Source organism: Carassius carassius, chromosome 17 (genome assembly GCF_963082965.1).
Source record: "Carassius carassius chromosome 17, fCarCar2.1, whole genome shotgun sequence".
NCBI lineage: Eukaryota > Metazoa > Chordata > Actinopteri > Cypriniformes > Cyprinidae > Carassius > Carassius carassius.
Window position 1 is genome coordinate 8,235,768 of NC_081771.1, and position 72,089 is coordinate 8,307,856.

The following is a 72,089-nucleotide window of genomic DNA, read 5'->3' on the forward strand; positions in this document are numbered from 1 at the left end:
ATATTCTATACTAAAATAGTATGAAAAATATGAATTACATGATGAAGATGTCTAGATGTCTAGAAATTATAAAGATGCCTATGCACAGGCCTACAGTTTTGTGCTGCCCTTGCTAATGCCAGATCAGATTTCTGTAGGAGATTTATAGTGGGGCAGCTGGACAGTCTCGCAACCTGTGCTCTGAAAAACAGTAGGTGAGAAACGGTTGTGTAACACAATCCGAACAACCAAATCAATCCATCAAGCTCAGAGAACTGCAGATAATTATCCATGAACACAAGTGGGTCGACATTAGGGAAGGTTTATCCGATCCGCTAACAATCCACAGCAAACCTGATACGGGTTACTTCCATCCCCATCATAATCATATGCTGAGCTTCTGTTTTCTGCAAATAGCGGACAGTTTATTTGGTTTTCGTTGTCATAGCACTAGCAGCCAATTCCCAAATGTCAAGAAAAAGTCAATATATAGTAGTGAGAAGTATGGGATACTAGGCGAGCAGTTATTTCTTTATCCTGCAATTAAAACAGTTACATAAACAAGACGTTAATAGTAACTGATATTTTATACGCAATATGGCTAGCTGGTTTTGTTTGTTTTAGCTCCGCCACACATATTGCTTCTATAAAACAGTTCAATAAACATAAAGTTAATAATGAATAAGTTACATTTTGGACATATTATTAACAATATCTTTGTCTATTTTAGTTCCATCGACAAACAAAGTTAGTCAACAGACTAGTGTTTTGTTCCTGAATGAATCGGTGTTTCTGAAACAATCTTTTGTGTGAATGGTTCAATGACTCATTCAATCTCTTATTTCATTAATGAATAAATCATTGCTTCTAAACAAATTGGTTGAGTGAATGATTAAATGATTCACTTATAAGACAATCAATTGTTGTTTCATTCCTGAATTAATCTGATTTTGAACTATTTGGAGTGAATGATTCAAAAGAATCAATCAGCTGACTAAATGGTTCAATAATGCCTCATAAAGTCAATCATTGCCCCCTACTGGCGTATGGAGGTAAAGTGCTTAACTAATAGCTGTATAATTCCTTTTACACACCTTTGATATGAAACATATTCACATTATACCTATCAGTGCAATAAATCCTGCATGTGAATCAACTGAAAGTGACACATACATGTTAGTCAGGACAGCGCATGAGACTGACTTGATCAAAAGGTCAATGCAAGTAGTTTGTGATGCTGACATGCAATATGGTGTGAAGTTTAACCCTTAAGCCACTTTTAATACCACAGCATAAATTACATGTCGGACCACCGACACCATACTTGACACTGAGAACAGATCTCCAGTGTGAAAGTCAAACATGTGGCCGTCAGTCAGGGCGGCCTCCAGAGGCCACTTACTCTCACTGTTTGACGACAATGCCCAGTTCAGGTTTCCAGCACTCGCTGGGAGGTCAGAGCCCGAGCAGGAAAAGTGGGGTCATTACCCTCTTTCAACCCCAAAGACACCTCCCTTCCCTGATCCATCACGCTCATGACACACACACTCCCATTCCCACAGTCCAGAACACATACACAAACATGAACAGAGAGCGTTTGACCTCATCTGATTTATGGTCCTGGGCATTATTTGCAAAGGTCCAGGTGTGTCCAGCACCACATCCGATTCAATCAGACAAACCACTCCATTCAGTGGCATTCAAAAACTGAGAAAGCATCTTTATGATGTTCTGAATGCTGGGTTGCCTTTAAGAGAGAAGCCCACCTGAAGCATATGCTTTTCACCAGCAAGTGAAAAGTTGTAGAGTGACTAATAGAAATACTGCTGAACTATAAATAATAATTTAATGATAGCTAATGATATGTGCACAAAATCGCGATCGAGATTTTCTCAAAATTCACTAAAGAGCATATTTGAAAATTAAAATTGTTATCTATTCACAAGTGTGTAGGCAGATTTTGGAACTGACACAAGGGGGAGGTAACTTCAGGTCATCGGCTAAGTTGACCTGGTTAAAAATGCCATATATTAGTTGGTTGATCAAAATACATAATAACTGCATTTGAGTAACAAGTTACTGTTAATGTTAGCCATCTCATGGCCTCAAGTGCTTCACTGTCTCAAGAAAAAATAATAAGGAAAGAGACAAATTATTTATTTTTTTTATGCACAAGCTCAACAAATGCTTCTGTTTACATCCATGAGTGACATTAACACTTTTAAACTGAGAACAAACAAATTTAATCCAACATCAATTCTACGACTCTTTAATAAATGACTAATAATTAAGACTTGCTTCTAAAGAGATGAGATGGCAGTTATAGAGTGAGACTCTTGAATGAATTATGAACATTACTGCAGGAAGCTTGTACTATTCTATCTATCTATCTATCCATCCATCTATCCATCCATCCATCCATCCATCCATCCATCCATCCATCCATCCATCCATCCATCCATCCATCCATCCATCCATCCATCCATCCATCCATCCATCTATCTATCTATCTATCTATCTATCTATCTATCTATCTATCTATCAAGATTGAAGGGAGAAATTTTTTTTTGCAGCTATTTTTTTTTCTTTGACTTACTATTGCAGCTACGTTACTACAGCAACAGTACACCGGAAATAAACAGAAAACAATACACCATTCCTTTCATTCTTTGCAAAAGAGCTTTTTTTGTGTACAAAAGAAAAGCAACATCAGTTTCCAGTTGTAAAGAGGCCTATTCTCTCTTCTTTCTCAAAGCCCAGAGGCTGTTATTCTGACAGTCATCATGCACAATTCCTTTTAGGTGAAATAATTCCCTCCAAACAAAAGTCTTATGGTCTCACGTCTATCTTGTGGTTTACAATATGTCCTTTCAGTAAGGCTTTGTAAAGTTGGCACATATTACAAAAAGTATCTACCAAGCTTAAAGAAAATCTTAGCAAGGGCATTGTCTCGCGTGGCTTTAATTGCTGTTATCATGCCCCATTTACAATGATTAATAGTGTGATTTTCTAAACAACAAGACAGGTTTTTTTTTTTTTGGCATAGTAAAGGCTGACAGCAGTAAATTGTAGATGGATGACATGAAAGATATGGCATATGATGACAATAATAAAAAAGGCTTATTTTTATTAAAATAGATGGTCTATACAGTAAGTGTTGAAGAAAAATCTAATGTATTTTTTAGACTATAAAGAAACCAGCTATCTGTTCCATCCCAGAAAATAAATAATTACACATGTTAGATATAAAAAAAGCACATTCCAAAAAAAGACATGTCACAGTGTCTTCAGTCTTCTCTCGTGGCCAAGAGAACCTACTGACCTCCTTTGAACTCTGGGACATTGACCTAATGCATGAGTGGCAACCATTGCATTTCTTTCAATGGGAGCAAAGAAATCCTCCCCCCAAAATTAGCAAACTGTCTCAGTGTTATACCATGTTTTTTGTCTAACTGGGGAGGATGTTGAGCGTATTCTTTCCCTTGGCCAAGGTGGACCCACAGTATGTCTAAAGAGAGCAACCTGACACCAAACTTTACATAAACAATCGACTGCCTGCATGTTAAATGCATTTGAGAGCAAAGTCCATTAAGAAAAAGTACAAACAGATCCTGCAGGGATAAGGGGGAACTCAAGCGCTGTAAAGGAAAGGAACTGAGCACTATTAAGATATAAGATGACCAAAATAACAGAATATCTCCTGCCAAGAAAAGCTCATAATCAAAATGTCCTTGTGTGTCTAGATCTCCTACATGGGGAACTCCATTCTAGAATAGTTCACATGTTTAGCCCTCAGGCTGTTCAGTATTTTATAAATACATAAGCAAGTGCAGTTACAAAGCCTAATGATGGTAAACATGGTGGTCCTTTGAATCCTCTCTATAGGGGTCTTTCACTGCTGTCATCCAAAATGGTGGGTAATGGTTACTGTACACCACTCTAATGACATGCATAAGGGTCTGCATTCTTATGCTAAAATTGCATGATGGCCTTTCAACCTTAGGAGAGAAGCTGAGATGCTATAATAGGCTCTTAACGGCTTCTCACTATGACAACAATTAAGAAAGGAAGAAATATGAGATGAGAACCTGCATGTACTTTAAGAAAGTAAACAGCTTTAACTGTAGATCTCACAGCAGTATGTCACAATTGGCTTTTTGTTAATTTATTTATGCATCATCTTGCATAGCATGTCAACCTTTAATTTTGTTTGCTTTACAGAATTTAAAACACTGTGATACACCAAACCTGAACCCTACTTTATTTCAATGAACCTTCCAAGATATTTAATACATTCATATCAGCTAATACTCTTTTCCCATCACAAAACTAAATTTAAGCGACTGGAAGGCTGTACTGAAGTCTTACAATGTCAATGCACATAAAGAAAGTTGAACTTTGACCTTTAATCCAAAAGAATAATGCCATCTTTCGTTCAGGACTGTAATTCATTGCACCTTCAAAGACATTTAAAAAATACTAATGTATTTGTACAAACTTGAAACTAAAACATAAAAGTCTGGGAGGTTGGAGCGACATTTTATGAACTTTTAACATCTAGGAAGAATACAGCTTAGGGAACAAATCCATTGGAACACTGGAAAAACTTGTGCAGTTTTGTTCATATATGAATATTTTGTTTAGCATATTACTGGCTCTAAAACTAAAACTACAGCCTTCTAATTCTATAATTTTTATTTTTTGCAGGAAGTACTGTTCTGAGAACAAACATACATACTTAAAAATACAGAAAACGTCAGTGCAGTAATTGTGTTACCACAAGCTTTGTATATTATGTAATAATATGCATGGGTTTAATGCACTTTGAGTCTATATGTTTATAATTTACCTTAAATCTAAATTAGAAAAGTCCCAAAAAATAGTAATAATATTACAATAAAACAAAACTATTGTCTCTCAAATCAGGAAAGACTTGTCTTCATGCCAAAGAAATGTTTTGAGGGCAAACCCATTAATGTTTATTATTTGCTATTCATTGCTAGAAAAAGGAAGGTTTTCTCAACACAAAGTGGTATGAGGATTGAGAGAAAGGAAGAGAATGTTCCAGCTTGAGGCCGTTCTGTATAAAAGGTTAGAATAACTATATCATGTTCACACCAGCAGAAAAATATTCATTGCGGTGAAGTAATAAAACAGTATGATCATAAAATTGAAGCTAAAATGGTTCTCTTTCTCCTCTGCCAAGAAAAATGAAAAAATGAACACACACAGAAAAATATAATTATCAAACCCCTACATATTTTTGTTTAATGTTGAAAAATTGAAAGTCTTAGGAAAACTAAAACTAAACTTGATGAAACCACTTTCACCAGTGCAATAGATTCCATTTCCGATCTCACACAGCACACTAACATACAAAGCAATAATACAATATTCTGGGCTCAGCAAGTTCAATCAACAGCACTTCTGACAGTGTTTATAAAAAAAAATAAAAATAATTTGGGAGGGTCAAGGCAATGCAGCCGGTTCCTTTAAAGCTGATCACAAAGTACTAAATGTTTAGGCAGTCGTGGCATAATGGTTAGAGAGTTGGACTTTTAATCAATACCACGACTGAGGTGAGACCGTTGAGCAAGGCGCCAAACCCCCAACTGTTCCCCGTGTGCTGCAGCATTGGCTGCCCACTGCCCACATAGATGGATGAAATGCAGGGCACAAATTCTAGTCACCATACTTGGCCACACATCACGTCCTTTCCTTTCTATGTTCAAGCATGCTGCTGTCTGATTTCTGATATGTAAAGTTTAGGCAATGGTCTGAAGCTAATTACGGGAGGTTGCTTTAGTTTAGCGGGTGAGTGTTGTAAGCCCTTTTCAACACTACCTTGATTCGCTGCACATTTAGGGGCCCGGCGTGGTTAGGTATTACCTTAAATGCAGCAGTACCCCCCCCCCCCCAGGTCCCAGCCATCATTCAGTCTCACATACGCACTCTCACGTGTGTACACACACTGATGGGGCTTTGCCATTAGTCAGTCGTCACACCGCAGAATTGCAAAACGATTGAGCAGCTGTTTGGGCCTGTGGAAGAAATGCTACCATCTGGGCTTAACCTCCAGGGCATTACCACCTCTTTCCTCCCACAGAGTCCAGAATATATACAAACCTATACATATGAACTAATGTACATGGGGTGGCTTCCATCTAACAGCTTACTAGATGTTTTTACATTTCCTGAACAAGTATGAGTGTTGCTTGCACAAGTTGCTGTTGCCAAGGTTGTGCTACACAATTGCTCTGATTGTTTTTTTTTACTTTTTATTATGTGATTGTTAGAATATAGTTGAATTAGGTCAATGCCAACATGGACTTGCCCTCATCCTCGAAAACCAAGAAGCATGCAAAATAAAAAGAAGAACAAAAAACACAGAAAACTTTACAAGCAGTCTCATTTGCAACAAGGTCAATTAGGACTGCATTCTTTCCCTGCTGAAAAAAAAGCATCTTCTTAAACCAGTCTAAGCTGGCTTGCTGTTCTTAGTTGTTTTAATATAGTCTCACCTCTCTAAAACACCCCAAAGGTGTCTAAAGCCAGCCAAAAGACTGCCTGGCCAACTTAGACTGGTTTAAAAGTTTTTATTAGCTGGTAGGATTTTTTTGAGCAAATGAAACTTGTGGTTGCTCTTAAACCACAAGAGACTGGAAACATTTGTCTATTAAATATAGAGTTTTGCTTCATGTTTGACCTGATGGTTTGGGGAATGAACAAGACCAATTTATTTAAATAAATAAACAATTAGAACGAGAGCATTAATGGGAGAGAAAGTGAGAAAAATGGGGCAACTGGATAAAATGTCTAAAAGAGTGAACAAGCTCTAATATCCCCTATATATATATATATATCTGTAGGCCAGTGGGACAAACAACTCTAACCCCAGTAAATGACAGAATGACAGATTACTGTAAGCAAACAGATAGAGCAGGGAGAACAAACGAGTGCAAAATCCATACATCTCTCATAATGTTTTTGCAGAGCCCTTTCACCCAAACTCATCCCAGTATGGCATGATGACAGACTACAGACCTTCATTCTCTCCTTTCCTCCCCTTCATTTTTGCCTCGCGCTCCTCCCTGATGGAGCTAGTAAAAACTAGAGAGATGGTGCCATTAATCTCCTGTCAGAGAAGATTACACTTGATTCCTAAAGGCTAAACAAGGTTAAAGACATGCTTCACTTGCTGAAAGGTAGATGTTAACAACCAGGACGCACAAAGAAAGTTACTTAGGTTTGTTAGCATTTATCAGTCTTGAACTGTGGTAAGACACTGTACTTGCCTGATGAGACAAATGTGAATTCTGACACTGGCTGTCTTTATGACAAAGAACCTGAGAATAAATGTGGAAATAAAGGCAGCACGTGGTTGGGAAAAGGACAGACGTGTCAACAGTAAAAATGATTTGCTCGTCACTGCATCGTTTAACAAACAAATTACTGAACCATCACAGCCTATCGTTCACACCTTTTCTGACAGTGACGTATGGACTCAAAGACTTTCATTAATAAACTCAGAAATGAGACGTACATACATCTGAGGCAAAAATGTATCAGCATTTTCCAAATAAGCAATCCTACTGAACATTACACTGCAAATGCAAACTGCCATATTTACGCCTAAATGAAGCTGACAGTTGTGGAAAATGGACCGCAAGAACAAAGCTGGGGCAATAACTGCAAATATTCTGATTTATGAGGGAGTCAGAAACTATTACAAGTCCTCATGATGGCTGCAATAAAACTGCTGATGACAACTGGAAAAAGACAATAAATATGTTCAAAAGAAATAAGCTATAAGTTATGTAGCAGAGCAGAACGTTGCTTGCCAGTTGGCCAACGACTTGCTTCATTTCTTAATCACAGTCCACAGTTTTTGAAGCCTTTCCAACTCTGCAAGCAAATTAATTTGGGGAAATCGAATGTCAGAAAAAGAGTGAAAGTTTGCAGATGTGAGCACTGAAACCAAACGATAAGCCATGGTGAGATGTACTACTGATACTTTTTTTATACAATATTACTGATTCGCATAGAAAGATAAACTGGTGAATATGAAACCTCCCTGAAACTCTCCTTACATCAGATTATGCAAAGAGTATAACATGCTATAGCTATAGCTATGCTATAGCCAGGGCTAAAGAGAAATCAGCTAGTCACTAATTCCATAGTGTATGATTGCAGAAAAAAATCAATTAATTGTAATTAAACACTGATGGATCAACACATTTTGTGGGAAAAGAAATCATAAAAGCATACTGTTGTTTAAAAATCAGTTCAAAGATGAACTGATGAACTAATTTGTACTTATTTTTTGAGTAAAATATTTTTACTGTTAGTACATTCTAGGTCAAATGAGATTTGCATCAATGTCATCATGGCGGATGAGGTAAGCTATGTATTATGAAATGTGCGTACTTAGACTAGAGTTTGTTTTTGGTAATTTGACACTTTCTTCCGATGGAAACTTTTGCAAGAAGCAGTTTTAACATTAAGAGTCCTGTGGTTAATGTAGTTAGACTGGGCTGATATGATTATAATTACACATTGTGGTCGGATCATTTTCAGCTATATAAACTTGCAGTCCACTGGAAATCACAAGTGAATGTAAACATTTGCACAGTTGGTTACTTATTAAATGCACAAATTTTTTTTTTACACAAATATTTTGAGTTTCATTCCATGTTTTGAGCTAAAAATTTGGGGAAAGAAGGAAACGGTGCCCATAATAGCCTATTTAGATATAAAAATTACAATTAATAAACAGAATAATTTACACATCCCCATAGTCTCTGAGAATGTAAAATAAAAAAGTGCCATAGTGGACAAAAACACAAACACACAAACCACACACATCCCAAAAAAAACCATAAGCTATGTAGAAATGAAATTTGAATCCTAAACACAATGAATTACAGCTTTATTTAAAGTGCTAAAATAATTGCATTCTTTTTATCTTCAGTTCAGCCCTGCAATCTGATTGTTTTGTGTATTTTCTGAGGCCCAACTCAAGGCTGGTCAGAGACCCCATGCAGCTCCTGCTCTATGTGCAAGAAGCAGCTTTGGCCGGAGATAATGAGGCCCCCCGCACGGTTTCCACACTTGGTCCTGCTGCCTCCAAGTGCTCGAGCTGCACGTGCAGTGAGTACAAAACCCAAGACCCCCACATTCATCCTTAACGGCCCCTCTGTATCTCCACACTAATGGTCTGGACTCATCTGAAGGCCAAAGGTATAATGTGATGCGCTCTGCAGTAATGAGCGTGGTGTTGCTGACATCTGGCCCATAAGTTGCAAGAAGACAAGCGAGAATACAATGATGGATTACAAAAATACTGAGGCCTCAGATAAAGGAGAGAATCTTTTCTTATATGGACAGAAAGTCTGGTAGGACTGGAGCTCCCTTAAGCCATTTCAAACCTTCTGCAAATAAAGAGGAAAGAAGGTCAAACCATGAAGCCAACACTATGCATTGTTGTTCGACGTTGATGACAGATGGTCATCCAAACATTTGAAACATATTTGTTTGACATTCAACAGAGTCCAAGTGTCAGAAATGAAAAATAAAAAAGCATTCCAGGTGAAAATTAGAAATATCACTTGGAAATTACTTTTTGTAATTTAAAATTTGCATTATACACTAGGCAGCCCTAAAAATTAATTTTGTGTGTGTATACATGTACGCGCACACACACACACACGATAATCTTAAAAATCTCACCTTGGGACACATTTCTGGACTTCTTTAAACCATAGACACAGGAACAGACTGAGAAGTATGTATGGGAACAAACTCTGAGAAGATCGAATACGACAAAAGTCCTCCCCTTCAAAAACTGACATTTGCAAGCTTTCTTTTAAAGAATGACTAATTAAAAAGCAATTACAGATGACAACTGCCATGAGGAGGAGGAAAAGCAAGCCGACCTTTGACACGCTCTACATTATACCACGAGTACATGCAACAGCCATTTACACATCAAAGAAGAGTGTGATAAAGAACAGAGTCCTAAAATTTGCCCTGTTGAAAGCTACTCTCGGAGCTTTGCTGTGCCCATATATTATCCTAACACAAGTATTATCAGCTTTTATCTGCGGCTGAAGAAATGGGCTATTTAGGGAGTGCAGAAGAAACCATTTTTGGGGTGCATTCTTTTTTTTTTGTCTTTATGGTTCTACGCCTGATCAATCATCCAAGCATGTTTGACCAAAACAAAGTGTGCAAGTCCACATTCCTCTTTTTCAACAGGCTCAAACTCAATGGACAGAGACTATTTGTCCAGCAAGAAAAGGATCACACACTCATTGAATGACAGGTTGAGGGGTCTTTATTGCAGGTTCGGCTGATGTATTTCCTGCTGCTGACTTCCGCAGAACCTCATCCGAACATACACTTCAAAAGTTCAAGTTGTGCTCATAAATGTTTAAATGTTGTAAATATGTAAAGCAATGAGTAGAAACATGAGGAATCATGTTGCACAAAGGTTACTGGCTCTAACAAACATTTTATAACAAAGCACTAAAAGGTTTAGTGAAGGCTACAGAACTTTTAGATAAAGTGAAATATAATCTCTGCCTGCAGTGAAGTAAAGCACTGTGTACTGTCAATGTATCACTTTCAAGTTTAACTCGAGGCACTCTGCTGCTATAAAAGAACCACAAGAAAATGGAAAATAAAGCCGAGGGGGAAAGCTTAATGAAGTATCGACGAAATTCATGACTGCATGTGTAGATTCATTCTTTCAGCATTAGACATCTCTGAGGTGCGGCTCACTGTTTAATTGAAATAGCAATAGCTATGTACTGCCACCTGGAGGAGAGTGTAGAAAACAAGCTCTATCGATACTCTTAGTGTCTCCTTACACTTTTGAGACAGCCCCAAAGCAGTAAAAATAAGATACATTGGTTTAATGTAAACATTAAGTTAATAAAAATCACAAGAATTTGTACATAAATACAACAACCAAACTGTGTCATTACAGTCACACTGAGGCAGTTTATTGACCCAGGGACAAACTAAAATGTTTAAGCTCCTCAACTCAAATAATTCATTTTACAAATGAAATATTACATAAATTTACTTCATAAAAATGGGGGAAAAAACATGACAGAACATTATCAAATGCGGAAATATTTAAAAAGCCCTGAAGAATAGAGCAACAAGAAGAATGATTAAACATAACCGTACATTTGGCTGTTAGGAAATAATGCACTCATTTTATACAGTCACACATCACCAAAATGAGGGGTTAGTTACAATAAGCCTCTCCAGGAATTTTGTATCAGTTCACAGATTAAAGCCTGGAATGAGCTGCCAACGGACCACACAACACTGTGTGTGTGTGTGTGTGTGTATATGTGCATGTATATTCACAAGTCAATTTTTGTTCATTAATTTCACTTTCAGTCCAGCTCATTGAAACGTGCAAACATGGCCTTCCGAACTGCCTGTTTGTATGTGGCATGATTCCAGACGACGGGTTCCTTCTTCTTTCGCTTTGGTGAGAAACAAGAGAATGAGAAAAGCAAAAAAAATGAAACCAATGCACCTCAGCTGCTGCAGCTCAGAACATCCTGTTGCTGAAGAGACTCACCTCAGTAGTTTCTAAACCCAAACCTGGTCTCTCGCTGCCTTTATGACTGTCCCTGCAGCAACAACAACACAACATGCCACATTTGAGATATGACAGTTCAATATCAATAAAGTAAATGAAATGTTTAAGGATTCAGAAAATCACAAACCTTGAGCTGCCAGCCCATGTGTTTTGGGTTTTTCTTCTTTTTGCTTCAGGTGAACCGTTAGACTGTTTGATTTTCATCTAAAGAATGGGTTCAAAATGAGAGTAAATCATTTAATTTCAGACTACCATGAGAAAACTATGGAGAATATGTTTGAAATCAAGTATAACGTGTGAAGCACATGCTGACCTGTAAGCAAAATGATGCTTTTAAAAATAATAAGATAGTTTAGCAAAGAAGATATACATTACTCAGCACAAATGAGTACAGCCCCTCTTAAACATGACACATTTAGCAATTACTCTTCATTTAGAAGACAGACATACTAGAGGTCTGTGCATATATGTTTCAACAAGTCAGTTACTAAAGAGACATGTCAAAGATTGTTTTCTTATCAAAGTGATGAAGTGTTGTCTTGCAAAAATGCACCCTCCTTAATGTTACTCAGTAAAACTAAAAAAATATCTAGTGTAAGCTGTTTTTAATGAACAGGTGAATACGTTGAACCAAAATATCTAAAGAGGAGCAATTTTCGGACAATTAAACACATTACATAGCCCACTAAATCTATCTCCGGTATAATGCTGACAACAGTGAAACCCATACCTGTCAACCCTCGGGATTCTCTCGTATTTTACCATTCTATCCCACTATCATCCTGTTTAAAGAGTAACTAAACCCTAAACCAACTTTTTTTAGTTAATGATCTATAAGAATGGGGCTTTATTAGTGCTGTTCATTGATTCAAGTAACTTTTTTGACATTTGAGTATAAAGTGTTTTAATTCTACAATATATGGTGTAAAAACGTGTGAGTGCTGCCCTCTTCAGGTTGAACGGTGGCTACTGCAGTTGATTTTTCCTATTGGATGTTGCGGTGGCAAGTGACGTAAGCGGTGGCAGGTGACGTAAGCAGTTTCCAGCTCACCACGCCCCTTGGTACGAGCTACCGCGCCCTTGGCAGTATAAAACCATCAAAATCACTGTAGTGAGTCAGGAGCTGGAATTGCGAGTATTGGTAACGACCGGGATAGACTAATATAGCATCTATTTAGCATAGCAATTATACAGTTATTTAGATCTTCAAGTTAGCGTAGATTTATCTGTATTTAGTACAGTGGTCAGGATGGTACGGAGGTGTGTTGCTGGTTGCTACAGCACTGCTGGACTGCATAGTTTACCAGCAGACTTTAAAATTAAGCGCCAGTGGTTGCATGCATTTGGCCTGGAAGACCGCAAGTTCCCGCCTAGAGCTCGAGTGTGCAAACTGCGTTTTACACGGGATTGCTACTCCACACAGCTCGCGCTGAAAGCGACGCGGTGCGGGAGGTAAGACCACAGTTTGAGTCAGCGGCTCGAATTGATATGAACAGACACCTCGACACTCTCCACTCCAGGTAAAAGTGGGGGAGAAAAGTCCTCTACTTCAAATGATCGCTCTGTTGCAAAGCTACTTGCGTCATTACAGTCACTCTCCATTTTAGCGTCTCTGACAGCAGCTGTCAATCAATCCGTCACTGTGAGTCTCAGGATCACGCCGCACTCGCTCAGCCCCGCCCTAGGTTCGTCCCCTCTATCTCCGCTGTGATCTGCTCACTTTTCAGCTTTTTTTAAATATTGTCAGTGGGTGGAGTCAGGCTCTGAGCAGGGGTTTAGTTACACTTTAAACATTTTCCAGTATTTTCAATCTTTATATAAAAAAAATCTCACAGGGCATATTTTATATGTTTGCTACATTCACCTCCGGTAAAACTCCCATAATTTGTATGCCCCAAAGAAAGAACTTCTACTGTCTTCTTTACTGGGCTTCTATACTCTTTGGCCCAAACCACATTATATGAATAATCACGTCAACATCTTCCAAGGTTGTCCAGTTGGCAGATCTTGTATGAAACACATCCTTCTCATACAGTCAACAAATGCAAATGTCAACCCATTTGTCCCCTCCACTTGGCAACCTACAACTGACTGGTATCACTGGAATCACTGGTAGAAATTTTCAGGAGATTCATTTCTTTGCACAAAAGAGGACAGTGGTACAAGACAAATACCAAATCATGGTTTTAAGCCTTTTTTTCCCCTGAAATAATTACGCCTTTACATGAAGTTTTTATTTCATGATGAGTGATATTTTGCTAGTAAAAATGTTAATTTACATGCATACATTTTATTTTAAAGTTCCATGTCTCCGATCTGGCAAAAGCTATGAAAAAATGACTGCTTCATCTCACACATCACCTACTGTTTAGCCTTGTCCAAGGCCCATATTTAGTTCAGAGGTTGTTAATTTTTCCAAAGGGGCTGCACTTGTTTATGTTGAGTACAGTACATAATAAAATACCTCTTTTTCTTGGTTTTCTAGAGCCTCAAGTTCTCTCTTTGACCTTTTGATTTTTTGGTGAATCTCCAAATTTTGCTAAAATAAAGAGAAAAATCATTTCTAAACAATGCAGTTAAGTCAATTATATAATTAATATACTTACAAAAAAAATAATAACTGATCGAAATGTATTTATATATAGACTACAAATACACACACGCGCGCACACACACACACACACATAATGTATAATAATAAGACATAATAATAATAAAAAAAAAAATCTTTATACTGTTTTAATAACCGATTTCGGACACCTTGCATTTAGTCCACAGTCCTGATAGATCATAAACGTTTGATTTAGAGATCTGGTACCTTATGCAGGTCTGAGAGCTGCTGGTGGCGGATCAGAGCGTCTTTATTAGGGAACTGCCTCCTGCACAGAAGACATGCCATCTTCTTCCAATCTGTCAACCTGTCTTCATTCTCGTCCGCCTGTGGCTGGCTCTTTGCAGGCCCTGCGGCTTCCTGCTTCTCGTGTTTCTCTTCTTCTTCCTCGTCGCTGCCTGCCCCATAGTCAGCCGCCAACATTCCAAGAGAGCCCATGGGCCGCTGCCAACACACAAGAGGGAGAGAGGGGAGTTTTGCTTTGATCTACAATGACACTCACTGTAAATCTGCTTCAGTGTGGGTTATCAAATAACCTACATCAATCAGGGTCAAGGTGATGTGTGTGCCCTTTCAGCTGTTTGGGAAAACTGAGACTGAAGTGTATTTGTGTGCATGTTAATGTGTGTGTGTTGTTGATAGTAAGACTGTAAACACACACCTTTGATGATTTTTCCTCTTTTTGTTTTGGTGGAGCAAGAGGCTTCTTGAATAATTCATCTGCACCGGTGGCCTACATGAATAAAGGAACAGTATGACATAATAACAGACATTAAACATTTAAAAGAAAGATCATTGCTAAAGTTGAGGAAAAATTAAATATAAAGTTTAATGGGTGTCAGTGAAAATATATGAGGGGAGGGACATGAGTAAGGATTGCAGAGACACATTAAGAGATTTCAGATGTAGTCCAACTAAATAATTTATGGGACATTGCAACCCACAAAACACATATGACTAAAAATACCAAGCATTACAATATTTTGCTGATGGATTAAAAATAGAGGATTACACGTGCAACCTTATCTGTCTAAGTGACGGGTATTTATTATTATTTCTAGGAAGGATAATAAAAACCACAAGATTTTGATATGTTCTAAATAAAACCATACAAACAAAACCTGATGCCACAATCTTATGGTGTTATAAATGGCTGCCAAGTGTGAGTGGTGAGTAAGATGGAACAAGTCAAGTCATTTTGGTCTCCAAATAAGGTCCATCCTTCCATAAATTCAAGTTAATAGATTTTTGTTCAGTTTAGCATCTACAAAAAAAAATCTGATTACCTAAATTAATATAATAACACACCTCTCTTCAACGAGCTGCCCAGTTTTCAGTGTTCATGTCGAAATCACAAAGAGTGTGCACTGAAGTTATTAATAAGTAATGTGTGGGGTTTGTTTAAATTCCTGATTATGAGCAATACAGACAGGAGAGAAGGGGTTTATAAAAAAAAAGGACAAAAAAAAAAAAGAGTGATCTGACCTTCCTTTCAAAGATGGCAAAGGCTGCATCAGCAGCTTTTGAAGGTCTTAGGTCATCTCCTCCAGACTTCAGAAGAGGTGAAGGAGATCGAACGATTTCTTTCTGTCTGTTCTGGATTTTCGCCCAACGCTCCATGTCTTTCATTATCTGATGATCAGATCCAAAATTACAACACAGATCTAACACAATGATTGTTTTAAATAAAAATCTTAATGTAAAGCAAATTAAGTGATATTAAAACCTTAAAAGCTGCTAAACTTCTCGGCTTCTCCTCCTTTTCCTTCTCTTTCTTTTCTGCTCGTGGGGCATTCTCCTCTTCCACCCGCACCTCCGGCACGGTCTCTGTAACTGCCTTCACTTCCTCCTCTGTGATGGGGGTAGCTATAACCTCAGCAGTTGTTGCCACAGGGACAGCAATTTCAGGGGGCGGTTCCTGAACATCAGTAGAAGAGCTCTGGACTGGGATGTAGGTCTTTGAGGCACTGTCCCAGTACAGGTACTGCTGATTCTGAGCATCATAGAAATACTACACAAGCAAAAATAAGCACTTAGTCATTGTATATTGTATTTTATTCATTTTAAACAGTCAGGAAAATCAAAAGGCTATTTTCTCTACATACCCTTGAGTTGGGATCATAGTACAGGGTAGTCTGAGGGTCATAGTAAAATCCTGATGTAGCATCGTAAAGGAAGGCTGACAAATCTGGAGCCTCAGATGCTGCAGTAACAAGAGTACGATTATCAGACCAGTTACTATGATGAAAGGTGTCTGCTTCTGGTGGCGCTGTAACTGCTGGCGGCATGGACACTTGTTGCTGCTGACATTCTTAACTCTTTTAACCTTGTTGTCCATTTCTCTTTTACTTTTTTCAATTTGCTTTTTTATGATGATATATCAGACTGATTTGACTGGATAATTTCCAGGTATTGTTCCCAGTTCGTGGAAAAGAACACTGATTATACCTGTTCCTAAGGGTGTACACATACTAGGCACGGTTGCCTTGAACCGAGCCCAAGCATGACTACAGATACAAAGAAAAATGGAAGAGATTGTATTTGACCCAAAATGTATAGGTGACCATCGTTAAGTGGTTATATATGATCATCATATTATCCAGTCACAGAACTCATGTTGCTGCTTTATAAAGTATTGTTAGGTATGGTATCACAGTATGGTTTGGTAACCTGTCAGCACAGTTTAAATCTAAGTTGATGAACCTGATATAGACAGCATGGAGAATTGTTGAGCATGACAAACATTTTTACCTTCAAGATTTAAATGAGGAATGCATTATCAATCAGGTAGAGAGGATTCTATGTGATCAGACACATTTCTTGTATTTACAGTATCAATTACTTCCCACTGGTAGAAGATATAGAATCCCAATGTGCAAGTTAAATCCATATAATAATTCCTTTGTACCTGTATAAGTGTTTATCTTGATCTTATTTTGAGTTTATCTTTTTATAATCGTTTTTATTGTTATTATCTCTTTATTGTATGTATGTAGCAACATGAAGTCTACAACAATTTTCCTCTTAAGGACAATAAAAGTATACTACTACTACTAATACTACTATCCTCATCTAGGGCTGGTGAATACTGTGCTTATAAATAAATGTAACAAAAAGAATACCCGTTAATCTTTAAATGAACAATGGCATACCATAGCTGTAGCCGTCAATGGACTCCACAGCTCCAGGAAGAGCAGTGTCAGATAAAGCTGCAGTCTGGTGCACAGCTGTCTGGACTGACTCCGGCATTGCCATTGTCTCAGAAAACATCACACCCTGCACACAGCCACACAGTCAATTACATTCCAAAAACCAATATCTCTCCTGGCTAAAAATGGCCCTGTTGTTAAAAAATGTGCCTTTGTGCTAGTATAAAAAGACAATCACCTGTTTTAAGCTTGAAGTCGGCATTACAGCTGATGACAAGGTGGCATCTGCTCCCAGTGGGTCCCCTGTACGAAGTCCCACAGAACACATTATGCTACAATCAATTTCAATACCATAATCAAATAAATTAAAACCTTACCATACCTTGCATGGAAGGTGCAACACCCATAGTTGTATGAGAAGGCTGAGGATAAAATTGTTGCTGTGGCTGCTGATACTGATGTTGCTAGAAAAAAAAATTACATATGAAAGGTTTAATACAAGATATGGACGGTTCACACAAAACATGCTCTTGCATTCCACTGGGATACTTTTTAAACACAGTTTCATGTAAATATATGCTAGACGTAAGTGAATTTTAACCATCTTGATATTTTTGTTGTTGTTTTTCTGCATCTCACACAATGAGCACTACATTTTTAAAATGAGGTTTCAAGATAAAAGGAAGCTCACGCTATAATGCACTTTAAAAACATTGTCTAGCTGTCTGAAAGTTTTAGTAAAAATGTATGTCATGCAGTTAAATGACTTACCATAATAACATCTGGAGGGAAACCCAAGAGAGAAGTGTTTGACTTATCATTTTCCCTCCTATAGCTGTAGTGAAAACAATTACATTTAAAGCTCAAATAACAAACACAGTTGAGATTTCTTTTCTTAGCATTTATGAAATGTTTCCTGTTAAGAACTGAAACTAGAATATTAATATAATATTATTTTATTACTTATACATATATCCCAACAAAATAAGACTTACTTTTGGTTTTTCAAAGGTTTGGCAACTTCAGCATAAACTCTAACCCCATCAATCATGATAGGGCGGGGTTTGGTGAGCAGCTCCACCAATCGCATCACATGCTGTATATCAAAGTGAGTAGTATCGTTATGAATGCATCAAGGAACTCAGTGGACCATTTTGAGACATTATATTGTAGTTAGAATGAGACATCTGTACAATACCTCATGTGAATCCATATCGACAAAGCAGAAGCATTTGGATCCAGGTGACTTCCCTTTGACCAGACGTACATTGCGCTCATCCAGGTACGCAAATGTATCGAGTGCTTTCAGAATGGTCTCCACAGTGGTGGTAGGCAAAATGTTTTTGATTATCATTGCTAAAAATAAGACATGAAACTTAAGATCAATCTCCCACCTACTTTTGTTCATTTGTTTTCTTTTAGAAAATGTATTCACAGTTGACATCACTTACTCTTGCTCTCTTTGAAGACCGGATCGGAGTGCTGCAAGTTTTGGCGAGATGCTCTCTGATTGGTCCATTCTTCCGCTTGTTGCTCTACCTCCTGCTGTTGAAGCTGTTGGTCCACTTGCTGTTGCCATGCTTCGGGAGTCAAGTTGGAGTTTCTTTGCCACACACCTTGAGAGGCAGGATCCTGCACATTCTTGGCATCAATTTCCTCCTTTATATTCAGTGGCAGGACTGAATTTGGTAACAAATTGTCATCGCTGGCTGGAGAGGCTTTAGCTGGTGGTTCTTGATGCTGCAATCCAAATTACATTTAAATATGTCAATCACACTAACAGATAATTAAGATCAATACATAATTAAGCTCTACCAAAGAGCAAACTCACCGGTTCCTTCACATTTTTGTCAGGCTGGATATATTTAAGCAGAGCAGTCTTGTCACCAACCTTAACAGACCCCTAGAAAACAAGACAACAGTCTCTCAGTGCTAAGTGACTGACAGCTTCCCAAAAAGCCAACCCAACCTAACAACAAAAAAGCAGATCTGATCTGATCTGGGCTTTAGTTATGCCCAGGTTTGGATTACTTGTTTTTTTTTTTATCTACCTTTTTAATACACACATTACTGTGTGAAAATGGGAGTAAGATCTTTAAGTGCAGTAAATCTTGCAGTGGTTATATGGCTGCAATTAATGTACTACCACCTTAATTTGAACGCTAAGCTGAAAGTATAACTGAAAAATATAACTAGTAATGTCAAAGTATATAGGAGAAGCATATCCTTTGCACAAGTGACTGCACATTCATCCATAACGGGATGAATAAAGGCAATAAAGTCTGCCTTCTTTCAAGTGAGAAGACTATGCAGACTTGGAAAGGTTCACAATTCACTTTCAAAATGGGGTGGACAGTCAAAACAGCAGTGACATTCTTTCTATGCTAGGACATTAAGCTTTTCTCATTTTACTTCACATATATTTATGTTGTTTATAAAAAGGGTTTAAAAAAGACAGACCATATACTGACTGGCCCACTGTGAAAAACCCAGAGATTAGTACTGTTTATAGACAACTGTGGTAAAAGATCTTCAGCTTTTAGCTTGAAAGGACATTCTAGGTAAATGGCCCAACAGTGTAATGTGATCTGCATTTTATGACTTCTTTCTAGGGCTGCACGATAAATTGAAATGAAATCGCGATGAGGCAGAAGCTACGATTGTCATGTCGGTTCTGTGGTTAGCAGTAAATCTCCATCCGAAGGCCAAAGAAACTCCAAATACACCACGCAGAAGAAATCCAGGAAATGCCTATAATACTAGCTGAATAAACATAAGATAACTGCTTTCATTGACTCAGCATGACTAAAAAACACAAGACTACGACAATATATGGTTTACTGGTGTTCTTCTTATTATTTTCATTGTAATAAAGTATATTTATAATGCAAAGCCTTTATCACTGCTTAGTGTACTATGAAAAATGTTGCGTGCCTTATTCTGTGTAAGAAGCCACATCATCTCACAGAAGGATTTATTTCAACACTCGACTGATGTTATGAAGTGAGTTTGGAATAAAACCATGTTAATAAATGTGGTATTTTCACATGCTTCCAGATGGAGCAGCATTTACTACACAGAGCCGTAGTTCACGGAGAACAGCTGTCATTATCACAAACAATTTCTTCGCGCAATAATATTGTCTGCAATTTTTTTTGTGTAACTTGTCAGAGAACTACGGCTCTGTGTAGTAAATGCTGCTCCATCTGAAAGCATGTGATGGAGATTTACTGCTGATTACAGAACTGGCTTTACAGACAAGATGCGCAGGACAATCACATTCAAATAATTATGCAGCCCAACTTCTTACCCACTGTCACTGCCGCAGTTACTTGTAGAAATTTGTTTTTATGTGTCTCACCAAGTACAAAAATCAAGATAAGTTATCCTGCAAGTTGGCAAGCAGGGAACTGTAGTTTCGAATGAAAGAAGAACCCAGAGCAAGATTCTTTTCTGAAAGGTACTTTGTCAGACATTTAACAAAAACGAAGGAGAAATATCTGCTGATACAACCAATATAACCCCCACAGGGTATTCAAGTTTCAGCACAACAGCCAATGGCTCGATACAAATCCAAGCAACCTCTAGTTTCCTTACTCGCCTTACATTTATAGTGCAAGTTTCATTAGAATTGCAAAATACTATTTGCACAAACAAGCCCTGATTTTCCAAGTCTGGATTTTCCAAATAAGCATCAGCATGATCTCTCTAGACATCCAGGTACACAACCACCATGAAGTCAGTCAAGATGAAGCAAGCAGGAATGGAAAGAACAAGTTTGTTGTGCTGGAAGAGATATGACACCTAAACTCTAGATGATTAAATCACAATCCATGGAAAGAAGAATAAAAAAACTTCACAGACTGCAAGCAGAACCAAAGAGCACAGTTCTGAAACGGTAATTCCACAAGGTCAAAGGATAAGGAATAAGTGTTGACACAGCACAAGGATGATACTGTGCTGTAGGCGTAACAGCATAAAGTTTACCACAGTACAACCATTTAACAACCTGTTCATCAGAAATTCAAACAGGGGAAAACAGCAACTACGGCTTTCCTTCCAAGTCAGCAAAATATGAATATCTACAAAAGGGAGCTACATATAGCATTTCAGTCACCATAGACATTATGAAAATCCAACGCTGAATCACTTTAAAGTAAGACAATAAAGGAGGTCAAAGAAGAATGCTTAGTTTTGCTTCAGTACCACTTAAGAATAAGCCAGTGGAAGCAAGTAAAAAGTGATCTTAAGACTATAACCTCCACAAGGTCAAATGAGGGGAAAAAAATGTGTTGAAAACGAAGAATGACATATCAATGGCCTGGAGTACTACCACCCAAGAGTTGACGAAACAGGTTACACGTGCTGCACAGATGCAAATCCAATTCCAAATTCAGTTTTGCCATGCCTGTTCATAAAACTATACATCCTGTATAAGAAGTCGAAAAAAGGTGAAATGTAAAGGTTCACTCAAGTTCAATCACTCAGCTAATACACCTATGGCAAACATCAAATAGTGTACCCCTTGTCACTACACTTACTTGTTATTCCTGAAAGCTAATTTTGAAAACTAAGTGGTGCGTTTTAATTGGTCATGATAAATATAAGTGGGAAATATGTTCCCTTGAAGTCTCATGTCCCATCTACCCCATTCCCACCCAAAGCCCAGCCACCTCCCCCTCCCCAGGCCCAAGCCTTCTTCCTGTTAGCAGACAGAGCCGTTGTAGAAGGACGAGGATGGGCCACCTGGTTGGACTCCATGAAGTGGACAGCATCCTCGAGGTTTAAAAACTCCACATAGGCCATATCGTAGCTGTAACCTGGGAACAGCATTTGAAATACAGATGGGTTTGTGTTAGTTAATGCAGGTAAACAGGAGAATTTTCAAGAGAAAAAAGCAGTGTTTCGTTTAACGAGATATATCACAAAGCGAATTTATACAGGATGTCTTTTGCTTGTCGGGCACATTTTATTTCATTATTTAATTGTTTGAATCAGTCGTGAACAATCAGAGTAACTCAGAGACAATTCTGAAGCCAAGATATACATCTATAAAAATTTATAAATGAAAATAATAACAGTAGAAAGAGAACCACAATATAACGGAGTTTGAAATAACTTATAATAAAGTATAAGTCTAATCACATCTAAAATCTAAAACACATCACAGAAGACCCACATTTATTTTCCAAAAAACTTGCAACAGTCTGAACAATAAAAAAAAAAGAGGAACAATAAAACAACTAAATCTGAAGAAGTTGCTCTCTTCACTACAAATTTATATTTTTAAAATAATAAATAATAGAGGTTTTTAAGAATTAAATAATATTGTAATTAAAAACAATTAAATAATAAATTGTAAATTTGCAATGACTTGAGTCATTGGCAAATAATTTGTTTTCTTGTAAAGTTTTATTCATTAAAAAAATTTTTTTTAAACCTTTCCTGATATTTTTTCCAGGAAACATTGAACAGCATATTAGCTTATTTGATACAATCCTTTGTGAAGAAAAGAAAAAAAATTGGCATAAAAAATGCTGAAACTTTTATAAGATGACACAAGAGAGGAATATTCTGCAGCAACACTTTACATCATCACAAAGTAGTGTCTGTTGATATGTTTCGACAGTTAATGGCTTATTTATAAAGGGAACAATGTTTAAGAAATTCCAATAAATTCCCTCTAAGAACATGCCACCTTAAAGATGGAAGCTGCTCAGGGAAAATTCAACCTCCCACACAAGAACATGGGGAAAAAGGGACAACAAGAGATCCTTTAGCATGTTTGCAAAAGCGACTCAGATGCAGAAAGTACAATCGATGTAAAAGAGACAGTGAGCGCAAGATTCGGAGAGCGAATAGCGAAATGTGGTTGCGAATCGATCATCATTGTTTACAGCGAACAAAATCTCACCTGGCACAACATCCTTTATTTTCATGCCCTGCATTGGAACACCATCACGGACTGCGAAAGCATCCAGAATCTATAAAAAAAAAATAAAATAACTGAAGTCAAACTTACTTTGGCAATCATTCAGGTAATTGTTGTTGTTCTTAGAACACCAAGAGAAGAACCACTTTTCTAAAAGTATGAAAATATTCAAAGTGTGAATAATTAAATAACATCTCATTTACCTGTTGCATTGTGGCAGTTTTAGGAATTCCAGAGATGGCAATGGTTTTTGAGACTTGATCCTGGACACTTGCACCCCTGTAATCCTGGTCCTTTATTTCAAAAATTCACAGTAAGAGTTTAAATATTCAAAAAATTCACAAGACAATCTGCACTACCGCATTTAAATGTACATAGAAATGTATGTAGAAGTCCGTAAGCAATTGTATGAGCTGTGAAAATAAATGTTGTATTAACTTTTAGATGGATTACCAGCCCACCTGAAAAATTATTATTATTTTTTTTTACACAGAGAATTAAGAAAAAAATATCAAGCTGATAAAAAAGCAAAAGAAAAAAAAACCTTATTCTATTAAAATAATACATTTATATAATCATGGCGATTGTGTAGTTGGAAAATAAACTTTCGCGCTTTCCATCAAGCTAACTCAAAACACAAAATCTAACCTGAGATCCAGAGTCATCTGGTCGTTGAGTTGGACCAAGTTTGGATTCCTTCACGTTTTTCTCAGGTCCTTGAAGATCCCCAAGATTGTAGTCGTACTTGCGCCCTGAGCTGGTGCGATAATCAATGTCTCTATAATCCTGATCCTGTCGCTCACCTCTATTACTCTGGGGTTCCTTTGGCCCAGACACCAAGCTCTCTCTCTGTGCTCCGTGATCTAAAGCCATGTCACTGGAACCCTTCAAGGGCACTCGATCACTTGCAAAATGATGCTCTTGAGTTGGCTGGTTCTTGTCTTGGAAACATGGAGGTCTACTTCCTCCAGGTGCAGTTCTTTCAGGCTTTTCATCTGTGTCACTAGTCCAGGGTTTATCTCCATCTCTACTTTGGGCATTTAGAAGGGGATCCAGTGGAAAAAGAGGAGGCTTTTGAGTTGGACCTCTGCCTGGAAAATCACTAGGAATATTTTTCTCCCAGTTTTGGTGTTTGGAGTCTCTTTCTGATCGATTAAAGCTTGGGCCGTCTTTTCCAAGAAACCCATCTTGGTCTTTGAACTGGGGACGTTCTCCAAAGTCTACATCTTTTCCACGGTTAGAGAAGAACTTGTCTTGCATCCCTCTTGGGAAAAGTGGTGGCGCTCTGCCCATCATAGGTGGAAGAGATTCTCTGTCTCTCATGCCATGTTTGCGCCACTCGTCTGAAAGCATTTCACCTTCTCTACCTCTGAAGTGCTCTGGACTGTCCATTGGCTCTGGGAATTCTCTGTCTCTGAGGGTCATCTCATCGGGTCTGATCATGGGTTCTGGGCCACCACGACTTAAAGGCATATCAGGTCTTCCTCTAATATCCATGGGTATGCCTTCATTGTCTCGCAACATCTGAGGAGGCTGGTCTCTAAAATCATCGGACGACCCCATGTGGTTTCTCAGATCCATATCAGATTCAAACCTTCCTCTTGGATTTAGTGGAGGGGCGACACCTCGTCTGTCAAAATCCATCATCGGTCTGTCTCTGGGAGGCAAGTCCATGTTGAACCCGTCAATGCCTAGCATACGTGACCTCTCCCTGTCTCTCATGTCCCCAAGATCTCCATTTCCACCCATTGCCACCATGGCAAGTCTCCTTCTGATGTCCATGGGAGGAAGCCCAGGCATATTCATCTGGAATCTCTCCCTCTCCCTCATATTCAAGAATCCATCCTCTGGACCCCTCATATTACCACCCTGCATGTCTCTGCCACCCATATCCATTGCTGGCCTAGACTGACCCATAAAACCTGGAAAATTCTGAAGGTTGTTTCTCTGATCCATTTCAAAGCGCCTTCGAAAATTTATGTCCATTTCATCTCCAGGTCTGAAAAAATCTCTGGAAGGCTCTCTTCCTCTGTCATGAAGACCCATGTCTCGTCCTCTCATATCAGGTTGGCAGTCGAACCGCCTCATATCCATTGGTGACCTGTCCATATTCATGCCATCCCGACATCTGAAGTCAGGTCTTGGGCCATCTCTGCCTTCAAACATGCCTCCACGGGGTTCCCCACTGCATTAAAATCAGAAGCATAACTGCATATGAGAAATCTATTTACTTTTAAAAAAAATATACAAACTGTGTCCCAATTCTGCATCCTTCGAAAGACTGCATTCCAAGAATGTGTCACAGCAGCATGACAAAGTTGATTACGCTTTCAAATGCAGCCTCGAAATGTGGGTCATAAAAAATAAAACAAATGCAAATAGAATAGTCCCAGACTATGCAAAGGTTAATTGCAAGTTTTAAAATAAAACCTAATAAAGTTCTTCTGCAAAACATTTTTCTTTGAAAAATGTGCTTGAGATATATTTCTTAAAAAATAAAATGTCACTTGATGGCTTGATGTTTTGTCTACTAGTATATCCTCTATATCCACACTGATTACTGTAGGTTTAAACTTTTTAAATAGGTTTTAGAGCCAACATACATCAAATATATTACATCAATTATAATAGTGTATACTTTTTACAGTTCTTTGTAAATTTATTCTAATTACATCCTAGAACACAAAAGGAGCTGACATTTATTTATTTTATTTATTAATTAAAATACACACTGACAGGCAATTAATTGCAGGTACGATTAATCTGAGCTATTTTTGACTAAGTTCTGATAGAAATGTTAGGATGCATGTCCCACTGTATAAAAGCACTAACGATGGCATATTCTATGTTTCTGATGAAGAATGTGGTCTTAGAAAAATCTTACCGAAATGGCATTCCTCCTCGTGGTCCAGGTCTTGAACCGTTCCACATTGTTCCCTCCTCTCCTTGAAACTTGTAACCAGAACGTCGTTCCACTTCAAAAATAAATAAATACCTTATTAAAGGTCAATTGATTTATCTGTTTTAATGTAGCGTCGCTAACCTTTCCGGGTTTAAAGCCTTATTCAAAATAATATTTCGAAAATAACGATGTTTTGTCATCGAAGCATTACACATAACATTAACCATTACTGGTTAATAGTTAAACTCAATCAAAAGAACTGATATTTCACATTTACATAACGACACGACTAGGGCAAATGAAATCGTTCAATGTAACGTCACAACACTGTAACTGACCGTTTGCGAAGGAAGCTAGTACGTTGTTGAAGCATCATGCTAACACATGTTTGCGTTTGGCTAGAGTGAGTAACGTTATGTAAATATGATGAAATCAAACTAACGTTACATGACAAATACACCGTTGTGTGAAAGTGATACACATGAGAATCGTTTCCAACTACTTTTTTTGAGTACTCGTATATTTATTAACAAGAAGACAAAGTATTGCTTTATTCATTTCATAAACCTGCCCTCATAAAATAAGGCTAATGTGCTACATTTAGCTTTCAATCAAGACATTTTCCCTTTATAAATGGACTTAGTAAACAACGGGTTTTCCTTCATCTTGATTTTACAAAACGCTACAAATAACAGAATCATATATCTTCTATAAGATATCTATAAGACGTCTCACCTAGTTTGTAGAGATCTGTTCGCAGGTTCTTTTCTGGGTTTCCCGACAAAAAGAGGCGGAAAAGTACAAACTCCGTTTCCGGTGGATGAAGGCTTATGGGAGTTGGAGTTTTACAATTCAGTAAACAAAAATTCGTTAAAGACTAAATGTAATTAAATATCCTTGTCAAAAATTATTATAAATGTATTATAAATAAAAGTATTATATGCAGCATGGATTTTTACTTCAGCCATAAATGCGTTAAGCCAATACACATTCACTGTAAACAATATAGCAACTGCAGTGAATCAGGGGGCATATAGATAAGGACTTGTTTAAATGTTAAAATGTTGTTTAAATGTTGCACTAGACCAGAAATATGAGCACCATTGAAACATACACTGTCCAAAACATTTATTCTGCATATCGAGTAACAAAATACAGAAGCCACAAACAGTGACAAACACATTAGGCTGAGCTGATACATGAAAATTATGAATTACACATTTTACTTTGAATTTGCACAATCACTTGATTTTCTGCTCTGTCTTCTATGAAAACTTTTCTCAGAAAATATATATTCAGTGTTTACAGAGCCTGCCGTCAGTTCATAAAGAGGAAAACATAGGCTAAACAGGAGAAAATTATGGTTTTCAGCTACTGCACACAGAGGTCAGAATGTACGTCTGTATAGTTCCTTTTACATTACTGAGATAATACTACCAGATAAAACTCAGTGAAGCTATATACAATGGGGAGTATATTTAGCAAATGCTTAAAATTAAACACATGACCATGCCAAAGACAATCAATGAAAACATACAATAAACAACAAATAACTATGCCATAATTGACATGAGCTACAACATGATTTGCAGTTCAAGGACATTTTGATTCCTCTCTCTCCACATGGACAGTAAAAATCAGGTCTGGGTTTAGGGCCGAATACAATAACTGAACATTATATATAGCTATAAGATCGAATACGCAAACAAACATCAAGAGCAAATTGCTTGGCTACCTGTATGAAATATGGCAGGAACATCTTATCACCTGTATAGCAGTTTCACAGTATTACAGCAATATTCATATTGCTTTGTTTGTACTCCACATCAACAGAACATTTGGAAACCCTTAGGCCTCAACGTATCAGACTCAATGAAACCAGGTGTATTCTATATAAAATACAGTGCTCTTTAGAATAAGGATATAAGGGCAGATTGAATAAAAAGAGCTACATAATTTCTTGTAAGATAGCAAAGCAAAAGAAAAAAAAACATGATTCAGCAGTACAAAAAACACTGAGTAATATTATATTGATATGATGATAGTATTGACAAAAACATAATGACTTGTACATCAATTAAGTACAGCAGCTGTTTTAGTTGCTGGTTACCCAATATTATGACACAAAATAACAAAATATTAAAATGAATTGTAATTGAGCAGCTGGGCTCTTCTGCATTTATGAAATGTGTTAATTGTCCTTTTGTTTGTTTGTGTTTGTTAATTCTCTTATTTAATGGCTTTAAGATTCACATTTTGAGGCTGTATTTGTTTTGTTTTATTGTTTTGTTTTTTAATTGTTCCTTTGCTCTTTGCAACGTGAAAAAAAAATCAGTTTGACACTTGCAATTTTTAGGTATGCAATAAATACAACTGAAATTTAAGAAAATGCAGATAAAACTACTATGGGATTGGGATTTACATTTTAAAGCCTTCCTAGATTACAGCATTTTGCACAAATGAAAAGGTAAAATGACGATCAAGCTTTTAAACACAACTGAACTTTGCTCCACCATTAGATTTCAATAGGAATGTATATGTAGCGTGTAGGTGCTGCTCTATTTGCCACTATATTTGCCGAATTTAATCAGCCATTCTAATCCTCCCTAGTCTCCCCACTACGCTGCTGTGATGTCAGTATCTCTCCATTACACCGCGTTGGAGCCGAGGCCTCCTGCATCTGGGCCTCGGGGTGAGGGGCGGTGAGGGGAGGCACTGTTGTGGCAGCCAGAGGAACAGGGGTGGTGCTGGGGGTAAAAGGCCCTCCCGAGGCTCCCATTGCAGGACTAGAGGCTCCAGAGTCACTCTGATCTGGAGCCCTGAGTCTCTTCATCATGGTGGTCACACGAACAGCTTTCTGGATAACAAATAATAAAAATGTTTTAATGTAATATATATATATATATATATATATATATATATATATATATATATATATATATATATATATATATATAATTTTTTTTCTGTATTTTTTATCAAATACACATTTATACACACATACAAAAGAACTTCATTTGGAAAACTTCAAAGGCGATTTTCTCATTATTTAGATTTTTTTGCACCCTCAGATTCCAGATTTTAAAATAGTTGTATCTCTGCCAAATGTCATCCGATCCTAGTAAACCATACATCAATGGAAAGCTTATTTAATCAGCTTATGTTATATAAATCTTAATTTTGAAAAATTGACACTTAAAACTGGTTTTGTGGTCCAGAGTCACACACACAGACACACACACACACACACACACACATATATATATATATATATATATATATATATATATATATGTATAAAATTATTAATAAATTAATACATTTAAGTCCACAACTTATTGAAATTTGGAACAAATGAGGTTACAGTAGTATAATTTTGTAATGTTTAAAAAAATGGCTTGAGGCTCCACCCAAATTCAATATTTAGATTTGACACTGTAAAAACAGTAATATTGTGAAATATTATTACAATTTAATATTACTTTTTCTGCAGTCATCATTCCAGTCTTCACTCTTCAGTGTCAATTAATACTTCAGAAAACATTCTTATATGTTGCTCAAGTAATATTACTCATTTTTATGAATGTTGCATATTTTCGTGGAAATCATGATACATTATTTTAGGATTCTTTGATTAACAGAAAGTTAATTTATGAACTTATTAACTTACCTTCCATTTAGCTTTAGCAAAGTTTTTCTCGATCTGAGCACAAACACCATCTTTGATGTTCTTGTCTGAAGCAGCATTTCCAGATATCCTAAATATATATATTTTTTACATAAAAAAGATGCAGAAACCTGCAGATAAGTAAAAAAATGCAGATTCTTTACTGGCAAAGGCTCCTTACCACTCATGATTGATGGCTTCCTGTGCGGTCAGTCTTTGGTCCTGATCCACCTCCATTAAACATGCAACTAGGCTTTTTGCTGCAAAGAATTTGTTGAATAGTTTCATTTGTGTTCTGACCAGAATGCCACAGATCCATCTCACACCTACTGTACAGTGATTTGTGTTCTGTACCTGAATCTGAGATGTCATCCCAATAGGGTGAGTCAAACTCGTAGTCTCCAGACAGAATTTTCCTGAACAGATTCTTATCATGATTGTCATAATCATCATCTTCTGTCTCATCATAAAAAGGTGGGTTTCCTGACAGTCTGTTGAAAATAATAATATGACCAGAGCATTTCCTAAGGCAAGGGGTTCATTAAGACCATAACATCATATGAACAACAATTGATTTTGAGGAGGGATAGGATGATAAACTGAAAAACCAAATACTGTGCACTTACAGAGTGGCAATGATGATCTAACACACTATGTGACATCAGGAAATGGAATGTACATGCTGATGAACTCAAGAACACGTCAGGCAAGTGACTCCAAAACAGACATCTATGGGGTCTACTCATAAAGAAAGATCTGGTCCAAGAGCACAATGAAATTTATATGTTGGACCATTTCACACAATGAACGAAATCTATAAAATAACGACACATGAACTCACAGGATGTACATGATCACCCCGATGGCCCAGCAGTCCACCGGTCTGCCATATCTCTGTCTGCCAACCACCTCTGGAGCTATAAGAGAAAGCCTAAGTTATAACTCATTGACAAATATTAAATATAATATAATGCAAACACTATATTATATTATAGACTTCTTAGACATGTCATTTTGGTATTCATGTTGGTACAATAAATTTTTTGCAGAACATTTATGATGTAATGACTACAATCTCAAGTTGTGCAACCTTTAAGACCCTGAATGTACTTTAGTGTACACATATTAATCATTATTTAAAAAAAAAAAAAAAAAAATATATATATATATATATATATATATATTTTTTTTTTTTTTTTTTTTACACATTTTTGATAGCAAACTTTTTTTATGTAATTCAGGAATGAAGAAAGTTTTTTTAAATTCATTATCTGTATTATTTCTATATTGTTATTTTCATTATTATATAACTAGTTTTACAATCATTGACACTAATATATTATAATTATATCAGTATATTTATTTTAGTAACCATAATTCACAATATAGGGTGCAGTTACATTTGAAAGATTTGACACTTTTTCTTACCAAGGTACTCTGGTGTGCCACATGGCTCTTTGATAAGACCGTTTTCCAGTTTGGCCAGGTGAAAATCACTGATCACAATTTTGGAGTTCTTCAGACGGTTGAAGTAGACCAGATTTTCCAGCTGACAGGGTGAAAAAAAATAAAGCAGTAAATGCAATCAGTTATATAAAACATTAAACACTTTACCTTGCAAAGCCTTTATAAGAATCAGACATTTTAATTGTATTAAAAAACAAGAGATGCAAGACATGTCATTGATAACAGTAATACATTTTTCTTTGAAATAAGAGTATTTAATCAACCTCGGTCTCCTGAAATGTTGTAGTCTGAGTTTAAGGTTGCATTTTGGTGCAATACCATGTGGAGACCATTAGATGGTAGTAAAGCCCCAAGTCACCTTTAGGTTTCTGTGAACGATGTGAAGAGAGTGCAGGTAAGCCACAGCCTCGAGCACCTGCCGGATCACATTGCTGGTGTCACGTTCTGAGTAGTAGCCCTGGTCTAAGATCCAGTCGAACACCTCCCTTCCTGTGGCCCTAAAGTAAAAAACATGAAAAACAGCCCAGCCAAATATTCAAGTGAGAGTCAAAATTGTCCTTGTAATATAATGACTATACAAAAATATTTTTAGTTTATAGAAAGAAATTATCAAGAAACAAATGCAAATGCATCTTTACATAAAAAATAGTAAAATAAATTCTGTCAACATTTAAACGATTTGCAGCTTGAAAATCCCAGTGGCCACTGAGTTTTTTAATTTACAATTTTATTTGTTTAATCTGTTAACTGGACTTCTCCAATATTAACAGGTTAAAGATACAGAAGAAGAAAAAAATATTGTCTCCACTACAACCCAATCTCAATAAATAAATACATATATAAATAATCCACTTTATTATAGGTAAAATAGTATTCTATATTCCACATCCCTATCCGTCTTGAAGAAACAACTAATGGTGTGCAAATAATAGTAGGATCTTTATTTTGATTAAATGTTAAATCTTAACACAATAAATTAAAAAAGTATCCATTCACACTCTTGTACTTTCTTATTCACTCTAACATACGAAAATCTCAAAGCACTTACAGCTCCAGAAAGAGGAAGTACTCTTTTCTCGTTTCAAAGACATCTACCAGCTGGAGGATGTTATGATGCTTCACCCTGCAGGGAGAGAAAGAGAGAAAGCAAGACTGTGACACTGTAAAAGGAAGCAGAGTAGAAAGTGAAAAGAAATCATGACTATTTGCAAAAATAAAATCATTTGCATGGTAAAGAGTCGACTGCATTCTGTTACTCTTGCTAAACAAATTTCAACACTGAGCACCATCTGCAACCACCTTTCTTTGCTAATATGTGAATCCTTTAAATAACCTGCAAGGAAAACGTACATTTTCAAGATGAGAATCTCATTTTTGGCTGCTTTTCGTACTTTTCTTCCATCTTTCTTCAGGAATTTTTTACAGGTGTACATTTTCAGTGTGTTCTTGTCTTTTGCCCTGAAGATTTCACAAAACTCCTCCCTGTTAATGAAGACGATAAAACACAAACAGTGCTGTTGAGTCAAAATCTGGGATTTAGAATCTAATTTACACATAGAAAAAAAAGTATATATTCAAATTAGAAAATTTTGGGAGCATATATTTTGCACAAAAAGAATACTATAAACAAGAGCAAAACAAAAGGTAGCCATAAACACAGATTGGTACTTACGATTTGACTACCTGTCCCAGGTCATACTTATCGGTGACCTCTGAAGGACTGTTGTAGTCCTTCTTCTCTCCCAGAGTCAAACAGCCAAATGGCATGGCTGCTCCTATCCTAGAAAGCAAACACACAAAAAAGTCCTTCAAAAGTCATGTTATTGAAATGGATGATGGACATTTTAAACCATTACATTGGTTTGAGAAGAGGAGAGGGGTGCTATTACTTCTCTAAGCAATTGAGCTTAAGTTTTATATTAAAAGAAGGAACCCAAGCTATTTCTAGGGACCAAAATAAAATTTGTGCCAGCAAAAAAAAAAACACACACAAAAAAAACACTCAAAATACCATAAAAAGCAACCATTCTAAATACCCTAGCAATGTATTGATGAGTTTTACATGGGCAAAAAAAACACTAATATTTAATAATAACATTGTATTATTGTGTGTGTGTGTGTGTGTGTGTGTGTGTGTGTGTGTGTGTGTGTGTGTGTGTGTGTGTGTGTGTGTGTGTGTGTGTGTGTGTACACAGTATATATTAGGGCTAGAGCCCGACCGATATGGATTTTTGGGGGCCGATGCCGATGCCGATATTAACTCGAAAAGAGCTGATTTATAAGCTGATATTTTGATTTTAAAAATAATCTGGATATTAGACCCATTTCCTATAAACTGCATTTACACAACATTCAATAGCAAAATATCTGCCTGTTCTATGTATGTGGGCTGTATAAACCATTTTCCAGAATGGACTATGTTAAAAAAAAAGCCTTAGATTACAGTCTCAATGACTAAACAATTGCACATCAAAAATATATATTTTTTAATGATAAAAAAAACAGTCTGGTATTAAACATTTAACACTTTTACTTTCTTCCAGTTGAAGCTGGTTTTAACAGTCTGTGTGTTTACTGTAAATAAATTATAATACTAAAGTTAAAGTATTTGGAGAAGTAGTCCCACACTTTGCTGCTACAGCATTCACCTTTTTCAGCCATCTGTAGGCAGAAAGAGAGACGGAGAAAGAATAAGCATGTGTATTAATAATATCACCATGTATCATTACTCATGTCATCATTAGAATTATAATAATAATAAACTGGGATCTCCTACATAGGCAAAAATGAGAAATATATATTTTTTTTTATTTGTCAAGCAATAGGTATTACCTACTTATATTTAACAATATTATTTCAACATTTTCCTGTTATGTCTGTAAAGCTGCTTTGAAACAATATGTAAAAAAAAAAAAAAAAAGCGCTTGTTCAGCTCACATTTATTTACATGTCCCCTCTGGTTTAATCATTTCTGACGCACCTACTGAAGTTACTGTAACTACACTATATTTGCTCTCACAGACACATTCACAACAGACCCGTATATCTTCTCCTCTTCTCTTTGTGCAGTCTGAATCAAAACATCGTCTTGCCTACTATTACCGGAAGATTACGGAATCAATTCAAAGTTGATTGGTTAACGTTAGTGTCATGAACACACCGCTATCAATTTTGAGAAGAACCACCTTCAAACAAGTTAATAGCAAGCATTTAAGGGGCCTGCTAAAAAGGAAGCTATTAGCGTTAGAGTAACGTAACCAGCCTGAATTCACCAAATTGTTCTCTGGACCTGAGGGTAGCCTCTTCTTCCTTGCTTCTCTCTTAATTCTCATCAGCAGGACTAGCGCTATCGCTCGCTTCTTACAACGGGACAGATACATGTTTGCTGCTGACCGAAAGGAGGAGGAACAGACTATGAAAGAGCTCCCGCTAAACGTTTTTAAAACTCCGCCTATGCCATAGCGCAGCGCAAATCGCGTTGTATCTGAAGGGCAACGCTGAACCCAGCGGCAAGCGCCGTGCATACCGCGTACTGTGTGAAAGGCCCAATTACGCGGTCATTATGTGGGAAACACACCGCAATAGAATAAGAATAAGTTAAACGCTAACGTTATAGTTTGACCTCCTATTAACGTTCGCGCTCTTCCACTGATAAACATGGTATTAGCTTTGTGGCTAATCTAATATAGCAATGCATTAGCGGCTGTAAGTGATGTTACAGAATATTTAGAAGTAATAATGATAGGACCGTTAGCTAGAACTACCACACAGTTTTTATATACAGGGTATGAACTAAATCTACAATCATTTCACATGACGAACGACAGACTCACCGTCAAAACAGTTGATCGCTTTCTTCTGTAGTGGACTTCTGGCACTGTTGTTAACTCTGGAGCTGCAGAGCTCCCTCTGGTGGGCACACTATGCAACACTCATAACATGAGTGAAGCATGAGACTCTGTTTCTCATGTTTCATCGGCCGTTATAAATGCCGATGCCGATTTAAATGCAATTAGCTTATATCGGCCGATAATATCGGCCAGCCGATATATCGGTCGGGCTCTAATTAGGGCTGCACGATATTGGGAAAAAATTACATTGCGATATTTTATTTTTCTGCGATATATATTGCGATATGAAATCTAATCTAATTTTTTCTTTCAAACAAAAATTGGGTGAGCACACTTACATTCTCATTTTAAATGATTTAAACATCGACACCATCGTGTCAATTGATTAATATGCGCGAGGGAGAGAGAGCAAGACAGCGCTCGTGTTGTTTGAAGAAAGTCTCGCGCTCTCTCTCTCTCTCTCTGTCCTGTTAAACTGACAGGACTTAAAAACACATGCAAATGATAAACTTTCACTCTATGATGGTTAAGCGGTGCAATTAATCCACGAATCACATTCGTCAAGGGCCGAGGAGCAGCTGGCCCGTACAATTAATGAATAACGGATCAACTATGACAGCCTACATTGCACATCCTGCGATGTGACTATTGTGGATTCGTACATTGCGATATCGATGCTTAAACGACACATCGTGCAGCCCTAGTATATGTGTGTGTATATATATATATATATATATTAGGGGTGTAATGGTACGCAAAAATCACGGTTCGGTACGTACCTCGGTTTTAAAGTCACGGTTCGGTTCATTTTCGGTACAGTAAGGGAAAGAAATGCAAACATTAAACTGCAGGTTGTTTAAACTTTTTTTAACAATTTGTTTACACTTTTTTGAAATACTTTTTAATAAAATATATATAATAGGGCTGGGACAACGCGTCGAGGTCATTGATGACGTTGACGCAAAATATGCGCATCGATTCGTCAACCTGTTTTTATTTCTCTAAAAAACGTTTGCAAAACATTTACCTTATGTGCGCTGAATATACGCGATGGCCGGATCAACATTCTGTCCAACGTTATATAACCAATCCAGGGGTTTTTCTGCATTGATCTTTTTTTTGGCAGCTGTCAAAGCCTTATTTGATCGGTGAGTGATGTAGAATAGAATGACTGTGCTGCGTCTGACAGGGCGCGTACGAGAGAGAGCCCCGGCTATGCGCGCGCACTCACAGTCTTCAAACAACATGAGCGCTTCTTGCTCTCTCTCTCCCTCGTCCATATTAATCAAAATCATTAAACACGATAGAAAAAGGGCGAAACACCCAAGTTTCACGTGCGCTCGCGCACTCACAGTCTTCAAACTACACGAGCGCTGTCTTGCTCTTGCTCTCTCCCTCGTGCATATTAACCAAAATCATTAGACACGATAGAAAAAGGTCGGAACGCCAAAGTTTCACGTGGAGCATTCGGAGATTTTTTTTTCATTTTTTTCATTTTTCATTCGGAGGTTGCCGCTCGATTTATGCTCAACATGAAGTATTGATATTGTTGTCGTGAAGACAAGATCCTGGTCTGTTGGCGGTCTCCCTCTATGTCAACTACAGTAGCAGCAGCGCGCCAGCGCCGCGTCAGGCACGATTCTGGTGTGTAAAGACCATAGACTGTATAAAAACAGGTAAAGACACAGAAAACGTGAAGCAGGTGTGACTCAACTGACACGCAGCAGAAACGCCACGCTCATGCCACGCAGCCAGTGTGTCACCACCCTTAGAATCAGCTGCAGGGCGGGATTTGCGCTGAAAGCAAAGACTTCCGCCACTTAATATGTTCGTTTGGAAACACGAAAATGTACCTATGTTCCGCAAACAAAATATTGCATTCGGTATACACGTGCACCGTACCGAAAGCCCTGTACCGAAACGGTCCGGTACGAATACACGTACCGTTACACCCCTAGTATATATATATATATATATATATATATACACATACGCATATATATATATATATATATACATACGCATATATACACACTGAATGAATCTGCACTTTGGTACTTTTTAAATTATACCAGGCATGATATATAATACATTTCAAATAAACCATTTGTTGTATCTAAGATGTATTTTCATTTTTAAACAAATGTAACATTCATTAAGCAAGGATGCCTTTCATATTGTTACAAAACATCTATTAAATGCTGTTCTACTGAACTTTTTATTTATCATATAAAACAGAAAAAAATATTAAGCTGCAGCTATGAAGCATCATTTTAACCTAGTAATGGCTCCTGAAAATTCAGCTTTGCCTTTACAGGAATAAATTAAATTGTAAAATATATATATATATAAATTAAATAATGTTTCACAATATTATTGTCACGGCTTACGCTGCTGGAAGGAACACGAAGCCGAGGGATAAACGAAACAAGGATTTATTAAATCAAACATAAACAAGGTAAGTAGTAAATAACAGGTGGCAAGTGGCAAGTAACAGATAACAAGTGGACAGGTAGACAAGTAGACCTGACAAAACAGAACTGAAAGGACAAGGCATTTATACAAAGGATAATTGGGAAAACACAGGTGGATGGCATGACTTAATTAACAGGGACAAAAACACACAAAATGAGTCCAGGTGTGTGACAGTACTCCCCCCTCCCGGTAGGTGCGTCCTCGCACCGTAGAAACAACAAAGGGAGGCGTGGGTGGGAACTTGGGAGGAGGTTCCGGTGGAGGACAGCCTCCCAGGAGGGGGCCAGCAGACAGGGACCACAGAGGAAGGAGCCAGGGAGGAGATGACGGAGGGAGGAGCCAGGGAGGAGACAGGAAGGAACTGAAGCAGGAGGTACCCAGCAGGACCCAGGCCACAGCCATAACGGCCCAAGGTGGGGCCGACGGAGGAAGGAGCCATGGAGGAGGAATGGTCACCGACTCCAGGGACTCGACCCACGGCAACGGAGCAAGTGGAGGAGGAGCCCGAGGTGGAGACGGAGAGCCGAAGAGCCAGGGTGACGGGGAGGAGCCGGAGGTCCTAGGCGGAACTGATGGCTCTGGTGACTGACGCGGCGATGTGGATCCGGAAGGCCGCGGTGAGGCCAGAGTGACCGAGGACTGAGGTGTAGCCGAGGGGATGAAGGAGCCTGACGGAGCCGGAGGGACGGAGGGATGAGGCGAAGCCGGAGGAGTGGAGTCCCGAGGCATAGGATGGACGACACCAGACCAAGGCGGAGCCGGAGGGACGAGGGAGCCAGGCAGAGCCTGCGGACTGCCGGGCCACGGCGGAGAGGAAGGAGCTAGGAGCCATGGTGGAGCCGACGGGTCAACGGACCGAGGCGGAGTCCAGGCCTCAGAGGCTGGAGGCGGAGGTGAGGGAGACGCCGACCAAGGCGTCGCTGGAGGATGGCGGTCCTGCTGAGCTCGCACCACAATGATGGTAGGCTGAGGGCGAGCAGAGGGGCAGCCAGACGACAGCGGAGGAGGAGGCAGGAGTGGGTGGGAGGGTGGGAATTTTGGAGGAGCAGGCATTGGAGTAAGCTCTGGGGCTGGAGCCCTTCCTGGGCTTAACGGAGGATCAGGAGCCCGTCCTGGGCTTAACGGGGGTTCAGGAGCCCGTCCTGGGCTTAACGGGGGTTCAGGAGCCCGTCCTGGGCTTAAAGGAGGATCAGGAGCCCGTCCTGGGCTTAACGGAAGATCAGGAGCCCGTCCTGGGCTTAACGGAGGATCAGGAGCCCGTCCTGGGCTTAACGGAGGACCAGGAGCCCGTCCTGGGCTTAACGGAGGACCAGGAGCCCGTCCTGGGCTTAAAGGAGGATCAGGAGCCCGTCCTGGGCTTAAAGGAGGATCAGGAGCCCGTCCTGACGGGTTGCTCTCTGGCTCTCCGTCATTGGTGGGCTCGGGCTTATGCCTCGTACCGTGGGGAGATTGTAGGCTGGGCTCTGGGTCCAGAGTGGACCTGGCGAGATCCTCCATTGGGCCGACCGTGAGAGGTGACCCATTTCTCACCAGATTCCACTCTATAAAGGCGGCGAAATCCTCCCGAGGACCATCTTCGGGCGACAACGCTCTGCACCTGGAGTTCAGGCTGGCGTGATAAAAGGTGCAGAGCGCGTGGTCCGGGTAGCTGGTGGCATTAGCTAGGAAGAGAAACCATCTCGTATGGTCCTCGAGAGACAGTCCCTCCTGCTCCAGCAGGAGGAGGAGGTATTCAGGGCGATAGAGGGGATCCATGACACACTACGGAAAGAAAAAGACTGTGAAAAAACGGAAAACAAAACGGAGGGAAAACACGCAGTTTTTTAAACTTTTTCAGGTCGGGTCTTCTGTCACGGCTTACGCTGCTGGAAGGAACACGAAGCCGAGGGATAAACGAAACAAGGATTTATTAAATCAAACATAAACAAGGTAAGTAGTAAATAACAGGTGGCAAGTGGCAAGTAACAGATAACAAGTGGACAGGTAGACAAGTAGACGAGTAGACCCGACAAAACAGAACTGAAAGGACAAGGCATTTATACAAAGGATAATTGGGAAAACACAGGTGGATGGCATGACTTAATTAACAGGGACAAAAACACACAAAATGAGTCCAGGTGTGTGACAATTATACTGCATTTATGTGTTTTTGATCAAATAAATACAGCCTTGGTGACCATAAGAGACTTCAACAACAAACGTTTTAACAGTATATAAAAATACAGCAAAAACAATTAAGCCACAGTCACAGCAATTCTAATGTAGAGACAAAAATTTCCAAGCAAATTATCAGCCTCTTAATGTACTATATCGTTGATGACTAGAGAATTTTTGAATGCACATTTTAATTGTGTATGTTTTGAAAGGCCACAGAAGTGCGTGTTCATGATGGTGTGAATTTAATAAATTATGAAGTTTTTGCTGTGAAGCCTTGAGATGCGCTTCGCATTCATTCATTGACAATTAAAATGCATGCAGTTGTTTCTTTCTTTCTTCCATTGAGCTGCGAGTGAGCTCCGCAACCCTGTGCTTTTCTCTCCGTCTAAGTCAGAACTCAAAGAGGAGGAATAAATTCTCATTTATCTGAGAGCGAGAAAGAAAGGGATAGAGAGATTTGGCAGAGACAGCACTCTCATAACCACACATGAGTAATGCCTACAATTTATTCCAAAAGTGACAATATCCACTTGTGGCAGGAAGTAGCTCTGAAAAATTCAGATTCTTTGAACATGCAGTAATCATGCTTATTTATGACAGATCTGAGAGCAAGTGAAAGGAAAAGACCACAGTGACATCAGATAGATAAATGACACTCATCTCTAATTAATTGCATTAGAATAACAAATGATAAGAGTGATTTTGGGCCCTATCAAAATAAAACATTTCAGGGGAAATGAAAATTCTGTCATCATATACTCACCCTCATATCTTTCCAAACCTGAATGAGGGTATTTCTACTGTGGAAAACAAACCGTGCGTGCATAATTATTAGGCACGTCGATATTCGGATCTTTTTTTTTCAAGCACATTTGACAAATTCCAAACCATATCATTGTAAAATACCAAAATAAAACCATACCAAATACGATGTTTTTACGATGGCAAGTTTTTTTTTCCTCCATATTATGAATTGATTTTCATTATACATACAAAAATAACTGAAAATTGTAACCTTCAGGATCCCTCAGACCCGCACCAAACAACAAAAAAATCCCAGCTGATATTTTTGCATTGGACTAAAACTTTACTTTTTCTTTTTCATTTTCTTCTTTAAATATTTGTACTTTTGGGGATTTTTTTTTCCCCACCTGGTTAGACTGTGTTCCAGGTAAAAAAAATGACCAGCTTACAAAATTTGCTTATACATTTCTTTTTATGCTATATTATTAACAAATATTGGATTCCATTTATTTTATTTTTTTAATTAGCACAACCTTTGTGTTTCTTTATGGAACCTAAATGATTGTAGACTGCCAAATTATCCACATGTTTTTTTGTTTTGTTTGTTTGTTGTTGTTTTTTTGCTTGGTTCAATGAGGTCTATGATCAATCAGTTCCAAAAAGAAATACAAAATCTGTGCATACAGAAAACTAGTTGAAAAAAATGCTGATTTAATAATAATTAAAAGATTAAATTAAAATTTAAAGATTTATAGGCAACCTTTAAAAGGCCTGCCAGTTTTTGACCTAGAACATCAAATTAGGTAAAGGATTTTCAAGCACAGCACAAGGGAAAAAGCCATACAAGTTTGACATGAGGGAGAGTAAATGATGACTATTTTCATTTTGGGGTAAATAATGTCTGTAAAACAAAACGAGGCTGTGACCCATTTTATCTGCAACATGATATATGTCTGAGCAAAACTTTCAAGTTAGATTTTTAAGAACAACTGACAAGATAACTTTTCTTTTTGATCTGGTACCAAGACAGCAGCTCTTTCAGTTGCAGTTGATTTTAGACTAAAATGAATATCTTTTGGCCATCAAAAACATGTATTCATTTTTTATATGTGCACTAGTAAGCTTGATAGCTTACCATTTTCTCTTTGTGTTAGTACTTGCTTTAATGTGCACTTATTTTGGAGGTTTCCTAGGGGGTATTCATTGGATAATAAACCCTACAGGGTTTAACATTAAAAATAACTAGAGAACTAGTAAAACAACCAAAGAAGAACAAAGTGTTAAAATCTAAATGCACTACACGCAGAGCCTAAAATCTTACAGACCCCTACCCGTGCTAAATTCCCCTCATGCAGCACATCATTTGACACTCCGTTAGTTCAATCTTCTCAGAAGAGCCTATAGACTCTCAAAACTGTTGCCAATTCTTCTAAAAATGTCCCTTTACTGTTTTGAGAGCTGGGAGGACAGCCATTATGTATCGCAGTACAACGCACTGAAACAAACAACAAAAAGGCCCCACACAAACAAGCAATTACACATCAGGCTGGCAGTACAATTGCACCGCTACTCGGGTCTGACCCAACAATTTGCCAAACACTATGACAGTCCTCAATCACACTGAAGCTCAACCGGATAATGTGACAAGAGTTTTGTCTCTAAAGGCTTCGGGCTTTCAACATTAACAAAGAACCAAGACAAAAACCAGCGCAATAGTTCACATGCACTGCAAGCCTCTGAACTCTGCCGGGCTTGAACTTACGCTGAAACTCTTTGTTTGATGTTACAGTACAAAAACATCCTATTTTATCTCCTCCACTCTCCCAGAATAGTCCAGAAAAGGCAGGAGAGCAGACTGAGGCATCATTACCACCCAGCACCAGAGTATCTACCAAAAAAAGGCCATTCCTGATATCCACAGTAAAGGAGGCATTACATAAATTACAGGCTGAGCGAGAGGTTGTTTGCTTTGCCTGTCACAGGAGCACCAAGGTCTCTAATTAATCTCCCCTTGGACTCTATGATTGCAGGAGACACTGGCTTTGCAAGGCCAATACATGCATGGTAATGAGGGGAGAGAAGCACTTTAAAGACAGTTTGGAGAAGAGATATTTAAAACACTAAATTGGGAATGTGTAGTGCGCATGCTACTATTTTGATTAACTCTATTTGCCTGTTGCAAGCTTTTTATTTTTATTGATTTCACTTTGTAAGTATTTTTTGTAACCAGGGATTACCATTCCAGTTTTGATTTTAAAACCATGTTTCATCTAAAAATATCAATATCAATAGAACTTAGTTAGGGTTGTGCCATATTTAATTTTTGACATGAATGAAAACCAGTTGAATTGATAAAAATTACATTATCCAGGACCTTATATAGTTTGTGCTGCTGTAAAGATTGTATGTCCCTCACAGCCTTATTTTCATCACTGTGCTTATAAATCTTCTTTAAAAGGCATTATACAGAGGTAAGACGAAAAGAAAATGATATCAAAACTTTTTTGAAGAGAGTCAGTTCCATTCAGAGATACACAGATACCCCCAATCCCAATTCTATATTTCCAGTTTTCTTCTAATATTGCACACATAGTAAACAGTGTCTTGTACAGTATTTTCTCATCTTCAGCATGTCCCGTCGCTGGCCTCTGTAAATGTCATGTTTACAGACTTCATAATATTTCCACACAAACTACATCTTTGGAAATGATTGCAATGCATTTTGTGTCTGGAAAAGAGATTGGCTGAAATAAAACAAAAAAAGCAGGTTGCCAATCACAGGTTTTTGAGCAAAAACCAGTCAGCTCTAAATGATGGCCGGTGCCTCTCTAAAATTCTATATGGCATCTATCCTGACTAAGTTCTATTCAGCTAAAATAAATATATAATCAAATGCTCGATTGCATTCATTCAGGACATTTCTGTGTCAACAAAAAAGCATTGCATTAGAGACCATAAAATGAATTTTAAAAGCATAAATGTTTGAGTTCACACTGAAATCTTTTAAAATTTCTCAAGTTTCAATTTCAATTTCTATCTCAATTTAAACTCACTGCTGTCTAGTAAAAATATCTTAAGAGATTAACTTTGTAATGTTTCTTCATTTTCCCAGAAAGGGTCTTATCACATCTACATGCACAAATAAAATCATTGCAAGTAATAAAACTGAATGGAGTCCATTAGGAAACAAAATAAATATATAAAAGAATAATTTGGACATGGACATACTGTCTCAGTGGCAGCTGCAGGAAAAGGGCAGATGCGAGGACACCAAGGAAATCTGTTCCCATTTTTAAGCACATTTCAGGTGAGCAAATTTGTCAATGAGAAACTCCTCTAAACATTTCTAACTGAAGAGTTACTAAAGCTTCCATCAGCAGGGAGAGAACACATTTAGATGTTCGTCTAAATCTTTTGAGGATTATACGGTCATCTCTGCCTCCTATATTTGGTCTTTAGAAAGCAATAGACAAAATATAACCCCTTTACCTTGTTTCTGATAAATTATGCAATCCAGCTTCAGTATTTGTGTGCACGCATGTGTCTCCTCGCCGTGGAAGCTGTCTGTGCTCTGCAAAGCTGAACATTCAGGTTGAAGCCTTGGGCATTGTTTGGCTCTCTCTCTGCAGAGCTGCCAGCCGTGTCTACATTTGCTGTCACTCAGCCTTTTCTATAAGACATTCTGCAAAGCCATATAGTGTTCCTAACTAAGGCAGCCTGCTGAGCTTAACATCAAATACGATTTTAGAAGGGTTTCGTGAGTAGCACTTTTCAAACAAATAATGATGTTTGGATTAATTTGTGTGATGCATGAGTTTACCTTGACTGAATAACTGTACTATGGTTTTACCATTAAGCTGAAAGCACTCATCAGAAAGATAAAATGAAATCTGCTCAATGAGTTTAAAGAGAGCGAATTAAGACTTTAATTTCTCTTGAGAAAAAGATCAACAATGTTTCAAACTGTGCTCAGATTTGCCTTAGAACTTATAACTCAATTAAGTCTCTTAAACTATAAGTGCAACATTTCAGCAATAAAATGTCCTCTGAGCACTTAAATAAAATACATTAGTAAAAATACATAAAATGACAAGGAAAAATACATTTAAAAACAGAGAGATTTGCCCGTGGAAACAAAGAGATAGACGTCAATGTCTTACAATAACCCTGATACAATTTGTCCTGTAACTCCATTATGTGTCTGTCTATGTTCAATTAGCAAAGTGCCATTTGAGCATTTACTACACTAAATTGGCTATCAAGCCTCCATCAGCCATAACAAGTGTGTTTTATTCTCCTCTTAGCTAAAAAACATGCTCTCTTGCAGCAATCAACAAAATGAAGAGACATAACATCAATTAGCTGTGAGTCAACAAATGGAGGCAAACATTATTTATCAAAACACATTCATATGGATGAATTTATTTTTAGAAATAGGTACTTAGTCATCTAATTGATGGTTCATCATGTTGTTGTGTCTCTCATTTGGCGCAATAATAACATATGGCTGTGTGTGGTAAATGTACTCTGGCCATGAAAGCTTAGGCTTGATTAAAAACAAGGGAATTGTACCCAATCATACAATAAAAAATGATTGTGCATAATAATGGACATTATAAACACTTTTTTTTACATAGGAAAAAAATCTCTGGATAACCTGATTCTGATTGGACAATCATGGCACTCAGCTCTCAGATATTTTGGTATCATCTAACATCGTTTGTATAGACTAGTGAAAAGGACTTTTTCTGAGGAGATTTTCTTGTTGCCGGGCAGCTTTACACTGGAATTAATGTAATTAATGTTATTGTAATTAACATAAATGAATTAATGTTCCACTGGTAATGTAAATTAGTAATCTAATTGATGCAATTAATTCCACTGTTAATGTAACAGTGGAACAGTGGAATTTACAGTGGAATTAATAGCATTTTTGCTTTAGTGGAAACTTTAATATAATATACAGTTAAATTATAAAAAATGTAACAAATAAACTTAAGTCAATATTATATGTTCAGGTATATATTTATTTGGTGAGTAATAAGTGAGATAATGTACAGTCAGCCCTTTCCACACTATTGCCTCAATACAAAGCTGCTAGGTGACTAAATATGTATTCAACTCCAAGGCTGAATTTGTCATGTTTACAGCCTGAGACATCCAGGTGCCTCTAAAATGATAAATCTGCAAACTAAATGCAGCTTCTGAGTCTAAAAGAAAATTATTGATTGCACCCATTTACGTAAATGGCCTAGAAACTTTTTTTCCTAAACCAAGAAATCTTCAGACTGTTGAAGTATTAACTTCAATTCTTCAAATGTGCATGAAACATAAAAACCTTTTAATATCAAATTGACAGAAAATCTGATGTAGGATTACTAATGCTCTTGCTGATCTTTTCAGAGTCCAGTTGTTAAACTGACCTTTCCCACAGGGCTATGAACTAATGATGGACATTAGAAGAAGACCTGAGACTTCAAGCTTACAATCTTCATGAGCTGTTACACTCAATTGTGGCAATACATTAGATAAATACTCCACAAATTTACATAAACCCTATATGACCCCAGTTAATCTACATTCAGAGCACAGAACTCATTTACAGTGAGCTCACAACTCATTCACTTGTTTATCATTTTCAGGAAAAGCAATTTTATCTAGTGTTATTTACCACATTATCCACAATATTCTTCACAATGATATTGTGCTGTGAAATATAGTTGGATTCATGATGTGCAGTGAAAGTAAAAAGCATTTGCATAAGTGACTGAATATAAAACAGGCTATTCTTTTCAGATTTTTTAGTAAGAACATCTCAGTTTTTTTTTAATTTCTGAGAGCTTGTCAAAAAGATTTTTCAAATAGTAATACATTAAACATTTGAAGGAAAGGAAAAATAACCTCTCTTTACAAACACAAAGCCAGGTTTTAGTTCGTCTTTGAGCTGTCACTCCTCCGCAGTTAACCATCAGTCCAGTGAGATGGAAACTTTTACTTCCAAGAAAATTAGTTACTGCACTTCATTTTCATTTATTACTTTTTCTATGAAGACTTTCCATTATCAAAGTGAACCTGCTAAAAATGCAGCCTCGTGTCTGCCATGACGACAAGTCAGTTTATCTGAGCAAATTTTTGATTCTGATCCAAAGCAAAACATTTGTGTGATTACAATATCAACTTAAAATCAATCAAAATATATACATAAAATCAGGAAATAAATAAATAAAACAACACACACACACACACACACACAGTTACTTTTATCCTATATTATAATTAGATGATTAACTTTTAAACTAAACCAGCTTAACTGCAACATATATTGACAAATTTATTTCATTTTATCTACAGCAGCTTTGAAATTTCAGTAAAATTACTCCTCCCGTGTTCCAAGGAAAAAGGTATCAAGCAACCTGAAGGTAAGTAAATGATGTTTAAAGCAAATAATCTGAGGAAGGTACGACTTAATTTACCAAATGTGAATACCTTTTCTGCCAAGTACACTGTTAACAAAACCTACAGTAATTATCAAACAAAAATACAGGTTTAAAATACATTTACATTTGTGTCAAAGGGACACAAGCTCCTGAGAATTTCTCATAATCTGTCAAAAACATGTCATATCTCACATTCCACTATTAAATAATGCAGCACACCAGATTTCTAGAGATAGAGGTCTGTAGAAGGCCATCACAGGCCTAACAGACAGCAGGATTTATAGGTCTCTTCAAAGAGGGAATCTTATCAAGCTGTGGTGAAACAGTAGGTGCCAGATGGCTTAGTACGGCACCAAGACACGCACACACACACACACACACACAAACTCCCTCTGATGTTACACCAAGGAGAATTCTGACACAAATCATAATGCTGGAACTCACTACACAATAATTAAACACATTTCATCCACATTAAAACTGTACTTTTGTTGTGTACTGGTCATATGGAATGTGCATGAAAACATTCCTGAGAATCAACGGACAACATCAAAGAGCACAATACAAGCTTCAAAGAGGGCAGTGCATCTTATCTTACCTGTCTATAATACCTCCACTATGCCACAATCTAGTGCAGTCAGAACCTTCCCAAAAAGATTGGGATGTGTCTCAGAGGAATGGCTAATTGGAAGAATTGTGTGTGTGTTAAGAACCCTGGATTCCTTTCACACCCAGTCAGTTAATCTGTCCATTCTGTTCCTTATGTTGTTTGTTGCCTTGGTTACAGTCATACATAAATGCAGTGGTACAGTAAAGCGCAGCTGCTTTAGAGTACAGCCAGCAGTTGTTGGGCTGGTGGATTCAAGAGGAGGGGAGCTGGTCATTGCACAGCACTGCACAGCACAAGTAAACAATTCAGTAGTTAAGCACTCACGGAAATCTCTTTTAAAGGTATTCTTGGAATATGACTAAAACCAAAGAATATAGAATACCCAAGACGTGTCACTCGTATAGATTTGAATGGGGGAAAATGCAACGCTCAATATGGCCGCTCAATCGCAGGAAGCCCCACCTTCTGAATGAAAGAGCCAATTGCTAATCGGTAAAGTCATCGCGTCACTGCAGCTGCCGTTAGAAGCATCCCGGTTACTATAGAAGAAGCCAGCGCTTTGAGACGTGCTCTAAGGACTGCGCATGGTCACTGACTGATCTAATATGATGTAATAAAAGAAATTTATTTGTTTTTTAGTAAGTTCTGTGCATCCCATAATTCTCCCAAAATGTTCTTCACAGATATGAGAGAAATGAGATATGCCACGCCACTAAACAAAGAGAACTGCTCAGCTAACTTAATTTCCTGGCTGTTCTGGGCATGCTTCCACCGAAAAATATTGAGGGTGGATCACTTAACAACAAGCACCCGCCTCATGATAACACCGTTTCCCAGGCAACAAAAAAAGAGGGAAAAGCAATAGCTTCTGGAATCCAACAGACTATAAAAGCAAAGATGTTGCTCTGTTTTATTCCATGGCTGCTTTTCAAGCTTGCAGTGAGAGAACCACAACAACTCTTCTCAAGAGAAGTCTCAAATTCTCCAGCTCTAATTTGGAAGTCTTACATCAGACTGCTCTCTTGCTGAGTTAGAGCTAGTTTTGGGAATCGTTGATGGGTGTGTTAGCAGCAAGCAATAACTCCTGAATGCTAGTAATATGATAAAACATTTCCCTCTGAGCTATCCACATGCGACACCAGGCATCCATATTATCACTCCAAGTGCTAACCCAAACTATGTTTTCAAACTATAAATCTAAACCTAAAAAAGAGACACAATTAAAGCCAAAACTCTAATTAAAAACCAATATAAGACCTGGTTTACAAAGACAGAGACTCAATTTTCTCAACTGGAAAAAGACCAACAGTACATAAAAAGAAAGATATTATGATAAATGAAATCCTGAACATCTTATTAAACTGAACTCAAGCTAATGTTAATACTAAAAATACAAAAAAACAGACTTTCTAAGAGAACTATTATCTACTGTTACTGGAAGTATTACGCAGTTGTGGTGCTTTAATATCCCTTGAACTTGAAACTATTGACTTAAATCCACTGAACGGAGAACAGCTCCATTAGACCTGCATGAACTAATGCATCCGCAGATGATGATGGAAATGTTGACTACAAAAAAACAGCGGGTGGGTGAAATATTAATTAACATCTTCATTTTATATTCCCCTTTCTATCTGACATTGGAAAGACAGTCACTTTCTGACGCCGAGTTACTGTCCTTAATCAAGGAAATGAAAGTTGTTTTATCTATGTAGTTTTTTATTTATTTTTTTCCATACAAAAAAGAATGTAAATGTAAAATTCACAGTCCAATAGTTTAAACACATTTGCACAAGTTGCATCTCATTTTCATGTTAAATAAAGTTATCAGTTTCTAAATAAGTGTCTTTTCTGTCAGGAGACAGGACAGATTGAGACACTCCAGGGGCATGAATCTAGGTCATGAGGGCATGTGTCGTGTGTGATCCTTTTTTAAAACAAGGTCCCCCATAAAACTCAGAAACTGTATATTTAGTCTTTTTTATCTGTCTTCTGTAAATTTTACTCCAGTCTTTCTCTATTTGTCTCTGTTTCTCTCATTCACACGCACACACAGACACAGTGATATTTGTCCTCTTATTTTATATGCTTAGAAGTAGCTTCAGGGAATTTGGTGTTAACTGGAGGTTTCTATTTAGACAGAAATAAAACAGACGAGATCTTGCTATCTCAAACTAACACAGGCTGCATCTCAGTGACGTTTCTCCCATGATAAAAGCTGTCTCTCCCTGTTACAGCAATAGTGACACTGTGTTAAGCACTGATTTTATAGATATGTTCATGTTGGTGATTTAATCTAAATCATGTTATGACAGGACTGCTGCTTAAAGACGAAGCTGTATGGTTTCTGCCATTGTATCTCTCCATTATTCACAACTAAACTTAAATTTATTGGATATTCAACATAAAATTATTTTCATTATTATTATTAATTGCATTATTCCTTTGATTCATTTTTTTTATCTTTTTATTTTCTCTTATTTATAAACCTTTGACCAATGAATTTGTTTGACTCTTCCCAGTCATTTGTGATTTGTGGATTAAGACTTAAAAGAATTACAGTATAAAGACTGCAATTATAAAGACTGCAACTAATTTCTTGACACTTTCTAGCCAATTAAACATTTTAGACCTTTTTTTTTTAGAATAAAGTTATAATCACTATATATTCACTTATTTAAAAAATTTAATTTGATTAATGTAAATTATTTTCCAGGCATGGAAATTAAAATTCTCTGGCACTTCCTGGTGTTCCATGGCCACGGGGACCTTGTAAAAATATCAGAATTAAACAATTATTTTCTGTTTTCCAGAAAACTGCACATAAACAAACACATACTGTACAGTACAGTACATATGTGATTTTTTTTTCTTTTTTTAAAGCCTCTAATTCTCTACAAGTTTCCCTTATATTTTTAATCAAAAATAAAAAACAAGTAATATTGTGAAAAATTATTACAGTTTGAAACTGTTTTATAGTTTTTTAATTTTCAGCAGCAATTTCTCCAGGCTTCAGTTTCACATGCTCCGTCCTAAATCATTGTGAAAACTCTATTTTAATTTTTTTATTTTTTTTTCAGGATTCTTTGATGAATACGTTCAAAAGAACAGCATTTATTTGAAATATAAATATTTTGTAACAATGCCTTTCTTGGCACTTTTGATTAACTTAATGCATCCTTATTATGTAAATAATTTACATAATTTAGTAAATTAAATTTACCAAATTCCTGTGTGTAATTTCTTCTGAACTAAAATCTTATTGAACTTTTAAATGGTAGATTATATAAACAAAATAAAAAATTAAATGGCCAAAACTCTGACACATATATTTCCACAACATGCACTTGAACAGTGGAAAAAAGCACACTGACTTAGACCTCTTAACAGCTAATCACTGGATTTTAATTGGTTAAATTTTATTTTTGGCAGCCTCCATCTAAACCACAACAGTTCAACAGGTTGTTGAGTAAAAATAGAAAGATCAGGCTAGATCTGGCACCTCCAGCTACTGTGGCCAGTGGACAGCCATTATACAAGTGTATTGTTTTGATTTAGTTTTGGGAAATCTGCAGTGGGGAGGTGGGGGTGCTCTTGTTTATCACCTCTGGTGCAGTGCGGGTGTTGACTGGGGGTGGAGGTGGGCCAGGTGTTATGTTATATAAACGGATGACGGGCCCTGCTAAGAGCTCTGGAGAACAGAATGGTGTTTTGAACAGAGGTGGTGGGTGGTGTTTTAGACCGTGGGTTGAATTCACACACACATACTGTACAGACACTGACACAAACACAGTGTCCGGGCTTTTTTGTGCTCATCTTCTATGGGAACCACAGAGAGCAAGGTCAAATTTGCTATATTCTGTCTAATGATGCCATAACATCATCATCATCTGTAAAAAAAAAGTTGACAAACTCCTTTGAACACCATGGGGTGGTAATTAAAATTTAATAAAGAGGTGGACACACTATACAAACTGACCACATATGACAACCAAAACTTCTTACAATTGTCCTTTTTTTCAGTAAAAAAATAACATAGAATATAACAACTAAACATTGGAATATGTTGTTATACACTAGCGCAACAATCATTGACTGTTACATAAGAAATAATGGCCTTTTAAACAATACTGTGAACACTAGATTACAGGTTTAGAGAATTTAAAGGAAAATTCTAGAAAATTCTTTTTAATGAGTCTTTTCTTTGAACAGTTTTTAACCTCAGTTACTGTGCGCTCTTAAAGAGTTTCATCGTTTTGACTGTAATCGAAGACGACACAAACTTTGATTGAACTTAATGACTTAAATATTAATCTGTACCTCATACTGAACTATGGAACAGCTTCAGAACACTTGAAATATAGTGCACAAAAACGTTTTGGTGCTTTATAACGTTTTGGTGCCTTTCGTGGGGCTCAACAATAACACAGAATAGTATACGCACAGTATCAGATTCGGATTGGTCTTGTCTGACCGATACCCGATCCACAGAAAATGCCAGCATCGGAGCCAATACAGGTCCCCAAGTATTGGATCGATGCATCCCTAATACACACACACACACACACTCACATATATATGTATATATATATATATATATAAAATGTTCTAGGTTGTACCAGCAACACTCTTTGAATCAGACACTAATTTACACAATTTAGGTATATATAGTACATTTCTAAAGAACTTAAATCTGAAGAACATAAATATGGTATTAATATATCAATGTTTTAGTTATCCACAAACTCCACTCAGTTACAGATGCTGAAACAAAAACCTTAAGACGGCATTATATGCAGTTTTGGGCTACAGGTGGTACATGATGTCATAGACTGCAAAAAAAAAAAAACTTTCATATCTAATAAAAGCAAGTCTGAAAGCATGCATACGCAATGTTTATTACTAACAAGGATTTACCTTTTTTTAATAAATGACACGCACAATGTTGACCACTACCACACATAATTCAACAATGCACATTTGTCGTCAAATAAAAAAGACAATTCAACTTCAACATCAAAGTCCACTTCACTTACAACTTCAAATTAACATTTAAGAAATCTAAATATGAACTGACGAATAACTGAATGTGCCTGAAAAAAAAAAAGGTTTTGCTGTCTAGAAATAACGAACGACAGAAATTGCAGTGGCCACTTGCGCGCAACAGACTAAGTGATCTGTGTTTGATGTAAACATATTTGAAGTGCTTTTTACACTTAACTGATAAAATTCACCTGATGGAAGTGCACTCCTGCAAATACATATGCAAATGTAAACATGCCCGGAGCGGAACCTCTTAAAGTTGTGAAAAGAGTTTGTACTGCCCGGTATTTTTAGTTACAGGTAAGGTCACGTGAATTTTCTAAAGAAATTTGAAGAAGAAAAATGTTGGCACAGTCTATTAAACAAAACTAACACGTTCTATTACGAAAGCGTTCGATAAAGTCCTTAAGGAAAACAAATATATGCATTCAGCGACAACAGTTGTGTGGAATCAATGTAAACACGAAGACTTACCGGATAATTTAAACGTTTCAGAGAAATAGGCGTTGTCGACCGTTCTCCTTCGCTTCCCTAGTCTGAGCGTCTCCTGATGTTTGAGTTCGCGGTAATTTTGGACAATATTCCGCGTGCCACGTTCTATTCGCGCGCTTTGCTGCCAACCCAGAAACCTGCACTTGGAGCGCACGCTCGCTCTCTCTCTCTCTCTCTCTCCCTCTCCCTCTCCCTCTCCCTCTCCCAGGTAGATGTGCAGTAGGCTATAGTTTTACATCTGCAGCTCAAACTGCGCTATGCTGCTCAGCCAGGTTTAAACAACTATAATCGCCCGTCTGGTGAAAGAACAGTGTCTGAGAACACGTGTCTCTAATCTTTTTGTTTTAACGGAGTGTAAAGTTTTAAGTTTCTCACTGACATTTATGACCAGTTGTGACATGTGTGTTCTTATTAACAGTAAAATGGTGAAAAAAGTTAAATGATAAGAAGCTCCCATTTAAATGGGTCATTCATTTTATGCAGTACATTTTCACATCCCTGTTATGGCTATATGTCTTAATATGTTGGATGAAATAATTACACATTTAAAAATTAAAAAACATAATATTATATATAAAAAAAGCTTACATTTTAAATTAATGGTTGGAGTGGACTCCAAAAAAAACAAAAAAAAAATTTAATAGGGAAACCAGCAGAACAGACATGGGCTGGCATTCAACAGACATTCAAACAAGTTATGTTTGAAACTATGATAGTACAGTACAAAACTTTCAAAATGTATTTGGGAAGAAAAGTTTGAGTCCCAACCTGCATGTTCCAAAATTATTCCCCTCTCACCCCTAAAAAAACTTTCTGACATAATCTAACTTACCATGCATCCTCTTCACTTTCTTAACATAAATCAAGATATATAATGAAGGCGAAGGGCCTGAATTTGACTAGACATTTAATTTCTGAAAGTCTGTATGCTTTTAAAGAAAAGCTTCCTTTAATCATAAAGTCACAGAGCTCTAACAGTACTGCATGACAGGAATGACCCAAGTACAAAAAGAGGCAGCTGCACTACATTTTATTATTATTATTATTTCAACAATGCCTCCTGGAGTTACAGCTATTTTTGCATAAAGGCATGTACTATCTAAAATAAAGCTTTGTAACTGTACTGCATGGGCGTAATTGTGGCGTGTGTGGCATCTGTTTCTGCTCTTTTGGCTTAGTATGATTGGAGCTCTTCTCACACATACATAAACGGTGTGCTAATTTTGGTCAGTCGTCTTAGGTCTTAGTTACAAAACCAGATAACAGTAAACCCTCTTCATGTTACATGGCAAAATAATGAATAGTATAATTTTACCTTTTATATATATATATATATATATGTGTGTGTGTGTGTGTGTGTGTGTGTGTGTGTGTGTGTGTGTGTGTGTAAATTTGGTGATACCCACAAATTGTGATGATGTGCCAGTAGCTTTAATAGTGTTATGATGTTTGTGATTAATATGTTTAGCACTTTTTATTATATATGTGATATATGTGCTGTTTTTTGTGACATTATCTTTAAAGTAAAATATGCAATTGTTATTCGGTTATATATATATATTCATATAATTCTTTTATATTAATATATTTAATATAAACAAAACATATTTTTCTTAAATATATACATGCATGTGTGTGAATTTATATAGATACATAATAAATATACACAGTACACATTTTTATTTTTTTTTGGATGCATTTATTTTAGATCACGATTAATTGTTGCCCAGCACTACTTTATACATTAAGTTTCACATGATTATATCAAAGTGCTTTTGTATTGAAATCTGTAATATACTCCCAGATAAAACTTTCCTTATGGAAACAGTAAAAACAGTCATTTTATTTTTAAGAACAGTTTTTTAAATGAAGTTAATCATAATATTATTCAGCAAGGACACATAACATTTTTCATATATTGTTTTACCTCACAACTGCACAACTGAATTCTGTGACAGGGGAATGCTCAGGCTTGGTAGCTTAAAAGATTGTGGACTGCTAAATATTTATAACGCTTTACCTCTGTGTGTGATTGATTATGCCAGAGACAGACAGAGAGCCAGTGAGAGAGAGTTTGTGAGTCAGATGGTCGGTAAAGCGTGTTGGGGGCCGGCCACCTGTGCCATATACCAACAACGTGGGTGGACTCTGATGTGGCGCACCAAAGTTGTTTCATTAGTGATGCCATACTCACAGACGGCCATGTGTGTGTTTGTGTGAATAAGAGAGACATACAGACACATTCAGTCATTAAACTCACAAAGAAACTAAAGCTTTGTTTAATATTTAAAGAGCACCGCCCACTCTTTTAAAAAGCTTATCCCTGGCTAATAAAAATAATGACTTTAATTGCCTGTTCTTTTTTACCAGATATTCTGTCATTCTTTCTTTCTTGCACTCTGTCTTCCCCACTTTGTTAGTTATGACGTTTGTTTAATTAAATCCTTTGAACTGTCACATACCACAGAGAGACAGCATAAAAACGTGGATGTCAGCCTGGAGAAACTATTATTAACTAGAAAAGCAAAGACAAACTTTGAATGGAAGGAAGGTTAGTTAGACAGTTTAAAGGTTATTAGCTTTCTGTAGATTGTATACATAGTAAGTCTGAATAGAGATTGAAATTTTAAAGAAATGTAGGCTTAGCTAGGTGGTTGCTGAGGCAATGCAGCTGTTCAGAGGGGTTGGTAGGCAGATGTTTGTAAGAGTATTGCTAGGTGGTTCTGAGAGGTTGCTATGGACAGCTATGGCCTTTATTTTACACTTCCTATTGAAGATCACATGAATACTGATGTTCAGTAGCAAAATATATATATATTTTTTTTGGGTAGATTAGGGAACACGGTCACTATTAACTAAGAGTTTTCCCTTAGCAAGGCATTGAACCCCTAACTGCTCCCCGGGCGCCGCAGCATAAATGATGCCCACTGCTCCGGGTGTGTGTTCACAGTGTGTGTGTGTTCACTGCTGTGTGTGTGCACTTTGGATGGGTTAAATGCAGAGCACAAATTCCGAAAATGGGTCACCATACTTGGCTGTATGTCACTTCACTTCACTTTTAGAAGGTCAGGCTGGAAAACCAGCTGACCAACTAAAACTAGCTTGGCCAGGCTGGGAGATCAGCTAAAATCAGCTACTTTTACTTTTTTCCAAAACCAATTTTTTGACTCAAAATATTCAGAAGGTAGAATACAAATATAGTTACTTTTTGTTGCTGTTCAAATATGATTTTCGATTTTCAAACCAATATTTTTGTGATGTCTATAAATAGCACAGTCAGATTCATAAAGATGCACAACCGTTTTTTCTCTCTTAATATTTTAAGAAACGGGTCTCAGCAAACTCTGACATCATTGACCACATATTTCAAATGCTAGTTGCATTATGAATTCTTTAAAGATGATTGGTTACCTTGACAACGATTGTCTAGTCTCGCTTTCTACAAGCATCATGACGGAGTGCAGAACAGAGAGCGAAACATATCAAGCCTCGGCTTGCTGGGAACACACAGTCTCTATCATAGTTTTGTGAATAAAAATCTTTTGGGAGGGGGAATCATCTGCAACAAAGTGGGAGGTCTTAAGAGTAGAATAGTAGTCTGTTAAATGAATATTTTGGAAAATAATAAACTGATAATATACATTGCCACTCTGCAATATTTTGCATGTTTGAGTCCACCATCAGAAAAAAAGTGCATTGCTTACCTAAAAATACACAATAGTTATTTAGCAGACACATTTATTCAAAGTGACACAGTTTCTTTAAAAAAGAACAGTAAATACAATTTGGTGAGATTCGAACTTGCAACCTTCCTGAATAACTCCCTATATGAATCAGATGCTTTTAGTGTTGCTTGAACCATAGTATGTTGCATGTGCACATATGTGTGTGTGTGTGTTTGTGTGTGTGTGTGTGTGTGTGTGTGGGGGGGTGGGTGGGTGGGTGGTTGGTATAGACTTCGCATCATGAGCTCAATCCCCTCAGAGCTTTACCACTGTTGATGACAAACTCACACGTTGTCATGGTTACCACAACGCAGATGCCCCAGTTACGTCCAGTGCCATGAAGAGTGCCACATTCTCCATCACAACAGAAGACACATCTTTCAATGTGAATGCCTGAATGTTAATATTATCACAATAATATTTTCATATAATTCAGTATCTATAATTACAACAATAAATTTTAAAATCTTTATTTCTTTCCAGTTTAAAGGAAGATTTTTGCTCCTAAGTCAAAGTTGTAGAAACCAGACCGTTAAACATGAGTTTAAACTACTCTTTGTGGTCAGAGCATGACAAACATTTCACATTCCTGAATTCTTTACAGCCAAGTTTAGAATTTTGTCACATCTGTAACAAGCTCACTTCTATATGGCCAAATGTTATTATTCTGACTGTTCAAATTGTATTTTATTTTATTTATTATTAACCATGGTCTTCCAAAGTAGCTTACATTTAGATTATGTAAGACACGCATATACAGTAGCACCTCAATGCATGGTAAAATGTAACTACAGTTTCTACATGTTTGTATGAAAAACATTTACTTTATAGCTATATTAACGCAATAGCTTAATCACAAAAGAAAATACTGTTATTATATTCCATTACTCCTTTAAATTTAATACTTGTCTACATTAATAATGAAATAAATTTCAATATCAATATCCCACATTTTTTTCATCAGTGAGTAAACACATCTGCTCCAGTGAGCTCACGCTGCGCTGCCGCTTTGAGGCGAGCTGATAAACGGTCCATGGCAGGGTTAGGATGAGTAGAGCTGTTTTGTAGCGCTTTTGGAATTATATTGAACATTTATAGAACTTTTGTTATCGCTTTATGGAGGACAATTAAATCACGATAATTATCGTTATCGTTTTATCGTCCCATCCCTATGTTAATGTTAAGTAAAAGTTTTGAAGCGTATCAACTCTTATGATGGTGTGAGGTTTTATATGTGAATCATATGTGAACAGCTTCAGATGGATGCTAATATTACATATTTTGAGTTCAGAAATGACATCAGATATGTTTTTTGATAATATAACTTTATTGATGCATTTTCAGGCATGGCTTTTTGGTTTTGGAGAGAGCCAATCAGAAAGGCTCGCTGAATTGCAAGTGTACATGAGCTGCATCAGAGGGAAGGAATGAATGGAGGACTTGGTTATTGAATGAGTGAAAGCAATGAGGGACATCGAGAGAGAGTGTGTGCACTGAATTTGCATTTCAAGCGCTTCTGTCCAGTCTGTGAAATGTAGCTGGTCTCTCTGCAGACTGTAAATGTTTAATAATGTTGTTTCATACAGTGGTACCTTAAAACACCACTCCCTCAAATCTGATCATAAGACCACTAGTTCTATAACATTAACATGACATATTTTGCGTTAACTGTGTATGAATGAAATATATTTTGGTCTTGTGATTTGTCACTTCCAGTTAATGTTGAGAGTTAGCTGGCATTTTGATTCCAAGCATTGCTGGTTCACTGGTTCTCCTCGGCACAAACTCACAATAAAGCAAATATATGTTTTCTGCAAAAATCAGAAATCAATTGATACAGCAACGTGATTTTCTAAAGAATTCTGTTGGCCATCCAACATATTCAGCGTCAAAGCTAGGTTGCCATGGTGATAAGCACAGAAACCAAATCAAGGTCCTTGGAAGATAAGTGTTTTGTGTGTGTGTGTGTGTGTGTGTGTGTGTGTGTGTGTGTGTGTGTGTGTGTGTGTGTGTGTGTGTGTGTGTGTGTGTGTGTGTATACATCTGTGGAAGCGCAGAGATAGAGTATAAGTAATGGAATTATCCATTTGCTCTGCCCGGATCGTCCATCGTTACTGTAGGTCTTCTAGGTTAAACTGTAAACATCACATATAGAATCTACTTACAGTGCACAACATCTATGAAAATAATACTAGATATTCATGGTGCAAAAAGCTAAGTGGCATTTGTTTGACTTTGTTTAAATTGTCTCTTTTCTCAATAAATTACACAACCCTATTATATGTAATTAATACGACTCTAAGAAATTAAAGTCCTCTATTAAATTTATAAAGTTATCTTACAATGACTGAGTCTTTAGATTTTATTTGTTACATTCTATCATTTAATAGAAACATACTAAATCAGCATAGATGATGAGAACAACCTTCATAAACAATAGAATCATAGAATCAACATTCAAAGACACAGTTAACCCAAAAAATGTCATAATTTACTCACCCTCATGTTGTTCCTAACCTGCATGCCTTTTTCTGCAGAAAACACAGAAAACACAAGATGTTTGGCAGAATGCTGGTAACCAAACAGTTATGGTGACCACTGACTTCCATTGTATGGATAAAAAGAACAATAACACTGAGCTTTTTCTTAAAATACCTTGTTGCTGTCCATCAGAAAATAATAATAATAATAATAATCGTTTATAAAAATTTTGAAGCATTTGGGTAAGCAAATGATAGATTTTTTATTTTTTTTGGTGAACTATTCCATTAAGAATAAATAAATAAATAGTCTGAACAAAAGATTTACATTTAAACTTTTTTAATCTAATCTTTACTAATGCAACAAGTTACCTTTCATATCTCGAAGCTTCATTTGTACAGTTTATTTACTTCACTTTACTTTGATTTTCTTTTCACTCTCAGAAACTTTTCAAATATATATATTTTAGTATATTAACAAAAGATAGTCTGAAAATAAATATATTAAAAGATGATGGCTACTGTTAAAATCAGGATTACCTGCAATAAAAATGATTAGAACTTCCAATTAGTTTACAAATGCAATTGAATTAAATGCAAAATATGTTTATCAGTTAGTAAAATTTAACACATTAATGTTAATATTGGCTGAAAAATCCCCCTAATCATTCAAAAATAATACATTATTGACTATAGCAAACTTAGCATGCTAGCTCTGTTAACAGTTATTGGGCAAACAGATTTCCCAGCATCTGCTCATGTACTTAGCCAACTATCTATTATGTTGGATATGCACAATAGCAAGAATACAAACTGATTAATTTCAAACATGTTGTCTGTTATTTGTTTTGCTGTGTCTCATTTGTTTGTCTCAGCGTGCAGTTTATGACATTACATAAACGCAACAGATTGTAGAAAACATTACAGCATAAAAAAAGAGAAGAATAATTATACTGCTTCAGTAAGACCAATGTTTGTGAAACTGTTCAAAACTGAAAGAATTTTTAAAGCACCCCTTCTTACGTTTAAAAGGCTATTTAAACTAATACTATTCTCTCATGAAAATGTTTGGAGGCAGACTGTCCTTTTGTAAGATGCCAGCTATAAAAACATTTTTGCATAATTGTAATTTTAGACTTAAGTTTGACCTTTGCCTTCATCTTTGCACAACGCTTGGAAAGACCATATATCACCGCCTGCTCTTTTTCTCTCCCTTTCTTTGTCACACACACAACAATGACTGGTTTCACTAAAAATAGCTCTGTTAGTGTATTCTTTTCACCCCAAATACATTCTGGAAGCCTCAACTCTGTTGACAAACTGACAAAATAATAGATGCATGTATATTATAACAAACAAATCCCACCGCAATGACAAGCATAAGTCCTGTGAACATGGATAGCAATCCAAATTTATTGACAACATAGCACAGTTAAGTGGTGCGAGATGAGCTCTGCACAATAAAGCTGATTCATGGCCTTAAGGTAGCGTATGAATGCTTAAGAGTGACATTAAGTCATCATACCCACCCTAATCAAAAGAATGAATGCACTTTTGTGGGCCGAATTGGAGAAAAAAAAACACAGAGCATCTACAATGATACTGGATCCTTTGGTCTGTTGTATTAAAGGTTGCAGATGGTAAATCAAGTTGGATTAATAATGAAGATTCACGTGGTTTTCACAGCTGCTAGTAAGCAGCCCTCTGAAGTAAGAGTAAAGGGTTTCTATGACTACCTCTGTGTCAAGAAGAAACAGAAAAGTGCAGCTGTCTCCTGTGCTTATCTCAGGTGTATTGTGCACAACTCTGCAATATATCAGCTTTGAGCAAAAAAAAAAAAAAGAACCAGCCCGGGGCACAAAAACTCTACTGAAGAAACACAGCGCAAATAGAGACATAGCCAAAGAAAGAATAAGACAGAAAAGAAGAAGAGAGAGACACTGTCAATGTCACTTTTGTCTTAGTATTTAATTCTATTAAAATAGCTGCAGCAAAACAGAGAACAAATAAAAAGAAGGTTACAAGGAAATTCTGTTTTGTGCATCCAGGGAACAGCATGTGTGTCCATTATATAATCCATTTAAAGGTAGCAGTATATAAATATAATAAATATAAATAAATATATTTTATTTTATATTTTGCATATATATTTATTTCATTTTATAATTTTACTCTATCATTATACTATACTCTCTCTCTCTCTCTCTCTCTCTCTATATATATATATATATATATATATATATATATATATATATTCAATCAGTAAGATACTTTAAAAAGAAATTCATACTTCAGCATTGATAAAGACTTTTAATGACTTTTATATGGTTACAAAAATGTAAAAAATGCTGTTCTTTTGAACTTTCTATGCATCGAGGAATCCTGAAAATACATCTATTATTAGTTTCCACAAAAATATGGCTAATAATAAATATTTATGCTAATAATAAATATTTCTTGAGTACCAAAGCAGCATATTGCAAAAATAAATCTGGTTAGGTATTTTTTTTTATATGTATAAATATGGACATTAAAATAATTATTACTACCACTGTCAATTTTAACATTGCAAGAATTATTAATTAACAATGTTATACAGTTAAATGCAAAATGTGATTATTATTAAACTAATTATTACTACAACTGTCAGTTTTAACAGTGTAAGGATTAATAATTAACAAATGTAACACAATTACATTCAGATTGTGACTATTATTTACCAATTAATCACATATATGCTATACAATTTCATGTTGGAATTCAAAAACATCTTAGGGTATTTAAAGACAAGTTTATAAGTGATATATAATATTTTTCAGTGTAGCTCAATTTCTTTATAGAGTTTACAGAACACACCTTGAACAATATGGGGTTATGCTGTCACATTATATGGGGTAAGTTGTCACAATGGAAACTGCCATTAAAGAGCCTATTATAGGCTTTGCCTTAGCAAAATGTAAACAAATGAAATTCATTTAGTATAACTCATTAATCACTTTTTTCTACCTATCCCTAGGTAGTCCGAGTCTTTGATAAGAACTGTTTTTTTTAAATATGTAGTTGTCAGGCCTTTGAAGATTTTGCATTAGAAAATGAAGAGGAAAATGTAAAACGAGTAATGAGACATTCAAATACACAGGGAACACAACTGTTACATAATCAATTTGTCAAACAAATTTAGTTCATCAAAGCCCTTGGTGCACATTTCTCATCAGAAGTATCTGCTAATTGCTGGCAGATCATTGACGTATAGCTTGTGTACGTCAGCAACCCCATACATACGCAGAAATGTAGATATGCATAGCAGATCATGTGAATATTTAGTGTTATTCATTATTGATGAAAGGAGTTTATGCATATTTCATACCCATGCATTTTAATTGAGCTGCACAAGCAATATGAGGCAAGTGAAGTGCTGGTTGTGTTGCAACTCGTCAAACCAAAATGTCAGCAGACATTTCTGTCAGTATGATGATGGAATTAATTTTCAAGTTTTATAGGGATCATATAACAGGAAAGTCATTCTGTTGTTTTTAGTTAACATATTCTATTGAAGCAGTGATCCTCAAATCTGGCTCGCGAGATCCACTTTCCAGCTGAGTTTAACTCTAACCCTAATCAAATTCACCTGAATTTGCTAGTCAGTTTCTTCAGGATCATTAGAAAACCACAGGTAGGTTTGTTTGATTAGGGTTGGAGCTAAACTCTGCAGGAAAGAGGATGTCGTGAGCTAGATATGAGGACCACTGCATTCAAGGAAAAGTTAGAAACTGTTGTCTTTTTTATTTTTATAGCATATCAAGCTCTTTTATCGCAAAAGATCAAGGAAAATGTTATATCTAATGACATGAGCCAATCAAAACAATTCTGGTTTAATACAGCCTGAATAAAACCTAAATCAAATAGCTGCAATGAGGATATTGATAGAAAATGACCTGAAATTGTTGGTGAAATAATTATTAAGCAAAGCTATTTGATCTCCCTGGAGTAGTTTGGACTGCCTGTAGTGTAGAGTTCACTTCATAGTGTGGTAGCAGCTGAAATGACATCAATAGTTTCCTTTCAAATTTCCCCATAGTCCATACTGAATTGTATTTAGTATTTTCAAGCAAAGTTCAAGTTAATTCCTATAGAACTACTACATACAGAATAAGTACATAAACCACATATAAGCAGAAAAGCTAAATTTATATTCATATGAAAGTCAACTGCCAGAAGTCAACCCCAAAAATAGCAAATGTACACAATTTACAACATTTTAGAAGAAATATTTCTTAAAAAATATGCTTAAGAATTTTTTTTTTCTTATTCTGTTATGATAGTGAGAGGTGCAATATTACCACTTGTAATATTTCAAAACAAATCTAATTGCTGAATAAGAAAGTTTTGACCCAAAGACCTCATACTTTCATTCCTAACAGAACATTCTGTCGCTCTCAATGTGATCTTCAGAGACCCAAACAGCTTACCTTAACAATCACTCCAATGCCATATGTGGCCTTGGGTCTGTGAAAAAATAAAAATGCTTTTCATGCATGGTAACCATTTTTCAATTAATTCCCATCCACAGACATATTCAACCAAACACTATTCATGTGAATAGCAATCTGTACCCTTGTGAACTGAGAGAGACTTTACATAATCTCTCTAGATGTTTTGCGACAATGCAGAGGAGCGGTAGAAAGAGGATGGAAGAATGCACTGCAGTCTTGTTTGCTGGAAACGCACAGGCTCAAGGCTGAACTTCAAACTGAATACAGAAAATAAGATGCTAGGGTAAAGCAAAAGTTCACAAAATCGTGACTTTTGAGTTCATGGTAGAGATTGTATAGCCAAGATACAAAAATACTAAAATGAACGGCATTAAAATCAACAACAAATTAAATACCAACAAATAAAATGTAATGAAAAATGCTTCACAATTTGTTCCTCTTTCTCCACTCCAATAAAGGCAGAAGGAAAGGTTGAAAATATAACTATAAAATCATAGAGGACTGAATCATGTCCTCTTAACAAAAAGTGACTCCTTACTTTTTTTTCCTATCATGGAAGTCAATGGCAACCACCAACTGTTTGATTACCAGCAATCTTCAAAATATCTTCTTTTATGCTCAACCAACGCTATCTCACGACCAATTCGTACGTATTTTACGAGGTGGCTAATTCGTATGAATTTGTACGACCTCACTCGTACGATTTTATATGATTTGTCTAAACCCCAGTGACGGTTAGGTTTAGGGGCGGGGTTAGGTGTAGGCCATTCGTACAAATTCATACGAATTGTGCAACTCGTAAAATACATACGATTTGGCAAAATTTTTTATTTTTGGGTGAACTATCCCTTTAAAATTTTATTTTTCCACTGGCTCTGTTGTCCAATTTTGTAATTTGTTTGTGTAGAACATTTTGGAAAAGCACAAACACGCACATATAGTACACATATAGATAAGCATCAAAGCTGCTGAGGAAGAACACAGTGTCCAATAGGTGACAGGTGTCTGCTGTAGCTCTGACGTCTGAAACATCCTCCCCATCCTGAGCTTCCTAAAGACACCAGCACTCTGCTGAAAAATAAGAAAAACAGAAAAAAAAGCTCTGGTCTCGAGAAGGATTGAAAACAATCCACAAATAGAGCACAACTGTAGAAAGACTCTAGATTTTTAGACTGATTTTTTGTTACATTTTCATAGAATCTACTTTCAAAAGATAATAAAGATAGCGATTTTTCTTACCATATTTACACCACACATTATGATTTATATATGATTTTGCTAGAGAAGCGACTATGTTGAATACAAAACAATACACTGGGGAGCAGGTCTATAACCCAATGTTGCAAATTTGAGTCTCAGTATCGGCAGGGATCGTAGGACCCTTAAGAAAAGCACTGAACCCCCAACTGCTCCCTGGGCACCAAAAATGCCCGCAAACTGCTTTAGGTGTGTGTGTGTGTGTGTGTGTGTGTGTTCACTACTCACTGCTGTGTGCGCGCACTTGGATGGGTTAAATGCAGAGCACCAAGTCAGAGTACAGGACACCATACTTGGCCACATGTCACGTCCTTTAAAAAAAGAAGATATTTTGAAGAACTGGAATGACACAAGGGTGAGTAAATTATGGCAAAATGTTCATTTATCTTCTGCAGGTCACATGTCCTTTAGGTTACCCATTTGTTAACTCTGTTAACGATACTTTACTACTTTACTATTTTCAAAAGATAAGAAAGATAGCAATTTTTCTTACCTTATTTTACCAGGACCTCGCAGACCACATCGGACTTTCTTGTGTTCACATTACAGTGGCATAGAGGAGCAACAATAATTTACAGTATATGGAAAAAAGGGGGTTTTTTTGTTTTGTTTTTTTACCTTAAATCGCATAAACACATTTCATTACACCAAATACACAAAATAATGTTCTTTTTTTGTAACATCATATGACCTCTTTAATTGCATATTAATAAATAAGCTTTTTAATAATAACTTTTGGGTTTGAACATTTTTCTCCCAGCACCCAGCATTTTCTAGAATGCTCTTTTGAATAAGCTGGTATCATTCACAATACATATAAAGAAAAATTGAGAAGTGCTTGTGAAAATAACTCAAATCACCCATAAAAATCGTGACAAGACTCTGTCTCTCTCCTATCCAGCTCTTTCAATGCAGACAAACAATGTGAACTGGATTACTGCTCAAAGAACCATCTATGTCTGAAGGATTCTGCTTTATAGCGAACCGGTGCTACATGTAGCTCCGTCATGCATGACTGTTCCAGAATCCCTCCACTAACAAGCTCATTGAACAGTAGCAACCCTTCATCATTCGCTTCTAGCCCTCACTTCTCTCTCTCTCACCCTTGCAAAGCTCCACTCAAACAGACTGGGTCGCTACCAAAGTCTGAGTGCTATGGAAACAGTGAGAGTTAAATGCACTGTGTCTTCAAGGTGAGCTGAGATGAAGGACAGTTGGTAGCAGCTGGTAGCAATGCAATCAAGGGTTTCTGAGAAGTTATATCAGTATATATTTTTAGATGTATGTTTTAGCACCTGAATCATGTAATTTCCTTGGGAGCTGAACTGTACTTGAAGTAATGTGCTCAGTTTGCTGGAACATAAAATGGCAAACTTGATTTTTTTTTTAATCCATCAGAAGTTGTTTGGATATTGACAAGTAGAGATTTCATAACGGAACTGAGCCAGACATAAATGCAAGGAGGCTTCATGACAGGTTGTGGAGGCTCAATTTCCCACTTCATAGCATTTTGATGCATTTCAGTGCCAATGCTTGTTTTCAGATATACTGTTGCAATTATATTTTGTTATATTAAGTGTATTGTTGCAATTTTCATTCCATGTTGACTTTAATTTTCACTTGTAAATTCTAGCTTTCTCCTATATAATTTAAATGTAAATTTAAGCAGACTTTAATGAGATCAAGACAAGCAGTCAGACTGAAAAGTATTACTGACTCAGCATTTCATGACACTGGCATTTAAGTGTTGCATTTTTTCCCCTGATGTGACAACCATGACTCACTGCAGTCCACCAAAGAACAGACCTCAACACAACCTACTGATGGTAGCAATACTAATGTTACATGTGGAAAAGAGCATGCAGTAGGTATATACTGACCTCCAGTGACGAGAAAAGTGTATCCCTTCAACTACATGGCCCGAATCCCGAAGAAATTATCAGAACAGTGTCACAGCCAAGTAACTGAGCTAATAAAGCACTGACTACTAAAAAATAATAATAGCCAAGTAGCCATTTGCATGTTAGGTAACATTATTTTTGTTAAAGCAGACCAACTTTGCATTCATGTGCATTGTCGAGTTGAGGAGTAATATGCATATTGCCCACTTATGGGTTGTGTGATTTATGTAGCATCATAAGAAACAGAGAAATACAGTGTGTTTATATAAAACTTTGATTTACCGTTTATTGCGGTCATTTGACAAGTTTTCTATAGTGATGGCTCAAACCATGAAAAGTAGATGGAAAGAACTGTGGTAAGAATAAACAGCAAAGAACACATTAAGAAACAATGATTTTTCATAATTATTTATATGTATTATGTTTGCCAATGTGACAGCTCAAACAGTGCATGCAGTTGGAAAGAGTCGTGCAAAGAAACAGAAGAATGTGTTCAGAAATACAGTGAATTTGCACTTAAAACAAGTAACAGTTCTGTGAGGTTTTCATATTTAAAAAAATCAGATTGGACTTGCCTTATATTGCTGTCAGATGATCTACATTACCACATCATTGTGGCAGATCAAACCCTGGCATGTAGTTGGAAAGAATCATGCAAAGAAAGAACCAGAACATGTTTATAAAAAGGGATTCTGTAATGATAAAAGACTTCCTAGTCATCGGGAAGAATGAGGCGGGAACCGGCGGACAATCAAATGAAACTTTAATAATTCAAATGAACACAAAACAGCGCACCAGCCCCTCACGGACGACTGATGCGCACAAAATAAAAACCAAAACACAACTAAAAGCCCAGGCCTGGTCCTCTCTCGTCCTTCACTGTCGTCGCTCTAGTTTTAAATCCTTCCATCTCCTCCGTGGGCCTCGAGACCGGCGGGTCGAACAGGTATAGCTCATCCCTCCACCGGCCTCGCTCCCATGTCCCTCGGCCCCGCCCCACTCGTCACATACCCCCATCGCCCCTCGCAGGCCGGGGGGTACTCCCGAGACTGCGCTCTACCCCGCCCCGCCCCCTCCTCCCTCCTCCCTCAAGGGGGACCGCTCACGGGGACCTGCGGGAACCTGGGGGTAGGACAGACGAGGCGAGAGAAAAGGAGATGGAAGGAGGAGCGACAGAGACGAGAGAGGAGAGAGAGGAAAAAAAAAAAATCCGGTTCCCAGACGCACTGCTGCTCGGCCCTCCACCAGCTGGGTGATCTCCTCCGCGGTGCCTGGCGGTGGCACTGGACGGCCCTCGGCGGACGGCGACGGCTCCTCCGGTTTTGGGCAGCCGGCAGGAGTCCCCCGTTCCCTGCTCCTCCGCGTTCCGGCGGATGGCAGCAGGCTCCGGCCACCTGGCGAACGGCGCAGACTCCTCCGCTCCCTCACGGACGGCAGCCGCCCCTCCCTATCGTGGGCGGCCGGTAGCGAGCTCGCCCGTCCCCGGCAACTCGCTCCAGCCCACCGCCTCGAGCGTCCATGGCGGCACACTCCTCGCCTGCTCGTTGGCACCGCGGATTCACCACAGCGGCGAGGGATCTTCAGCAGCGCGTCCCTCCTTCTCCCGGGCTTCGGCACCACTGTAATGATAAAAGACTTCCTAGTCATCGTGAAGAAGGAGGCGGGAACCGGCGGACAATCAAATGAAACTTTAATAATTCAAATAAACACAAAACAGCGCACCAGCCCCTCACGGACGACTGATGCGCACAAAATAAAAACCAAAACACAACTAAAAGCCCAGGCCTCTTCACTGTCGTCGCTCCAGTTTTATATCCTTCCATCTCCTCCGTGGGCCTCGAGACCGGTGGGTCGAACAGGTGTAGCTCATCTCCAATCCCTCCACCGGCCTCGCTCCCATGTCCCTCGGCCCCGCCCCACTCGTCACAGATTCTTTCTGCATTTTAACACTATACAGGTAGCTAATACAGGTTTTTATAATACAGGTCACATGACATTTCTTACTACGTTTGTATTTGTGATGTCTCAAACCATGGCATGTAGTTGGAAAGTCACATGCAAGGTAAGAAACGGAATATGTTCAGAATTTTTTTCTAGAATAATAATAATTTTAAAAAGAATATTGTAGTTTGACATACGTTTTTATGGTGGCATTATGGTGGCTTAAATGATGGCATGTAGACAGAAAGAGTAATGCAAAGAAAGGAAAACAGAAGAACATGTTGAGGAATTCAGTGGTTTCCCAAAATATAAGATTTGAAATGCTTTGACACAAGCTAATAGTTTGTTGATGTATTCATTTATCATGTTTACCATTCTAACAAATCAAAAAGAGGCATGTCATGCAAAGAAGGGAACAGAGAAGAATATGTTAAGAAATACAGTGATTTTCCAGATTTAAAGGTGCTTGCTGGAATTTAATGCAGTACTGTTTGATGTATTCATATAAAACTTTAACTTACCTTTTATTGCTGTCATATGACATTTTCTAACAAGTTTGCCATTGTGATGGCTCAAGCCATGGCATGTCGATGGAAAGGATCATGCAAAGAAAATGTGTAGAACATGTTCAGAAATACAGATTTTTTTGCTGTTGTTGTTTTTTGGTTCATGCTGCAGTTTAACACAAGTTAACAATTTCAGAGAAATTGTGGAATTAACTTGAACAGGTCGATAATTTTTTATGAATAAATGTATTTTTATAGATATTTACCTACATTAATAGATATCTTGTTGTCCCTAATCAAACAGATGACCCAAAGCGTCCACAGATCTGCTGTTCAAGTCCACGACATTATAAAAGTAACAGAACGTTCAAGTATGAATCTGTTCTATTTGTGGCTATTACCAGTAACCATAGCGACAGTGACTAAAGCATCAAATTTCAAAGATATCAAAGCCCAAAACGACACATTTGACACGACAAAAGGTGGCACTTGCAAACACATCGCGCAATTCGTGTATGAAAATGGTTGTAATGTAGTGGGGGTTGGGGGGGGGGGGCTATTACTCTCTTGTGCACCAGCTGGCATATGCAAATCATCACATTTAAAAATTTTACAATGGAAAAAAAATAGTAATAACTTAAGCTACTTATAGATTTTGCTGGAACAACATATTCACATAATTACGTAATAATTTGAAAATAAAGTAGTATGGTGTATTACATAACTGCTTGATATCAATGATAACATCTTAAAATGATCATGTCAAATTGAGACCGTGTTTTTTAAACTCTTTATTTGCATTGAGAAAAAGGTTAAATGAAACTGATCAAATAATTTATCAAGTAATCATATCACTCTTTGTCACACAGCCTTTGATAAACTACGTATTCGTTCCCTATCCAGGCACAACATGACAAAGCAACAAGTTCGTTTACATCGACAACAATAATCCGGTTGTAAAAGGATTACGATAATACTCTGATTAATAATCTACCATGTAAACAGATGTTTAGCTTAATCCGGCTAAAGTCATATTCGAAGTAACAGAAATCGAATTAAGATGTAGAGTATTTGTCTTTTTAGTCGCATTACTGAAGTGCAGTCTAGACACATACCTTTATTACCGACGTGTAGGACTTTTCGCAACATTTTGCGACAAGATATACATTACACACACTGCAGTGGTCAACCATTTGAAGGCACAAAAAAGAGCTTGCCTTCAAGAACCCCGTCGTCTGTTTGCACAGCGTGACAAATACTGTAATTAACAGAACTTGAAGCTTTCGGCAAATTAAACATGAAACACCCAAAACTGTAAATGGCATCATAACGAACACGAACTATATGTTTACACGTGAAATTCTGGAGGGGAACGTAATGACGTGCCATTAATCGATTATATGTATGATAACCACATAGACTGTATAACCAAGCGGCAACCTCCCGCTCTCTCTCATGAGGAGAAGTGCTCAGTAAAACAGATTTAGACAGATTTGTGAACAATATTTGAGAGAAATAGGCCTTTTGTGTACATATAAAAAGTCTTAGATCTTTGAGTTCAGCTCATGAAAAATGGGGGCAAAAACAAAAGTGTTGCGTTTATAATTTTGTCCAGTATAATTATATTACTGATGTCTCTTACATTGTTACATTGTGTAAATCACTTGGTATATATTATTAGTATATATTCTGCCCTGCTCCCACTAAAAGTCTACTGGACCAAAATCTACTCCCCATGTATATTAAACATCAAACACTGACAAAGAGAGGGTGACATTTTCACTGGCAGTGTGGACATAAAAAAGGTTTGGTTATGGGAATTTTGCCAATTTGTACCAGGATAGAACACAGTGTTATACTATAGTATGAGCAATAACAAACATTTTCAGTTGTAATTCAGTGTAGGAAACAATTCCATGTGCTTTAAGAAAGAATAAAACAACATTATTTAAAAAAAATTTAACATATATAATTCATTTGAAAAGTGCATTTGCCAAAAATCCCAAAGATGTGACACCAGTTTGCCCATGCAACTCTAACATGCACAAGCTTCACAAAAGCATAACCATCACACAAAAAAAATGTACATTCAGTTTGACACACATTGGGATTCTCCAAATACAGCAGATCATCTTCAGTGCATGCTTTTTTGGTTCCCACACTTCACAGGACCATATGAGCCGCTGAATCCACAGGATGAACGCAGCTCAGGCTTATTTGATTTGAGACCAGGGTCAGGTGGAGGAGTGGTCTGAATGTTCAGAAGCAGGTGGGGCCGGAGAGAGTGGGGGGTAGGGCCGAGGCTGGTCCAGATTCACATAGGTGATCTGGAGGTTGATGTAATGTTCCCCCTCTAAGCTGTAGTGGATGTCTTGAATGTCATTCACGAGATTAGGGAAATTTGGTCTCTTCTCAGGCTCAGGATTCCAGCACTGCAGCATGATGGACCACCTATAATACATAATCCAAAATGATAAATTACTCTTTATGGTCTTTTAGTCTATAGCCAATTATGAAGCTACATATAAATCTAAGTGTTTCTGTTGGGTTTTCACAGCGGTTTCTAAAAAAATGTTTTTTATTTATTTATTATTATTATCATATTAAATGTTTTATTTTTTTTCTTTATTGTGATCAACTTATAATG

At 37.2% G+C, this 72,089-nt stretch overlaps 3 protein-coding genes across 8 annotated transcripts in view; all 3 read right to left on the minus strand.

Moving 5' to 3' along the window:
* Positions 1 to 10,880: 10,880 nt before the first annotated feature.
* rbm6 (RNA binding motif protein 6) lies at positions 10,881 to 27,017 on the minus strand. The gene is made up of 23 exons (XM_059570666.1): positions 26,932 to 27,017; positions 26,179 to 26,269; positions 23,943 to 25,479; positions 23,498 to 23,587; positions 23,277 to 23,346; positions 22,109 to 22,182; positions 19,194 to 19,265; positions 18,814 to 19,102; positions 18,561 to 18,718; positions 18,358 to 18,458; positions 18,134 to 18,197; positions 17,745 to 17,826; positions 17,601 to 17,665; positions 17,366 to 17,489; positions 16,319 to 16,416; positions 15,940 to 16,224; positions 15,699 to 15,845; positions 14,875 to 14,946; positions 14,421 to 14,657; positions 14,067 to 14,141; positions 11,730 to 11,806; positions 11,582 to 11,633; positions 10,881 to 11,483 (listed from the first exon to the last, which is right to left on the minus strand). Exons 2-23 carry the CDS (start codon positions 26,223 to 26,225, stop codon positions 11,391 to 11,393), a joined length of 3,909 nt encoding a protein of 1,302 aa, XP_059426649.1. The 5' UTR covers positions 26,226 to 26,269; positions 26,932 to 27,017; the 3' UTR covers positions 10,881 to 11,390.
* A 1,348-nt stretch (positions 27,018 to 28,365) lies between these two features.
* camkva (CaM kinase-like vesicle-associated a) lies at positions 28,366 to 53,333 on the minus strand. Its single transcript, XM_059570160.1, has 11 exons — positions 53,122 to 53,333; positions 33,003 to 33,110; positions 32,681 to 32,812; positions 32,379 to 32,453; positions 31,689 to 31,827; positions 31,292 to 31,412; positions 30,705 to 30,780; positions 30,218 to 30,354; positions 30,045 to 30,123; positions 29,867 to 29,954; positions 28,366 to 29,053 (listed from the first exon to the last, which is right to left on the minus strand). Exons 2-11 carry the CDS (start codon positions 33,095 to 33,097, stop codon positions 28,793 to 28,795), a joined length of 1,203 nt encoding a protein of 400 aa, XP_059426143.1. The 5' UTR covers positions 33,098 to 33,110; positions 53,122 to 53,333; the 3' UTR covers positions 28,366 to 28,792.
* Positions 53,334 to 71,378: 18,045 nt separating this feature from the next.
* The window catches only part of mst1ra (macrophage stimulating 1 receptor a), a 22,938-nt gene continuing 22,227 nt past the window's right edge, over positions 71,379 to 72,089 (minus strand). For all 6 annotated transcript variants that reach the window (XM_059570672.1, XM_059570670.1, XM_059570671.1 and 3 more), the window contains exon 21: positions 71,379 to 71,893. In XM_059570672.1, the coding sequence (XP_059426655.1) occupies positions 71,677 to 71,893 (217 nt within the window). In that variant the 3' untranslated portion in view covers positions 71,379 to 71,676. The remainder of the gene's footprint in view (positions 71,894 to 72,089) is intronic.

Bases quoted from the DNA above. Each gene is read 5' to 3' on its own strand.
- rbm6 (XM_059570666.1), bottom strand. From the start codon at position 26,225: ATGTGGAACGGTTCAAGACCTGGACCACGAGGAGGAATGCCATTTCG. The intron at 17,666-17,744 runs GTATGGTAAGGT...GACTTCGTACAG, and splicing joins TGTTGCACCTTCCATGCAAG to GGGACCCACTGGGAGCAGAT. The intron at 17,490-17,600 runs GTGATTGTCTTT...GGCTGTGTGCAG, and splicing joins CGACTTCAAGCTTAAAACAG to GGTGTGATGTTTTCTGAGAC.
- camkva (XM_059570160.1), bottom strand. From the start codon at position 33,097: ATGCCATTTGGCTGTTTGACTCTGGGAGAGAAGAAGGACTACAACAGT. The intron at 31,413-31,688 runs GTGACTTGGGGC...TCACCCTGTCAG, and splicing joins TCGTTCACAGAAACCTAAAG to CTGGAAAATCTGGTCTACTT. The intron at 30,124-30,217 runs GTACAGAACACA...AATTCTTTGCAG, and splicing joins GGATGACATCTCAGATTCAG to CAAAAAGCCTAGTTGCATGT.